The sequence below is a fragment of the Carassius carassius genome, chromosome 6 (assembly GCF_963082965.1).
Source record: "Carassius carassius chromosome 6, fCarCar2.1, whole genome shotgun sequence".
NCBI classification, from domain to species: Eukaryota; Metazoa; Chordata; class Actinopteri; order Cypriniformes; family Cyprinidae; genus Carassius; species Carassius carassius.
This window is the reverse complement of record NC_081760.1, coordinates 12,593,115-12,665,203: the sequence shown is the minus strand read 5'-3', so window position 1 is coordinate 12,665,203 and position 72,089 is coordinate 12,593,115. Positions and strand designations below refer to the sequence as shown.

Here is a 72,089-nt window from a genome sequence, read left to right as displayed (position 1 = left end):
CTGAGGCTTCAGGGTTTCAGGGTCCTCAATTATATTGATGACTGGCTGATTCTAGCCCAGTGACAAGAGCTGGCAGTTCAGCATCGAGTTGTTGTCCTTGCCCACATTCAGAGCCTGGGGTTGAGACTCAACACGAAAAAGAGCATGTTGGCACCAGCCCAGAGAATCACGTTCCTGGGAGTTGTGTGGGATTCGGTCACGATGCGTACACAATTGTCTCCTGCACGGATCGAATCCATCCTGGCCACATTGACCAGGATAAAGTTATAGTATATAGTGATGACCAGGCCATCACTGTAAAACATTTTTAGAGAGTGTTAGGTCTCATAGCTGCAGCATCCAATATCATTCCATTCGGTCTCCTGCACATGAGGCCCTTGCAGTGGTGGTTGAAAACCAAGGGGTTCTCCCTGAGGGGAAACCCATTTCACATGATCAGGGTTGCGTGCAGATGCCTTTGTTCCCTATCTATGTGGAAGAGAGCTTGGTTTCTGTCCCAAGGTCCCGTGCTGGGAGCGTCATGTCGCCGGAAAGCCGTCTTGACAGATGCCTCCCTCTAGGGCTGGGGCGCGGTCATGGACGGCCGCTTTACGAGAGGTCTATGGCAGGACCATCATTCCTCCTGGCATATAAACTGACTGGAAATGTTGGTGGTGTTCCGAGCTCTGAGGAGCTTTATGCCGGATCTCAAGGCTCATCACGTCCTTGTGAGGATGGACAATATGTCGGTGGTGGCCTACAGTCGTGGCCAAAAGTTTTGAGAATTACATAAATATTGGAAATGGGAAAAGTTGCTGCTTAAGTTTTTATAATAGCAATTTGCATATACTCCAGAATGTTATGAAGAGTGATCAGATGAATTGCATAGTCCTTCTTTGCCATGAAAATTAACTTAATCCCAAAAAAACCTTTCCACTGCATTTCATTGCTGTCATTAAAGGGCCTGCTGAGATCATTTCAGTAATTGTCTTGTTAACTCAGGTGAGAATGTTGACGAGCACAAGGCTGGAGATCATTATGTCAGGCTGATTGGGTTAGAATGGCAGACTTGACATGTTAAAAGGAGGGTGATGCTTGAAATCATTGTTCTTACATTGTTAACCATGGTGACCTGCAAAGAAATGCGTGCAGCCATCATTGCGTTGCATAAAAATGTCTTCACAGGCAAGGATATTGTGGCTACTAAGCTTGCACCTAAATCAACAATTTATAAGATCATTAAGAACTTCAAGGAAAGAGGTTCTATTCTTGTAAAGAAGGCTTCAGGGCGTCCAAGAAAGTCCAGCAAGCGCTAGGATCGTCTCCTAAAGAGGAATCAGCTGCGGGATCGGAGTGCCACCAGTGCAGAGCTTGCTCAGGAATGGCAGCAGGCAGGTATGAACGCATCTGCACGCACAGTGAGGCGAAGACTTTTGGAAGATGGCCTGGTGTCAAGAAGGGCAGCAAAGAAGCCACTTATCTCCAAAAAAAAAACATCAGGGACAGATTGATCTTCAGCAGAAAGTATAGTAAATGGACTGCTGAGGACTGGGGCAAAGTAATATTCTCTGATGAAGCCCCATTTCCGATTGTTTGGGGCATCTGGAAAAAGGTTTGTCCGGAGAAGAAAAGGTGAGTGCTACCATCAGTCCTGTGTCATGCCAACAGTAAAGCATCCTGACACCATTCATGTGTGGGGTTGCCTCTCATCCAAGGGAGTGGGCTCACTCACAATTCTGCCCAAAAACAAAGCCATGAATAAAGAATGGTACAACAGTTTGGTGAAGAACAATGCATTTTCCAGCACAATGATGCACCGTGCCATAAGGCAAAAGTGATAACTAAGTGGCTAGGGGACCAGAATGTTGAAATTTTGGGTCCATGGCCTGGAAACTCCCCAGATCTTAATTCCATTGAGAACTTGTGGTCAATCCTCAAGAGGCGGGTGGACAAACAAAAACCCACTAATTCTGACAAACTCCAAGAAGTGATTATGAAAGAATGGGTTGCTATCAGTCAGGATTTGGCCCAGAAGTTGATTGAGAGCATGTCCAGTCGAATTGCAGAGGTCCTGAAAAAGAAGGGCCAACCCTGCAAATACTGACTCTTTGCATAAATGTCATGTAATTGTCGATAAAAGCCTTTGAAACGTATGAAGTGCTTGTAATTATATTTCAGTACATCACAGAAACAACTGAAACAAAGATCTAAAAGCAGTTTAGCAGCAAACTTTTTGAAAACTAATATTTATGTAATTCTCAAAACTTTTCGCCACAACTGTAGATTGTAATGCATGCTAGCTTGCTTATTTATTATTATTATTATTATTATTATTATTATTAGTATCATTATTACTGCTACCACCACTAGTAGTAATAAAAATAAGTAGTTGTAGTGGTAGTCGCAGTTTTTCTACAATATTATAATTATTTTTAATATATTAAATTAAATTATATATATATTTTATTTTTATCAAGATCCTTAGTCATTCTACTTTAATGGCAATGTGCAGGTCCTTTTCCAGGCTATTAAAGTGAAATAACTGAACATAAATATAGGAGCCTGATTAAAATCCTAATTTTAGATGAAGATTTCAGATGGCACTTAGAGGCCTTTGCATCTGAACTCTTCATATATATATATATATATATATATATATATATATATATATATATATATATATATATACTCTTTTATGTACATCAGCAAAAAATTACAGCAAATATTTGTCCAAATTTAAGCTTAATTTGGGGGTCAAATATGACCCAGACATTCTTGGACACATTCTATTCCAGTTCGCATTATGCACTGGACGTGCGGTAGAAGTCAACAGTAGCATGTTACCCCATTTTGCCCTATATACATGTGGAGGCATTTTCCTGTGCCACTCTAGGCCAAATCTGCAGGCCATTTATCTGTGTCTGATGCTTAGCATCCCACAGGGACAAGGGCTCAAACGCATGTAAATGAAATATGTGACATTTCCCAAGAGCCAGAGGAAGTTGTTTTAAAAGAGCAATCAATTTTTCCATCTATCCAGAGAGGCCAAACACAATGAAAGTACTCACTCATTGTCTTTCACCTTAATTAAGCAATCCATCATGTGACTATGTGAAAAAAGAAAAGAAAAAAGAAAAGAAAAAAACACACTTTTCGAAGAGGAAGTTATTTAAATGGAATATGCTGTGCAAAGGTGTGACAATAGTTTGAAAAGAAACCAGTGGATAGATAATTAAGGGCTATTATATGTTGTGTTTTGACAATGCACTGTATGTAATCTGTATTCAAGTGAAATAAAACTTGTGTGCTATTTTCTATGCAATATTTACACTAAATAAATAAATTAATTAAATTTTGGTGTCAAATATTTTTTTTTGTTTAGAAATTGCTAGTAAATTTCACAATCATAAAGAAACAACAATAATGCATTGAATTGAACATGAAAATTTGAATTGAAAAACTGAAATAGTATTTTCTTGTAAAACCTTCAATAACATTTGTTATTATGTGTGTGTGTGTGTGTGTGTGTGTGTGTGTGTGTGTGTGTGTGTAATTTTACAGTGCATTGTCTCTAAAGTATTTTGTAAACAACGTGATAAGTGTAATTGCATTACAGTAATAATAATAGTAATACATGTGTATTCAATCAAAATTTTATTGTCCATTTATGTAATGTAAATGAAAAATAAAATACAATTTAATTTTCAAATGAATGCATTACAAGACTTAATTACAAGAATAAAAATAATAAAAATAACAACAACAATAATAATAATGTACGTATGTTTGTATTTATGTTTTTTAACTTTTTTTTTCTTTTTGTTTGGATTATGTTAGCTTGCTAGTAAATTATTTATTTCAGATGAGACAAAAAGGTCAGAAAAAAAAACATTTACATTTTTTTATTTTTTATTTTTTTCTGTTAGATTCAGATCAGGCTCAGATCAGATATTTGACTGTCATCATATGTAACCTTTTTTATTAATGAGTCATTGCAGTGTTAATTTGACCTTGGGTTTGCAGTGATTGCAACCCTAGCTTCAGTTTTTCAGAGCACTCAAGCATGTTTTCTTGCAGTATTTCCTAATATTTTGCAACTTCCAATTTTTCTCCTAGCCCTCCTGTTACCCTCAAATCTGGTAACATTTGTTACACACTGGGGTCATTTTGACCCCAGTAATTTAAACCTCCAGAATGTGATTTTTTTTTTACTAAGGTTTGTGTCTCAGGTAATTTATGTCTTTGTTGACTACTTAAATAGCCTTTTAAGTTGAAATCCACACACCACCCCCCTCCCCACCCCTTATACATCCAGAATACCCATTGCACGACTATGGACACATTTACAAATCACCATAAAATCTTACTGATTGACCTAAAATTGGAAAAGTATATACATTTTTGGTGTTTTGTTTGTTTTATAATATTTCTAAGTATAGATTTTTGTAATCTAGAACATTTGAAAAGAAAAACTATTTATTTTATCAAGGATAGTAACACGAGTTATCTTTGGGGTCAATTTGACCCCGGGAAAAACAAACACAATTTCAAACATTTTGAAGGTTTTTATTTTAAACATTTAAATATTTATATTTAAACAGAACATCATCACAATCAAAACATCAGTAAGGAACACATAACAGTCCTTTTTTGTTATCAAGGATTGCAACATACATAATGTGTGGGGTCAATTTGACCCCAAGAAAAACGTCCTAGGTTACGTATGTAACCATGGTTCCCCGAAGGGAATGAGACGCTGCGTCCGAAACGCTATGGGAACACCCTTCAGCATGACCAGCTCTGAATAGTATGTGAAATCAGTCTCATAAATGGGCGTGACGTCATAGGCGGGTGACATAGTGACCAGGAAGCTATAAAAGAACGTAAGGTGGAACGAGCGTCAGCTTCTAGGAATAAAACGAACTCTGGCAGGGATGACGGGAGTATGGCTTTGAGCCATAAAAGAGCACAATTAAGGCAAGAGAAAGAAAATCTGATGAATGTGAGGGGTGTGGACCGTCCAGCTGCATTGCAGATGTCCTGTATAGACACACCTGACAAGAAGGCCTTGGAGGCTGCCCTACTTCGGTTCAAGTGAGCCTTGACTCCCAATGGTGAGGGGAGATCAGAGGACTCAAGGTTTTAGGATAGCATCCTGATCAACCACTTCTTCTGGCCGGAGGCCTCAGCCTCAGTGCACCGCAGAGGAAACATGTAACCAGAGGGTGTCTGCCCACTGAATGGCCACTAAGTGGGGCGCGGTAGACTTTAATGGTCATCACGTAGACTCTCAGGGTGGAATGGGTCAAACCTGCAGAGAGAAGGGCCTGCAGGAACTCCAGAACTGTCCCAACTGGGCAAATAACTGGGTTGTGCTGGCAGTCTTCGCACCAGGAGGTGAAAGGTTTCCACCTCAAGGTGTACAGTTTCCTCATGGAGGGAGTTCTGGATTAAAGGATGATCTCAGCAACCTCGGTTGAGAGACCAAAAGCTACAAGATGTGCCCCCTCAGGGGCATATTGCATTTTGCCCTTCCAGTGTCAGCATTCCAAAGGCTTGCTGTTGCTTCTCCTTTTGCCTTGTAGACTCCTGTCAAAATGAGCAACCCAATGTAGGCTTTCAAGTCAGTTACATCAAAGTCTTTCCAACCATCCCCATACACACGCCTACCCTCTAAGTTTGTCATTTCAAGTACATTCTTTTCAATTGATGGTGTGATGAAAAGATGAAATGCTGATTTTATATCTTGGACATGGCTGACAGTATATCTAGTGGGCCCTGGAACCATTTTGATGACATTAGCAGCACTAAGTCTACCCTCTTGTTCAGGTGGTGAGTGGGACCATGATAACTTTCCATTTTTGGAAGGTTATGGGTTTGTGGGTGGTTGAGAGACAACAGGAGGGTCAACAATAGGAGTCTCATTCTCATCTGAGGAGGATGCCTCATAATCAGGGTCCTCAATATTATCATCGGTCTCAGACACATTCTCCTCTATGTCATTTTCACTGTCAAAAACCTGTGACAAAATCTCATTGACAGAAAATCTTTGCTTAGATGTAATTTTCAAATGAGAGAGATGGAGAACATAGAGATTACACAGAATGGTTTAGAATGCTTCTGTTCATGCTTTTATAATGTTTGCTCCTCCCCTTTGTTTGGTAAACCATGAAAATTAGTTTTCCCCTCCCCATGGCACAGGAAATATCAAAGTTCTCGCAAAATGATGTTTTCCCCTCCCCTACGGCACGGGAACATCAAAGTTATCATGAGAATTATGTCCAATGTCATGTGAACTACTTCAGATATGGTTATTTTAGGTTAGAGCCCTAAAAAAGAGTTTTTTTATATATAATATTGAATATCTAAAATTATAATGAACGTTATATAATTATAACATGTTATAGTGACCTCAATAAAACAATCAAAACAAATGTGTGTGAAATTTTTATATTTCTTATGTTTTATACAGCTAAAAGAGCCTGGGGTCAAATTGACCCCAAGGAACACCGATGCTACAAAATGTGTACAGGACATTTAAAAAATACCTGCAGGTTAATTTTATGTTTACAGAGTTGTTCCCATTAAATTAGGAAAATTCATTAAATCTGAAGAAAAAAACTAAATTTTAATAATGTATTTACAGACGTTAAATATTGAATGGGGTCAAATCGACCCCAAAGTTAAAAGGAGGGCTAGAGATGTCCCTCGTTTAGGCCAACTTACTACCATCATGCTTAAATGCTGGATCGGTGTTCTTTTTTTTCTGACTGCCGAGAGTTATGAAATGTCTGCATTAAATCTGTTGAGTTGAAGATGCTTGTGAACATTTAAGTGGTTGCATTGTGTCTGCTCTTTCACATATTATTATTACTATTGTAATAATATACAGTGTGTACTGCACATTATGCAGTTAGCAGATTTCTATTATTGGATTTCCAACACAGCACCACTCTCCTCTGACAGCATAAGCATTTCCTTCATTGCAACTGGGTCACCATTATGGTTTATGGCAACAACAGATGGTTCTTTTTGATTAATGGTTTATTTTGTACCACCCTTCAATCAAGCTGTTATGTGTTGCAGGGCTCTTTATGTGCGTGACTGGAGCACTTCTACTCCATTCTCACATGCTGAACTCGGTAGCACCTTCAAAGTGACTCTCAGTGGCTCCTCTCACAAGTCTCCACCTCGTTTATGCTAAGGGGTTTGAAGACCTGACCTTTACTAGACAGTGTCTGGGTGGTTTGATATAACATTCTTTTCCTAATGGAAAAGAATGGCCAGCATTGACCATTGGGACATCTGTAGACTCAGATGCCTTTTATTTTGGTAATTTATTGATATTTATTCATTTGGCAGACACTTTTATCTAGGTATATATGTTTTATCGGTAAGCATGACCTTGGACGCTCTACCAGTTGAGCTACAGGTACAGCGACAGGAACACAATTTATGCATTCATTTCACTATATCCCGAACGTCTTTCGACTGCTCTTTAGTCTTCATTTTCACAACTGTCCTTCAGTTTCACAACATGAATAATGATCCCTTAACGGTCATGTTTTTACAGAAAGTGTGAGAGATATTTTAATGGTTCACAGGTAGAGGACAGTCATAAAGAAACTGTGTACACAGACTTTCACAAGGTCTGAATACTTTCACATATTCTTTTTCGTGCTTCCTTCCTTCCTTCCTTCCTTCCTTCCTTTATTCATTCAATCAATCATATTTTTGAAAATGGTGATGCTTTCTTTTAAAGATTCTTTGATTATGGATATATATACCATTATTGAGATTCATAGTCCAAAAACATGTATAATACATAATAATACATACATTCACAGATCATATAAAAACTTAGAGATATACAATATATTATAGATATTAAGTTTTGACATTAAATATAACATTTATACCACATTTTCTTCTCTTCAGCATGATATTTAATATTAAAAGTTGTGCTTATGTCAATATTATAATGTGCACAGATATTCAGGGAGATTATTTCAGGCTGTTGCATTTTGTTATGTTGATTTTTGCCATCTGTTTTGACTTGCCATTCGGAGATTTTACAAGCAATGTGATACAACAATTTGAACAAACTGGCATAATCTTGTCACCCTGATGAGCTCCTTGGAGACCAGCTTCACTCTTTGATCCCTTTTTCAGAGTCCAAAAGGATGCTGAGAGTAGATGCCGGTGTCCTGAAATAGTCTGAGCCATATCAAAGTCTCCCGTATCATCCAGACTTTCAACCCTTAGCTGCTTTAATGCGTAAGGGGAGCTGGAGGGGGGTAACTTTGGCAGATCTTTCATTTAGTTTGGGCTACTATGTGTAACTCAAAAGAAACATTTCCAAAACACATGGGATCTCTTTTATTAAGCGTGATTATGCAAGAGCTTATGAATAAAACCTGTGTGTGAATGTATGTGTGCAGATTTCATGATTCAACTGTAAGTTTGCACTTTCCAGTTGCAAATGTTGCATGATTTTTATTCTATTTTTATTGTTCTCATCAAGTAAATGCAAACACATACATTGAATTATGAACAAATGTGCAATTTGGAACGTACAGTTTTATGATTCGTATCATATCACTTTTTAGTGAGTTTTATTTCAGTTTTAGTTATTTTAGGACATAAATGAAAATGAAAACTCTTGTTTTAACAACTTGTATTGTTTCTTTTCTTTTTGTTTTTCTCTCTGCATAAAATAAATAACTGCTTATGGTCTAGTTAACTATAAATGTGTTGATTTGACCATTTCATTTATACCAACTAGACCACATGCTTATTTTTCTGTAGTTATACATTTTTCAATATAACACCAATGCTGCGTGATGTTTGACTATCAATTAGCAAGTAAAAATTACAGCACCATATTCCTTATTCAGTCATTTTAGATTCTCTAAAATATTTAATACAGGGTGCTATTTCAGTATTCATCCTCGGGGGACAAAATCAATTAGCTGTAACAATAAGCCTTCTCCGTCATATCACAAAGATTTGTATGATTTCATATTTGATTTTCCGATTTTGCCACCTATTCCCTTCCATTCATTATAGTGTGTATAGCACATCAGTATCTCGCCACCCACTGCTGTATAAAAGCACTAAAGCGATCACTCCCTGTGAAAAGAGGTGATCCTCCTTAAGCCAAAAGCTTCCCCTCAGCAGAAAAAAACAGGGTTACAGAAGCTCGGGGGTAAAATAATAACCATATAACCACTCAGCTGTGCCTAATATAGACAGAAGAAGGGCGGATAAACAAAAGGTCAGTAAGCATCATTCTTTCCAATTTACTTTACCCAGTGGGTGTATAGGTGGGTTAACAATTTAGACAACCCAATATAAAGGTTTTTAATGGTCTTATTGAATAAGTTTAACACTTTGACACTTAAATCACTTTAACAGCTGAGCCCAGGCCTATGTTACTAATTCAAAAAATCACTTAGAACTAGTAACGAAGGATCATTTAGTTGCTTTGCTAAAACTTATTGTATAACAGTATTAAAAGCTCATATTATGTAGAGTTTCATGAGAGACAGATGGACTGAGCAAATTCCAGTTCAATCTCATATTTACAAAAAAACATTAGTTTGAATGTCAGCTAAGGAAAGCGATATATTTGTCGTACTGTACTGTCATCTGTTAAGGGTGATTTGTGATGACAGCACTGCCCAGTGCATTTCCTGGCCTTAAAAGGTATTTAAGTCCTTGAGGCTGCTCTCAGCGGTTTCAGGAGCGCTGAATGGCCGCTGACACCCTGCACTGTAAAAAATGATTTGGGCTTTTAGTCAGAGGGACTATTGTTGTCAAGCTGAGATAACTCATTGCCCATTACAACAAAGCAAGAAGAGTTACAACAACTTCAACTTGAAAAAAGCGCGGAAACTCATTAAAAAAATCATAATAATCTGTTCAGTTCACTTCAGAAAATAGGTCAAGGTGGACATTTCAACCAACACGCATGCGCCCGCAGTGACGTCACGCGCCATGTTCAACTCTGGAAAATCCGAGCTGACCGCCATCTTTTTTCCTCGGAGCCGAGCCGTCCAAGTAAGTACATTTAAAATTGTTTTAACTTAGTTCATCTGTTTGTAATGTGCATTCGTCGTCTAATGTCTCTCCGTCTCAAATGATCCGTAAACATGACCTGTGATGAATATTTCATGTTCGTTCGTTTTTTGGGAATACGTTAGCATACGTTAGCGCCGGAGTGTCACAGCAAGTATTTAATGTAGGGTTGAGCCTCATATTCGACATTAAGTATTCGGCACCGATAATACACTCTTATATAAGTGAAACGGTGCGAGACCTGTCCTCATTATTATGGAAAATGTGTGAACAGTGGGAACATTATACCTGGGTCAACCCGCCAATTTACGTGACGTCGCGACTCGTACAAGAAGCTTTGCTCGCACTTAATCAGCCTGGCACATGGTCCGTGGGGAAGAGGAGTGCAAAAAAACACTGACCACCGCCGTAGTGTATGGACTATATTTTTTATGTTGAGTTATATGCGGTATAAACACGTAGTGATAGGTGATTGTTTTCATGTGTAGTGATATTTGCCGTTACACTCTGTATCCATGGCAACGCGCAGCAGTGGGGGTGAACGGGCGCGCAGACCGCCAGTTGGAGATCAGACGTGGGTTTTTTGCAAGGGTAAAGCTGAAGAAGAAGATCGAGAAAAGATGGTCCAGGAGATGAAAAAAACAACCCCAAACCTGACCTACATCGATGATGCAATGAATGCCACATATGCACTGAGAAGACAGGAGATCGTTGAAGAGGAGCCACCTGTGGCCGAAATGAGAGTCAGATGGCCTGCCCTTTTTATGGAAAGACAGGTAAAATGTGTAAATTTTTTCTTAGTCATAGCAAAGTAGTAATGTTGTACTGTGTATATTGCAGGGCTCTATGCTAACATTCCTCCCATTGAGCACATGTGCTCCTAAAGTGAAATCTTTGGGAGTAAAATTAAAAATTGTTTAAGTACCATTTATGTAACGCTTAAATAATGTTGAGGGCCATTTTTACATTTGATAACAGTAAAAACACCCTTAACAATTCAACTTATGACTGTAATTTGATGACTTCTGATGTGACCCAGAATATAAAAACATGGAAATATTTAATCTTTTTTTAATCAACAGATGCAAGCAATAACTTGCTTTATGACTAACAGAATATTTGACACATTAAACATAAATTTATATTTCCTGTAGGCCACTCCCTATATATTATGATATGAAATAATGCTTGAACTGATATGAATTACATATTTTTATTTAACTACTTAAATCATAGTAGTACATACTGATTTGTTAAACTTACAGCCTTGTTACTTAGCATGTATAAATTATCATGACAACTTAACAAAGCACTAACATATCAGTCTGATGTAAATATTAACAAAACTCAATAACCTGTCACACAAGCCAACCTGCCCGTCTGAGGACACAGATTGTTGAGGTTGAAGTTAATATTAATGAAATATGCACCTTGAGACAGGTCTCCGCTGTACGTCACATGTCTGACAACATGTCAATTGTAGTCCTGAAATGTGAACATTTAGGTGACTTTTAACTTGAACTAAAACTAATGTTACTTCTCCACATAGATCGCCAAGGAATTCACCAGGCTCACTTCAATGGGCATCAATAAATTCTATGAGGGTCTGGACAGCCATCTGCATAAACTTCTTCAGTTATTCCGGTTGAAGCGATTCGAGGAAGTTCAAGACATGACATCCTTAATGGAGAGTCTTGACAAGGATGTAAGTGTATATTTGTTGTAGTTGTGGTCCACATTAATTGTGCAAAACCACTGAGGAGAGGGACCAGGATGTAGATTATGACAGACAGTAAACCTCCTCTAATTAATGTACTTGGATAGGCATTTGATACAGACTGAATAAATAAGAAAATGGCTCTGTAAGATGGAGTAGATGGAGAGAAGGCCAGAGTTCAAGTTATCTCTTTGAACTGAAATCTCAGTTTCCGTCATTTGACAAAAATCAGAGTTCTGATATCAACTGAATTCAAGTATTGTATTTTTGCAGGCATCAAACCAAAGGAAGAGAGCAGCAGCTTTGCAGGGTCTGCCATGGTACATGAAGGAAAATCCTTCTACATTGATGAAGAGATGTGAGGTAAGCAGCAAAATGTTGTTTAATTATACAAAAACTAGTTCACAATGGGCATGGTTACACATCATTTCAGGCATCCTCTGTGTGGATACACTATATAGCAAAACATGTCTAAAGCACAGGCACCTTTTTGAACATACACACACACACGCTCACCACCTCACACACACCCACACTCATGCACATACAAGCACACACACACGCTCATTAACTCACACACACATACACACACTCACGCACATACACCCACACAAGCACACACTCACTCTCACACACGCACATACACTCACACAAGCAATACAAATGTAGTAAGAGGAAATAAATGTAAAGCCCCTCTGTGGGTCACAACAGTTTATGTTTGTATGTTTGTATGTTCTAACAGATGTCTATTGCTCTCTGTGGAGGAAATATCACTTGCAGACACTAATTTGTATTTTATGTTTTAGAGCAAACATGAACAGAGTGGCGATTTCTGTAATGTTTGAACGTGTTCATTTTCTGGCTGACATTTGAGCAAGTTTCTCAGATACATTTTTTGTTTTGTTTTTACAAATCTTTCTGCAATTTACTGCAGCAACTCTGAACAACAATGGACTCCATTGAATTCGGAGAGTTATTGTTTTTCCCCGAAGGAAGGCTGCCCTTATTTTTGTGTATTATATTATTATTTGTGGAACCGTGTAATTTCAGTTAGTAAGCAGCCCCAAGCAAAAGTGTGTTAGAGAGTGTAAAGGCAAAACTCTTTTTTTGATGTCTTAATTTTAAAGCAAGGCTGGTTGATGTTGGAATTGTTGGGGGTTTAATAAAGTTCCTTATTGAATTGGATTTCATCTCTTACTTTTTATATAATTTCATCTCTTACTTTTCAGCTATTTTTTCATGTGTTAATATTTAAGTTTGACTGGCCACTTCTCATGTAGATTTTTTGTAGATATTAGTTTGCTTAAATTTTTGAAATCTAGCAATTTCTGCTAGATTCTGCTTTAAACTCAAGTAACTTGGCAATGGAGCATGAGAAAAAAATATATAATGTTGCCCTAACTTGATAAAACAAGTTAAACCAATATCTTTTTTTAGTTCTCTCAAGTAAAGTTTCAGTCCACATTACTTGATATAGAAAGTTGAGTCAACAAATCGTGAGTTGTATCGATTATGTATTCCATGTTTAGCCAACTTGATTCACAGTTGTAGGAACTTGATCAAATAAATTCAACCAACATCTCTTCAAGTTATCTCAAATAATATTTTAAAGTCTAACTTACTTGACACAGGAAGTTGAGTAAACAGACGGCATGTTGCATCAATTCATGTTTTGAAGTGTAATAAACTTGACACTATAAGTTGACTCAAATTAACTCAGTCAAAGCAACAAGATGACTTGACTTAGTTAAGTTGAGTCAACTAATCTTTTTTTACAGTGTGGAGCTCACATATCTGAAAACGGCGATGCAAATTTGTGAATAGATGTTATCTTTGTTAACAAACCACATATTTGAAATCTAAACAACATTCTCAAAAAAGAAAGAAAGAAACAAAAACAAAAAAATCTTAAAACATATATATATATATATATATATATATATATATATATATATATACACAAGATTATATTACAAGAATATATATATATATATATATATATATATATATATATATATATATATATATATATATTAGTGCTGTCAATCGATTAAAAACTTTAACTAGATTAATCACACATTTTTTCTGTGATTAATCGCAATTAATCGCAATAAAAAAAGAAATGTTTTTGTACGTTTTTGATATATTTTTTAATGTAATAATTTCACAGTTAATCAAATTAATGTAGAAACAACATAAAGACAGTATATTTTAAATACTTGTTTAAATGGCATCTTTTTATGAATGAAGGCCAGTATTACTGATATTAATACAGCTACTGATTTTTTTTTTATTTTTTTACATTTATTATTAGGCTTCAAAAATATAACAGTTTTTAATTTAAGTAAACTTAAAACAATGCTAACATAAACCCATAATAAATGTCATGTTTACTCCTGCCCTTCCTGTCTTAACAGTTAGGAAATATACAGAAATTTAATAAAGTTATCAAAGTTATATGCAGTCTGCACTGCATAAACTATAAATTAAATAGTTAATCCTTATTAAAGCTACAAAAGTTATTTAGTCAAGAGCAGCGAGTCATTTTCTCTGTTCCCTTTGTTCTTTAACTTTACTGACATGAAGCTTTATTGGCTGCTGTCCCTTTAAGAGCAGACAGACACGCGGATCTCACCATTTATATACTGTCTATGGATCTCGCCTCATTCTCTCACAACTCTTTTTGTTCATTTTAGACTTTATATAAATCATTTAAGATGATATCCTCCTATGAGGATAATCGACAAAACTGGCACTTTGGGATGTTTATTGTTAGTTCAAGCGCTTAAGAGAACTAACTGGATTCTGGCGCCCTGTCTATGCATTGTGTGTGTGTGTGTGTGTGTGTAGTGTGTAGGCCTATGTGTCACATAAGGGCATTCACAGACAGCGCATTCTCTTTTATCTTGCCGTGCTTGAAATGTTTAAAAGCATTTAAATGAATAAGAGCATGATCATATAATGTAAAGCTAGCCAACAGATGGCAGAAAATACGGATGCTGCGTTAATTGCGTTAAACATTGACAGCATTAATATATATATATATATATATATATATTTCATCACTGCAACACAAAGTATTTGTCTTACAATAATGTGTTTTTCAAGATCTCTAAAGATCAGATCGCATTATTTATGTAAATCAATTCAATAATAATTTACTGTAAATAATACATGAAACCATTTAAAGCCATTTAAATAAATGTTATATTTACAGGTACATGTACATCAGTATATCAGCTCTTGTGCATATCTGAGTAAATGTACAAATTATAAACTAATAAATTATAACCTATCAATTCACAATACACTGCAGTTCATTAATATATGCTAAAATTGGTCAAAACACCTGAAGATGGAGATTTAAGTAAAAGTCTGAATTTGTTCTTCATTTAAACTTAGTAGAAACAGTTGTGAAATCTTATTTGATGTTTTCTATTTCCTCTGGGTGGATATCATGTCACCTGAATAATAAATACACCCGCATGAGAAGTATTGTTACATTATTTGTTGAAAAAGCTGGTCCTGTGCTGAATATACCACTGATGTAATGTGTTTTTTGAACTTTCCCCTGTGAGTCAGGAAGGTCTCAGCTCTTCACAAAGACATGAAAAGATTCTGCCCATAGATATGGAGGGATGGAGAAATCTATCGACTGCAGTAGATGGAGCTGTAGGCGACTGCTGTATGTCCTGTGGTTTTCATCTGTCTGCACACTGCTATCCACTGCCTGACTGGACTACAGCCTGGTCACTTCACAAAACCTGAACAACCACTGCAGAACCAACTCAGACATTATACATGGACTCTTGCACTTCACACTAACATGAGTGATAAAACCGGTGAACAGAGACACTGGACAGAACTCATGGGAGAGACACATGAGCTGAACTCACTTCCTTAATGTGGGAATCAGCATTGGGACAATTTCTCTTTGTGAGTATTAATTTAAATAAAATTGAACTTTACTCTGAAATTAAAAAAGCTGTTAATGCAAATAATTTTAGGAAACCAATTGCCGTTATCTATTTAAATTTAGAAGCCATTAAACCAATAATAAAAAAATAAAATAAGTTAACTTTAAGTTAACTAAAGTTAATTTTATAGTTAACTATAAAACATAGTATTTGAGTATATTTTACAATAAAATGCTAATTCTGTTTATTTTCTGTAGTTTTCCAGTTTATTTCACTTCAAAATTTGACACTTAACTCAATGCGGAATCAAATTAATTTAAACTGAATGTGTTGCTATTTCTTTTAAAATTGCTTGTAAAATCTACTAGTAGCATCTATTTCTGTGTTTACAGCATTTAGTTAAAATAACCTTTTCGTTTCATTATTTTAATTATATTGAAAAATAAAACTGAATGGCACAATCCCTGATTAGCACACTAGGGGTTATTTAGTTATTTACAAGGGGTTAGGAAATTGGAGGATGTGGACTAAGAGTACTCGACTGCTCACATGAAGGTCAAAGAGTGAAAGCAATCTGAAATGGCCACATAAAATCATCATATCATATAATTCACAGTGGAGGTGTTAAGAGTTAACCAATAGCAATGATAGCATGTCCTTGCAGGCATTTGCAAATAAGTATGCTTCAGTGAGCCTTGAGTGGTTAATTAAGTAAGTATAAAAATTACTGTGAATTGTGGGATTATTTTATGTAAAGAGAGGGGGGAAAAGTGATTCAGGACAAAACAAATCTGACTTGGCAACTCATCTGGATAAGAAGGTACTGTTGATAAGAATGTCTTTCAAAAGGACAAACTAAGGAAACTTGTACGAAATGTTGTTGTTGCTGTTTTATGTTGAGATTAAGATATATAAATGCTGACCCTCTTTACTACTTATACTTTTGCAATTTAATAATAATAACAATAGTTATTATTATTATTGTATGTGTAATGTTTATTTATTTATTTAAAATAGTGAGACAAGTGTAATTAAAAGACCATTTTGGATTTTCTAATGAATACTAATTATTATTATTATTATTATTATTATTATTATTATTATTATAAAATGAATGAGTGAATGAATGAGTGAATGAATAAACAGTATGAATGAATATTTTCTCATACTACTCTCACATTATTATGTATAATGTTTTGGTATTGTGGCTATACTTGTATATATAAATATTGTTACATTTTTTGTTTAATGTTTTATGTAAAAAAAAACTGCAAACATAGCAAAAATTAAGATGAGTCAAAACATGATTGCACAATGCTGCTGACATAGTAAATCTGTAACATGCTGTAATCATCCGGACTAATGTTAACTTCATTTACATAACCCTCACACTAAGGCTAATCTGATAAAATTATGAGTACATAGAAACAAGATGGAGACAATTACCTTTACTAACAGCTGCATTTACTCACCCTGAGCATTTTCTTTTTCTTATGCAAGCAAAGTGAAAGTGAAAGTGAAAGTGACGTGACATTCAGCCAAGTATGGTGACCCATACTCAGAATTCGTGCTCTGCATTTAACTCATCTGAAGTGCACACACACAGAGCAGTGAACACACACACACTGTGAACATACACCCCGAAGCAGTGGGCAGCCATTTATGCTGCGGCGCCCGGGGAGCAGTTGGGGGTTCAGTGCCTTGCTCAAGGGCACCTAAGTCGTGGTATTGAAGAATAAATATGTCATCAAGAAGATGACATATTTATGGCACCTCCATTGAACATGTTTGTGTTACAGATCACTCGGGAGGCTGAGGAGTAACAGACAGGAGGGTTTATTAATGGACACAAGCAGACGAGCAGGTAGTGTTGGGTGGAGTGATGAGTGGATCCGTGAAAGCTGGGTGAAGACGTCAGAGGAGGGAGGTGAGCCACACACACCCACACTGGGGACCTTGATCTTCAGAGAATCGCTGGAGAGAGGTAAGTAGAGGAAGAGTTAGTCCTTTGAGTTAGCATACAGGTAAGACCTTGTCGCGAACGAGGCAGGAAGCTGATCGAGTGCATGTGTGTGGTATTTATGGTGCCGAGGTGATAAGGTAACAATGTGGGTCAGGTGGATGTGCTTAGTGCTCAGGTGAGGGCGCGCGTTGTGAATGAGTGGAGGTGGAACCTGGCGTGTTTGTAACAGTTTGCATCATGGCTCCTTGAGGCCAAAACACCTCTCAGTAGCTCTCCTCAAGTATCTCCTACAGACCCAAAGCACAAAATACCAATGCTGGAGATACATATAAATGCCCCTCTACAACCTCAGATTTATCAAAGAAATTTATCTTTTTTTTTTTTTTTTTTAGCACACCAGGGTGACAATAAAACTTTTAATTGTCCAGCCATGGCTTCCTGTTCCACAGGGTTATAAATAGGAGGACAAATACCCCTTAATCATCCATCAGAAGGAGTAAAACCAAATAATATAGTTCTGATGTGCAGAACAAGATTGTTGAGCTTCACAAAATAGAAAGTGGCTGTAAGAAAAGAGCTAAAGCATAGAAAATCACCATTTCCATCAGGGCAAGTAAGAAGTTCCAATCACCTAAAGATGTTACAAATCTGCCTGGAAGAGGACATGTCTAAATAATCATCCTAATGCTCATTGAGGAGGAGAGTTTGAGTGCCCAAAGACTCTCCAAGGATCACAGCTAGAGAATTGAGAATTGCAGAGATTAGAGACTTGGGGTCAGAAAGCCTAAAATAAATAAATAAATAATCAAAGAGCCCCTCCATTACCACATATTGTTCGAGAGGGATTTAAGAAAAAATTGCCTTGCTCATCCAAAAATAAACTCCAGCATATTCAATTGTCAGACACGACTGATGCTTTTCAAATGACACTGGCTTCTATGGTCAGACGAAACTAAGAAAAGAGCTTTTGAGCAGCAAACCCACCAGATGGGTTTAGTACAAACAGGGATAAAAAGTACCCCATGTCTAGGGTTAAATATACTGCTGGATATTTAATGTTGTGGGCCTGTTTTACTGCCAGAGTTCCTGAACATCATGTTCAGATAAATGCCATAATGTATTCAATCAGATACCAAAAGATAAAAAATCTAAACCTGACTGCCACCATTAGAAATCTTATTATGGGCTGTGGTTGTATCTTCCCTCAGGACAATAATCCAAAACAAATATTAAATTGAACAGAAAAATGGGTCAATGAGAACAAAATTAAGCTTCTGCCATGACCTTCCCAGTCCTCTGACCTGAACCTTACAGAAAATGTGTGGGGTAAACTGAAGAGAAGAAACACCACAACACGGAGCTGTGAATCTTAATGATCTGGAGAGGTTCTCTTATCAGGTGTTCTCCAAACTCTTCAGGCATTATAGGAGAAAACTCAGAGCTGTTATATATATATATATATATATATATATATATATATATATATATTTTTTTTTTTTTTTTTTAATTATTATTATTATTTATAGTATTTAATTATTATTTATTGTCCCATTGTGTTTTTTTCCCTTTTTTTAAATCCAAAGGAAATTCACATATGTCATATATTTGATGTTACAGTTGCTTCTCATTAACAACTAGACTAAATTAATTAGTTAATATTATATTATATTTATATACTTTATTTGTATATTTTATATCATTGCGTTATGTACATATCTACTTTATTTTAGCTATTTTGAAACATACAATCTTGTCTATGTTGCACTTGCATTTCAGGTGCATTTCAGTTGTGGATAAAATCTGAAAGTTCACACCTCCAAATAATGGGATGGCATTATGCATTCTCATTTATAAGGTTATTTCTCAAAATTTCACAAAACTTGTCAGAGCCCTGTAAGATAAATGTTATTAAGGACTATTTAATATGAAATTATATTTTCGAAAAAAGGCCTTCGTAACCTTACCCACCTCAAATGTATATTTTGCAGCTCCCATTGTATATATAATGAATGAATTATCACTGAAAGCCTGCCTTTTTAGAACACTATCTATTTTGCATAACTCTCTCTCTCTCTCTCTCTCTCTCTCTCTCTCTCTCTATCTCTCTCTCTCTCTCTATATATATATATATATATATATATATATATATATATATACTGTATATGTGTCAAATAAGACATATGACATACAAGCCAGACTTTTTTATTTCAGCTGTAAATAAATAAATAAATGAAACATTTTGAAAAGCATAAATGCACATTATTTCTAACCTAAATCAAACAAGCTGGAAATATGCTTTCATGATTTTTTTTCACAAAAATGCATCTTCCATAATTATGTCACTTGGTCCGTGCTCACTTTGTGCTCTAGTGAACCAAATGTGCCCCATTGTGAAGTAATCAATTTCACGGGCAGATTTCCAAGGACAAATTATGCTTGCTAAATGAAGACACCTGTATGAAATGAACATTCATACAGATGTCTCATGTTTCCTTTATTCAATCTAAATATTTCAAACAAAGCAATGGAATATACATTGGAATATACATATACATTAACGTAAAGTTTATTATGCACTTGCCATAATGTTTTGAATTTCATAAAGCCATTTTAGTTCATTAAAAGGTTAAAAAAAAGCAAATATGATGAAAATGTAAAAGTTTGTTTCTTAATCAACAAATTTGGTGAAATGTATCATTACACTGAATCAGGAGAGAAATATGTACAGATCCAGCACTGTTTAAAAGTTATTCGTGGATTATTGTGATGTTTTTATTGGCTCTTTGGGCTCTCATTCTGATGGCATCCAGTGGTGAGCAAGTTATGTAATGTTAAATTTCTCCAAATCTGTTCCCATGAAGAAACAAAGTCATCTACATCTTGGATGGCCTGAGGGTGAACACGCTTTCAGCAATTTTTTTTATTTTTTAATGTACTATTCCTTTAATGATATCCATTCTCTAGGAAGATAAATCATTTTTGGAGGGAAAACAACAACACAAGCATCAGAACTTTGGAATTATTTGGTTTGTTCCACTCTACCCTTACGAAAATTATCCATGGTTTTACTACAAATAAAACCAAAAAACCATGGTTACTACAGTTAAACCATGGTAACCACAAATTAACCATGGTTTTGCTATATTTACCATAGTTTAACCATGGTATTTGTAGTAAATCTGTGGTTATACAAATGGTAGTCAACACGCCAAAAAAACATGGGTTACTACAGTTTTACTATAATAAAACCATGCTTATTTTTCGTAAGGGTAAAACATTACATCCCGTTTGATACGATCACAGAAATAAAAAAATAAAATAAATAAAAATACAAATATTAACATCACAGTGGTTCATTTTTCAAAAGGTTCATTCAAGGTACTGCAGAAAAGCAATGACTAAATACACTCATGTTTTATTCTGTAATATTGCTGCATTTCTTGGCAAGCTCTGCTGAATGGGTAGGAGCCTCTAAGGGAGTTCTTTTGTCCATGGTGACGTAAGGCCCAGAACATGAGTGGTACATGCTCTTCCCACTGCTTTAAAACTGCCAGAATCTTGTGTTTTGCTTGTCATCCTTCCTGAAAGCACGAACAAGTGAAGTTTGTTTTCGTAAAAGATGGTTATTTAGCTTTGTGTGTAGTACAATATGCAATCAGATGCGAACAATCTTCTCTTAAAAATTGAATAAGTTATATGCGTACATGTAACATATTAACACAGCGAGGTGATAGATGAATGAATATTGCGTGACTCATATTTCAAACAATTGGCAAAGAAACCACCATTTTATTTCTGATTCACAATTGGAGTACATACACTAAAGAAAGGTTTGTGCAGCATTGTAGGTTTTACATTAAATATGACACATAAAATGCAAATATGATTGCTAAATAAATATAAATAATAATAATAATAAAATGGCCCAGTTTGCTCTTTCTATTTGAGCAGCTGTGTTTCTCTTTCAGAAATTTGTGTATTTGAATAGTTTACCTCTGATGGGTTGTTAAATCAACCAATAAATCAATTCTGCCATATCTATATATGAGTTATTTGAAGTACCTGATGTCATATTCCAATTCCAATGAAAATTTGCATAACAGATTATCACTTGGTGACAAATGCTCTGTTACACCTTCATTTATCATGCTCGTTTAGGAAAGCATCTTGACTCATTTTTATGATTCTACTGCTGTCGACATCAGTCACTGGAAAGGATACAATCAGTCATTCCTTTGAGAGCGAGTGATGGCCGTTTGACAGGGAGGGAGCATTAGTCAGTCACTTTTTTGTTTACGCCACACAACGCCGCCTGCCAAGCCCTGGCCCCCGCGAGCGCCACTTCTTTCAGTTGGAATAGCTGGATGTGGAATTTCAATCCATTAGCAGGCTGGCTATAGCCTTCCCAGCTGCTTTGCTGAGAGAAGCGGCCATCAGATGAATGTGCATTCATTAACACCAGCGGACATTTTCAGTCTCAGTCAGCTAACATACTGTCTCATGTCCGTGGCTTCTACAATAATTGCTACATAACTAAAGCACATCTTCAAATCAAAGACATGAAATATAACTCAGAGAAAAATTCCACATTTTCATATCATAGGAGATTTAGTTCTCATTAATGCATTTTCCTCTCTCAGATGATCTCCTAAAATAAGAAATAAGAATATATTGCATATCACCTATAGAGCTATAAAATTAATGCAGATAGCAGTATCAGCTTACAGTTTTTTTTTATTCGCTTTGGTACTATTTTCACAAATAAGGTGTACATTTTCAAAACTGTTAGTACAAAAATCCAAACTGATCACACTTGTAACACAGCAAGTCATTCTTTCAAAACCTGATCTCATGCTTTAATTCAGTTGCACACGTTTTCATTCCATATAATAATTGTTAAAACACAAGATTATTGTAATATGTAATGAGAACATTTGGTTTAATCACCGAAACACAACAGTATGATCTTCTTTCAGTTTAGTACTTTTAACATTCAGTTCATCCAACAGCAAACAATGCAAGATACTGGTTTCAAATCGGCCTTAGAAGTGCTGAAATTAATATGCTACAGTACTATAAAAGACAGATTACACAGTTTTCACATTAGGCAATACACTTATATACCAATATATTTAATACATTAACCAACATTTACATAATCTATAATTTCCAAAATATCCATCCTATGTGTACTCAAGTGAAGGATCAATGAAGACATCCTCTACAATAATTTGGGCGAATTAGTTTTTATTTTTAAGATATAATTGTAACATAGGTATACTTTCTATAATGAAATTGAACTAAATGAGAAGAAAACATAACATTTACTGCACACATTACATTACTTTGGATCAAGCCTGTCTTGAGCATTTGGCCATAGATTCTCATCCACATCACAATGAATGTTATCATTGTTCAAGCACCTTGGAAAAAACCTTTTGGCGTGGCGAATCCATGCTTGACATTGGTCTACACTGATGTCATCACATGCATCATCCATGGCCTGAAGGAGGGTAGCACGCTCAAGGGGTTGGCGATCATAGACCTCCCACCTCCATGCTGAAAAATATTCCTCAATAGGGTTGAGGAAGGGAGAGTATGGAGGCAGGTAGAGGGTCATGAATCGGGGATGGGCCTGAAACCATGCTTGAACTACCTCTGCATGGTGGAACCTGACATTGTCCCACACAATTACATAGGTGACCCCTTCACCTTGACAGGCTGGCTCAATTTCATTGAGAAACTCAATAAGATGTGAAGCATTATAGGGGCCAAGTAATGGCCTACGTCCTACAACACCATCTTCAGAGATAGCTGCGCACATGGAGATGTTTCCGGTTCTGACTCCCTCTCTCTGATGACCAACCCTTTGACAGGCCCCATGCCCACCTCTTTGACCTCTCTGTTGGGGTCCACCTCTCTGATGGATCCCTTGTCCACAAGCTTTTTCTATTCCTTGCTGTCTATCCTGCTCCATGTTGAAAGAAATTGCCAGTGTTTACACCCCCAATTTTATATAGTGACCAATTGTGGTTACTATGTGAAACAATTAGCAATAACGACTATTCATCATGTGTGGTTACACATAATTTATATGTTCGTACAAACATGCATTTTTATTTCTGTAGTTCTCAAAATCCATATACTGTATATTGCTGACAAACCAATTTAAAATCTATAGGTTTACCAAATGGTTCTGTGATTAACCATTAAGATCAGTTGGATTAAATAATAGACAAATGTATTAAACTGAACGAGAAGAGATGCAAATCAAAAGTTTGGTAGTAAGAGATTTATGAAAGGTGGTTACTGTGAATGAAACATTTATAAAGATGAAGCACTTATTTTGTGTAGTGAAAAGGATACTTTGTGGTTTGGTGTATTGTACTAACACAATCGAAAATATGCTGAAATGTTTGAAAAAAGTGCACTTTTGATGATCTGTTGTGATATTAGTACTATGAGTTGTGAAAATGTACACCTTGGTGGTGAACATAGTACCAAAGGGAATAAAAAAACTGTATTAGGAAATGCCTGAGTTAGTTTTCATTTTAGAAAAGACTGTCGTCTTAGTTCTTCTTACGGCTGAGACACGATTGAGGTATCAGATGAGATCTCTTTTGTGATATTTCTTTCCTTTTGGGAAAGCTGCTCATTTAAGTAGAGGCTGGTTGACCAAATGTTGCACCAGATGGATTTTGTAAGATTTTCCTCTGTGTTTGTGTGTGTGTGTGTGTGTGTGTGTGTGTGTGTGCTATAGCAAATCAGTATGCATTTGTAATCTGTTAAAGATTTATTGAGGGATCATCTTAACAAAGATCTCCTATGGGTTTTCTTAATCTATCTGTAAATTGAAACATTATTAGCTAAATTTATTGAAACAGTTAAGAACAAACCAGGCTCGTTGGAAAAGCTTGCTGGTTGGGAGTTTTTTTCTGCAATATTGCTAAGTGACACTTTCGAAGTGTAATATACAGTGATTTTATTTTTATTTTAAACAGATGATCGTGAACAGGGCAAGGTTTTATTCCAATGGTTATTTTGTGTATCAAATCAGTGCGGAAACGAGGTGTCCGGTGAGTGGTGCTAAAGGGTTAATATGTTATCATGTTTGAAAATAATATGCCACCTGCACTGAATCCTAACCGATAGTGTAAACAAAACGTATAAAAAATAAAAATAAAATACTTTTTCTGAGGCAAAATTAATGTTTTGCTTGTTTCTACAAGTCATTAATCTCTTTATTCATCTTTCGCATTTGAGTGCTTCACATCGCAAGTTCATTTCTGTAGCCATACAGTATGGAGCAGATAATGTTGTGCACACATTAAAAACTATTAGTTTGCATAGTATACATAATATTAAAACTCTTTTGTTGTTATAACATCGTATTGTCGAAGGAACTTTGCAAAAAATTAATAGAAAGTCTGCCCATTATTATAATGTGTATGAAAAAGGGATACAATACTGATGTGTTGCAGTTAGTAGTGTTTATTTCAAGTGAAAACTGCAGTGAATTACATTTTTAGAGTTCTGAAAAATGTAGGTGCCTGCTTGTTTTTCCAATGAACTTTGGGTCACATAAAGTATGGACTAACCTAACATTTTTTGGTTAAAATTGTATAAAAATATGTAACCCATTGGTTGGGTTAGTCCATTTTTGTCCCAGAGTTGGGTTGAAACAATCCAGCATTGTTTGAGTGTATAGATTGCATAAATAATAAGTTTGTAAAATAAAACAAAAGCATCTCATGGTGCTCCATGAATAACTATGTCCAGCCAGTAGCAAACGAGATCCAACCGTCATGCTTGAATGAGCATTTTGTAATGCAAAAAAGGAAGTGAAAAGACCTTCAATAGGAAAAGGGGTAATTAAATGGACGAAAAACAAGTATGCATCAATCCTCGCCTCAACCGTAAAGTCCTCAGGGATTGGCTCTAAGCTGTGTTCTGTCTGTGAAGTGCTGTAGAGGTGGAATATTGACCGTGGCTATAACAAACACTGTCTGTCTGGAACCCTTATGGATCATGTCACCTTTAATGCCCCAACACTTAATTTTCTTTCTTCTTTTCTCACATTCACTTATTCCTTCTCCTATATTTTATGGTCTTATCAGCATCAACTTTGGCCTCTCCTGTGGTTTTGGTTGTGAAGTCGCTTTCGTATACAACTTAAAAGTTATCTTGACTACACAATGTGTCTATTCTACAAAATAAGTGTTTAGAGTTTAGCAGCTAAACTTTAGTTGTGGGCACAATTCGATCATTATTATGTCATTATTATAAGAACAGACTGGATAACTAAATTAACTTGCTCAAGGACTCCTCTCTGTGCCAATCACAGCTGACCAATCAGAGCAGAGTAGGCTTATGGAAGGGAGGAGTTTGCTACGAACTTGCTTGGAATGTATTGTCAAAATCATTGGCAAATGACTCTAATATTAAATGTGTATTCTGAAAAAATTACAATGTTTTTGACCTTAGATGCATTTAAGCCTGTTGTAGGGGACTCCAACACAATACTGGAACACTGTAAATACCATATGACCTGCTCATTAACATCAAAAAAAGTTTTTTTTTTTTTTTTTTTTTTTTTTTTATAGGCGATTTTAAAGCTGCATGGTGTTATGATGTATAAACCTTGTTGAAGAATACCTACAATAACCAAATCATTTTGCTAGCATTAGGTCTATACAACATGCACTACCAAGTACTGATCAAGTATGTTTACTGTGGAGGCATTGGTGAAGTCCAGGGTATACGCTGGTATACGGCGTATACCTACTTATTTTTCAGTCAGCATTGCGTATACCCACTTCTAAATCCCCCCTGATGCGCACCAGTCAGTAATATCTATGAGCCAGATTGCCTATTTTTTCCTCAAGGATGGTGAAGCCATGACCCACCCTCCTCTGCCTCTAATTGGCTGGTACTCGCTGCTTTCACTGATGAGATTGGTTAACTTTAGGCATGAGGACTGATGAGCCAATCAGAGGCAGAGTAGGGCGGGTCATGCAGAGGAAAATATCGCTACTACCTCAGGTGCCAGTGAAAAAAAAAAAAAAAACTCAGGTGCCGGTGCCGGTGCCGGTGCCACTTGACTACGATAACGGGTCGGCACTCGGCAGCAGACCAAACAACAGATGAAGAAACAACACAAGCGGCAGTGTGCCACCCCAGTTGATGGAAGACATAATTCTGAGGTAAGTTTTAAGGAGGTTTCCAAAAATTATCATCATTTTAACTACTGGCAAATTGCCAGTGGCAATATGACTGTACATTTAGAGGAGAAGAGATTTTGCCACCAATAGTTGCGAGGAGTCGGCTAACGTTATGAAGCTAGCTATGTAGATTGGGATAATGTGGGGAAACCGGGGCATTGTTGGTTTTTAGTAAGTGTTTAATCAACCCAGTTCATAAGAATTTCATACCAGACTGATGAAACTGATTATCTCAATGTCTATGAAGCTTTTTTATTATTGTAAAGGTCTAAATTATAACGTTAGCCAAGTTACTTAGCCCTAAATTATAACGTTAGCCAAGTTACTTAGCCCTAACTAACCTATATGATCTACAACCCGAATTCCGGAAAAGTTGGGACATTTTTTAAATTTTAATAAAATGAAAACTAAAAGACTTTCAAATCACATGAGCCAATATTTTATTCACAATATAACATAGATAACATAGCAAATGTTAAAACTGAGAAAGTTTACAATTTTATGCACAAAATGAGCTCATTTCAATTTTGATTTCTGCTACAGGTCTCAAAATAGTTGGGACGGGGCATGTTTACCATGGTGTAGCATCTCCTTTTCTTTTCAAAACAGTTTGAAGACGTCTGGGCATTGAGGCTATGAGTTGCTGGAGTTTTGCTGTTGGAATTTGGTCCCATTCTTGCCTTATATAGATTTCCAGCTGCTGAAGAGTTTGCGGTCGTCTTTGACGTATTTTTCGTTTAATGATGCACCAAATGTTCTCTATAGGTGAAAGATCTGGACTGCAGGCAGGCCAGGTTAGCACCCGGACTCTTCTACGACGAAGCCATGCTGTTGTTATAGCTGCAGTATGTGGTTTTGCATTGTCCTGCTGAAATAAACAAGGCCTTCCCTGAAATAGACGTTGTTTGGAGGGAAGCATATGTTGCTCTAAAACCTTTATATACCTTTCAGCATTCACAGAGCCTTCCAAAACATGCAAGCTGCCCATACCGTATGCACTTATGCACCCCCATACCATCAGAGATGCTGGCTTTTGAACTGAACGCTGATAACATGCTGGAAGGTCTCCCTCCTCTTTAGCCCGGAGGACACGGCGTCCGTGATTTCCAACAAGAATGTCAAATTTGGACTCGTCTGACCATAAAACACTATTCCACTTTGAAATAGTCCATTTTAAATGAGCCTTGGCCCACAGGACACGACGGCGCTTCTGGACCATGTTCACATATGGCTTCCTTTTTGCATGATAGAGCTTTAGTTGGCATCTGCTGATGGCACGGCGGATTGTGTTTACCGACAGTGGTTTCTGAAAGTATTCCTGGGCCCATTTAGTAATGTCATTGACACAATCATGCCGATGAGTGATGCAGTGTCGTCTGAGAGCCCGAAGACCACGGGCATCCAATAAAGGTCTCCGGCCTTGTCCGTTACGCACAGAGATTTCTCCAGTTTCTCTGAATCTTTTGATGATGTTATGCACTGTAGATGATGAGATTTGCAAAGCCTTTGCAATTTGACGTTGAGGAACATTGTTTTTAAAGTTTTCCACAATTTTTTTACGCAGTCTTTCACAGATTGGAGAGCCTCTGCCCATCTTTACTTCTGAGAGACTCTGCTTCTCTAAGACAAAGCTTTTATAGCTAATCATGTTACAGACCTGATATCAATTAACTTAATTAATCACTAGATGTTCTCCCAGCTGAATCTTTTCAAAACTGCTTGCTTTTTTAGCCATTTGTTGCCCCCGTGCCAACTTTTTTGAGACCTGTAGCAGGCATTAAATTTTAAATGAGCTAATTAAGTGGATAAAAGTGTAAAATTTCTCAGTTTAAACATTTGCTACGTTATCTATGTTCTATTGTGAATAAAATATTGGCTCATGTGATTTGAAATTCCTTTAGTTTTCATTTTATTAAAATTTAAAAAACATCCCAACTTTTCCGGAATTCGGGTTGTAGCTTATTTTTTTAGTAGCCAGGCTGGTAGTTGATTTTTAAGTAAGTTAAAACACAAGAATGGGGACATGTAGTTTAAGATTCAGCCTAAAACAATATTGAGGAATAATCAGGCTGTCTTATTTTGTATAGGGACAGATAACAATGACAAGGAAGGGAGATATTGCTGACTTTTTTGTAAAGAGGCACAAATCAGGCCCAGATCAGGCCCAGGCAGACCCCACCCCTGAAACCAGCAGCCCTGGCAGCTCTCAACCGGGAGCTAGCCAGGCAAGTCAGTGTGAGCATAGACAAGGACCCAGTCTACCACCACCAGGTCAGAACATACAGGCAGTAAATTGCATCTCCAGTTTATTGAAAAGTGAAGCCTCACACTGTAACAAAAGGTGATTTGACAGATTAAGCCTCATTTTGAATGTTGATTTAGCTTGTAACAATAGATTAATTTCTGTGTGATGTTATTTATTTTATTGCTGTTATATTTATTTTGTGTGTATCCATGTTTGTTTGTTTTTTACAATGCTACTGTTATATAACATTTTGGGCCCTATCTTGCACCCAGAGCAATTGACTTTGTACACTGTTAAATAAACTCTCCCAAGTATTTCACTCACTAATCTCCTTTATGCTTCAGCTTTACTTGCTGAAAATATTTCCACTTGGTAATGCAGATTGTTAATGTAAAGAGGGGGACCCATGTCTTGCTGATGACTATTGTGATCACAGTAGTGTGTGTGTGTGTGCGTGTGCGTGTGTGTGTGTGAGAGAGAGAGACAGGGAGATGCATAATTATTTTTGTTGTTTCTGTAGACATCAATAATGACTGGCCAGACCTGTGGAGTGCTAAACAAACAGAAGACTTCAAATCCAAGAACCCATGGTTGGGATCCAAAAACAAAAAATTGGGTAAGTTTAGGTAGATTGCTAGATTGCTGTGTGTGTGTTCGTGTGTGTGTGTGTGTGTGTGTGTGTGTGTGTGTGTGTGTGTGTGTGTAAAGGACCATACACACGTACAGCTGTGGATACAGGAGTAGTTACATTGTTTGTTTATGCTTCGCAGGATGTCTGGTCTGTAGCAGTGTGAACTCCATTGGGATCAACAAGGAGCAAGGTGTATCGCTCTCAAAAGAATGGATGAACTTTGAAATTCAAGTGTCTGGCCAGGGAAGTAGAACAACAAGTTTGTCAGTCTTGAGAAATAAGGTGAGGAAACATGCGTTGTCCAAGGCCCACACTCAGGCTGTGAAGGTGGCAGAGTAACAGAAAGAAGCTGCCATTGAGAATGCAGTGGAGACTATGAATGAGTCCTACATGAAGGAAACTGAAGCTGTGTTTCGAACAGCCTACCATCTGGCCAAAAAGAACCGACCCTTTTCTGACCATGAGAGCCTCATTGAGCTGCAGGAACTGAATGGTGTAAAAATGGGCTCAATACTTCATTCACGTTACAGTGCAACACAAATAATACAACATGTTGCTAGTGAGATGCAGAGCAAAATCATCAGTAGCATTATAGCATCATCCAGTAAGTTAGCTGTCCTAATTGACGAGGCATCTTCTTTAAGTCACAAAGCTGTCATAACAGTTTCTATTAAAGCATCAATTCAAGAAGAAAGCCCTGAGTTCATATTCCTGGAACTTGTTGAACTGGAAAATCAGAGAGCAGATGGCATAGTACAGGCATTACTCACCTGTTTAACTAATGCTGGCTTTACAGAAGAGTGGCTTCATGAAAACTGGGTAACATTTGTATCTGATGGAGCCAGTGTCATGCTAGGAAAGAAGTCAGGAGTAGCAACCAGACTGACTTCGAGATTCCCAAAGCTTTTTGTATGGCACTGCATGAACCATAGACTTGAACTTGCTGTGTCAGATGCAGTTGATGAGGTAAACTCTGTGAATCACTTTAAAACTTTTATCCAGAAGCTATACTCTCTGTATAGTATGTCAAACAAAAATGAACGTGAACTTGTAAATGCAGCAGCTGAAGTAGGCTCACAACTTCTTCGCATTGGCAGAATCTTGGATGTACGCTGGGTGGCCAGTAGCTTTCGGAGTGTTCGTGCTGTTTGGACATCCTTGGGAGCTCTTGTGCAGCACTTTAAAAATGCTTGCAGTGATGAGATGAGGTCCACCAAAGAGAGGCAGATGTACAGAGGTTTGTTAGACCGTGTTCAAAGTCCAGAATTCATTTGTGACCTTGGCCTCATGTACGACACTCTCCATGAACTAAGTCTCCTGTCACAGGAGCTTCAGTCTCGTTCTATAACTCTCCTCAGAGCAGAGCATCTGCTGAAACGCTCAATCAGAGTGATCCAGTCATTCAAAGAGAGTCCAGGTGAGAAATATAGTGAGGCTTTAGAAGCAAAACAGACTGGGGAGTATCGGTCTATAGCCCTGAAAACAAATGCAAAGCTGAAGCCTATCAATCCAGGCCAGTTCTTACAAAGCCTTGTGAACAATCTGGAGAAACGCTTGTCTTTTGAAGATGAGACCATCATGGACCTCAGCATCCTTGATCAGAGTAAGTGGCCATCAAAGCCCAGCATCCGCCATGGTAAAGAACAAGTTAAGCGACTGTGCAAGCGATTTAACTTGTGCACAGACCAAGCACTGAATGGGATGCGGGACCTACTGGAAGAGCCCAGTAGTGAGCCCAAGGACCTAAAACCACTTATGAACTGTATGAAAACATTCCCTGTCAGTACAGCAGAGTGTGAGAGGAATTTTAGCCTTATGAACAATATAAGCTCAGACAAGAGGGCTGTCCTTCTGATCTCAAACATATCATCCTTGATGATGATTAATATCAACGGCCCACCAACTTCCAAGTTTGATCCTAAAAAATATACAAGGACCTGGTTGAAGAGCCATCGTGCTGCCTCTTCTGTGCGTTCTAGACAGTGCAGTGTGAAAGCTCCTGCAGAAAGCAAATTTGTCTGGAATATACTGTAGTATGAGCAAAGGTCAGAAACCCAGTGCTGGGTTGAGAGAGTATATCACTGTTGATGTGTTGTTAATGCATATATTTTTGTTAATTGTTAACTAAATATTGTTGTAACATATTATTTTGTTGAATGATTTACTGGTAAATGAACATGTTAAAAACAAAGCATTAATTCAAAAAATGATGATATTCAATATTTGTAGCGATATTTATATATATCTAACGAAGTATTCTATGTAAATAGTGTTCAGCTATTGAAAACCAAATAATTTAAATTTTATGACAGTGCACTTTTAAGTTTAGCTGATTGGTTTTGATGTTTGGAAGAGAATGATTTGTGTGTTTTATTTAAGATGAAATATGAACAAGGATGCATTGTCAACATCAGATTTGAAGTATTTTATTTAAATAAATGTGCAAAAAATAATCAAAACACCATGTTTGCCTCATGATAAATACATTTTACATTCATCCAGGCTGCTTGTGTGACCAGTAGTAACTACAAACTGCTCCTAATCAAGTCATGATCATTTTATAATAGTGAGCAAGTAGAAATGACAGATTTTTGGGTAAACTAAATCATAGTCTTACATGTCACGGTTTCTAAAACAGGGCTTTTTTCTACTACTTAAAAAAAAAAAACCTGAAAACTGAGAGTATACCCACTTCTCCAGGGACCACTACACCACTGTGTGGAGGCCAGTAGTTTATAAACTGTACATGACAAAAGGGCTTCGTCTTCTGTGTTCGGACAGCAATAAACCCAAAAGGATCACACCTTGAAAATGTACTAGAGAAGATTTTAGCATTTTTAAATATTTGACTGATAAAAAGCACTCCTAGCTAATAAAGAAAAGTTAAATGAACCTTCATGAAAACAAAGAAAAATCATGTGAGGACAAGGACAATCACAACTCAGCAGTCCCCTCCTCAGCTTATCTTTGATCTATTTTCCATAAACAGTCGCTATGAATGAGCTTTGCAAAATTCTTACTTCTCATTCAATTTAAGACAAGAGCCATTCCCATAAAAATCTCAAAGTATTTATAATTACTCATGCATCAAGGAGCAACGGTTACATAATCCTCGCAGTTGGGAACACACAGATACGTGGGGGACTGACACAGATTGACTAAGAATTATTCAAGCGATGCCATAAAAAAGCTATATATGTCTGCAAACCTGTGACCGTGGTTCTGCATTCAGCTATGATGTACATGTAATTAGATTCGCTGTCCGAAAAATGAGAGTTATTTGTCATTATTTATTCACCTTGTTCCAAAAACTTTTTTTATGCTTTTATATTTTCCATGGAACACAAAAGAGGAATGAACCACCATAAAACCATGGTATATGATTCTTTTTCACATCTTCTGAAACAGTTTTTTTTTTTTTTTACATTTGTAAAAATATAAATGCAACATTTTTAATACATTAAAGTGATCAACAACAACATTTGACAGTTTACTGAGACAGTTTATTACATCCATGGCATTCCGAATAACAGTATTAATGTCTTGCAATAAATAAATAAAAAAATAAAATAAGAAATGTCTTAAAGATCCCAGAATAATAAGGGATTTTAAACATAATTTTACAGCACAGAAGTCAGTTTAAAATAAGTGAAAAGTGGTTAATATTTTAATCTGCTCCCCAGACTTTTATTATGTTCTGAACTGAAATTAGCAACATACAGATGGGACGAAAACACACACACACACACACACAAGTATATATATATATATATATATATATATATATATATATATATATATATATAAATATTGAAATTAGCAACATACAGATGGGACGAAAACACACACACACACACACACAAGTATATATATATATATAAATATTTGACTGAAGTTGTCCTTCAGATTTGGATTTGAGCAGGACAAATTGGTCACAGACTGGTGTAAAAGCATATTATTTGGGGAAGACTGGTGCTCAGCATCCTACTTGATCTGAAGGCCTTAAGTCCTAGAAGCTGATGGTACGATTTGAGTGGATGCAAGCCTGCGATCAGCTAAACAGGGTGGGTTCAGCGCTGTAGCTATGATTGGCAGGATTACGGTGAGGCATCTGTGAAGCATCCATGTTGACAGACAAGCAGAGGAAGGACTTTAGTGCTTAGCGTGCTGAGGTTCAAGGAGGGGAAAACAAGATTGTTGGGCTTCAGAGAAGGCCTGGGAATCAATGGGAGTACAATTATCCATTTCTGTTGCCCCACATTCCCAGAAGGCCATTACAAAAACATTACATGAACCTGAGGCCCTTCTGAAAACATTTTCAAGAAAAAAAAAAAAAAAGTGTGTTGATTTTAAAGAGTGGTTAATATGCCAAGCATTATAACATTTGGCGCATGCTACCATTTTTGAATAGTAATGCTTAAAGGGTTAGTACATCAAAAAATGAAAATTAAGTCATTAATGACTCACCCTCAAGTCGTTCCAAACCCGTAAGACCTCCGTTCATCGGAACACAGTTTAAGATTAAGATTTAATCCGAGAGCTTTCTGTGCCTCCATTGAAACTGTGTGTACGGTATACTGTCCATGGTAAGAAAGGTAATAAAAACATCTTCAAAGTAGGCCATGTGACATCAGAGGGTCAGTTAGAATATTTTGAATAATCGAAAATAAATTTTGGTCCAAAAATAGCAAAAACTACGACTTTATTCAGCATTGTCTTCTCTTCCATGTCTGTTGTGAGAGAGAGTTCAAAACAAAGCAGTTTGTCATATCCGGTTCGCGAACGAATCACTCGATGTAAGCGGATCTTCTTGAACCAGTTCACCAAATCGAACTGAATCGTTTGAAACGGCTTGCGTCTCCAATAAGCATTAATCGACAAATTACTTAAACTGTTAACTTTTTTAACATGGCTGACGCTCCCTCTGAGTTAAATCTGTGTCAATCTGCTTCACGCTGAATCATGCATGTGCATTATCATCAGCTCCTTGGTTCTCGAATCGGACGTGTCCGAAAGAAACGGTTCTTGACTTGAGAATGAGTCAATCTTTCGTTCTTTATCTGGCTCGGCTCGGTGTTCCTCTTCAGTTCTCTCTTCACAGCAGTTCAGTCAGTGTACTGTTTGAGTTCATGAATTACTCCGGGATATTGGTTTGTTTGAACTCAGAGGGAGTGTCAGCCACATTAAAAAAGTTAACAGCTTAAGTCATTTGTGGATTCATTCTTATTGGAGACGCGAACCATTTCAAGCGATTCTGTTCGATTTGGTGAACTGGTTCAAGAAGATCCGGTTACATCGAGTGATTCGTTTGCAAACCAAACCAATCACTAAACTGCAGTGTTTTAAGCTCTCTCACAACAGACCCAGAAGAGAAGACAATGCTGAATAAAGTCATAGATTTTGCTATTTTTGGACCAAAATGTATTTTCGATGCTTCAAAAAATTCTAACTGACCCTCAGATGTCACATGGACTACTTTGAAGATGTTTTTCTTACCTTTCTGGACATGGACAGTATACCGCACATAGGTTTTCAATGGAGGGACAGAAAGGTCTCGGACTAAATCTAAAATATCTTAAACTGTGTTCGGAAGATGAACTGAGGTCTTACGGGTTTGGAACGACATGAGGGTGAGTCATTAATGACATAATTTTCATTTTTCGATTAACTAACCTTTTAAGAGTATGCAGACAAATGCTGGACAAGCTCATCTTGTACTCTAGTGCAAATAGTAAACACTTTTATTAAAGCATGAGGCTCGTGCAAATTAAAAGTATGATTCTGAAATCCAGTTCAATTTGACTACTAATTTACTAATTCAATATTCCTTCACCTGGGTGTTCCTAGAGGAGATTGAAATCATTAGTTCAAGGTAATTGCTCATGAATTATAAAATCACCATAGTTAAATAAAATGCTGCTGGAAGATTGAAAGCAAACATTTTATAGCACATTGTGTACATGATTTATGGTAACAGACTACATTAGTGGTACTGATCAAGCATTTTAATTGAGACAACACATTTCAGTATTTCGTAGCACTTTACTAAAAGGTTTCATTTGTATTATGTAGTATGTTATATGATTTACAGGAACTATTGAAACTGAAATGCAATGATAACATAATATTAGGAAGGTGCATGGATATAAATCAGCAATTTTACCACTGAACATAGAAAAGCACATATCTGAAATGCATTACAGCAATTAACTCAACTAACTCAAATAAGTCAAAAAAAAAAAAAAGGCCCAATCCATATAGATTTTTGACAGGTGTTTTACCCATATTTTAAATTATGTATTGCTTCATGATAAGTTTAGCTATCTGTGAACATACTGGCAATTCTGGCAGGGCATTACGCAATTTATTTATTGTTTTTTTCTGTACAGATTTTTTATCTTTTTACAAAAAAAAAAAAAAAAAAAAAACAATAACTCACTTTCCTTTTCCTTTTCCTTTTCCATTTCCGTTCGCACAAGCATGAAACAAACATCTTTGTGATGATAGATCTTTTGCATTGTCTTTCCTGTTGCATCTTCATTAACACAACATCAGTCTCACATGAGCAGGAAATTACAGTGTCTCTTCACCAGCACACCAGCACTTCAGTTGACATGCTATCTCATACACCATGTTTCTTTTTGAGAGGCTCAATTTGGATCAGCATTGTAGCTCCTTGCTGTGATTTCTGCTAAAGACAGCAAAACCAGGGCAAGACAAAATGACTAAAGAACAAAATTACACAGAATGAATTTTAGAGAAAATTGAGCTTCTGCTGAAGCAAATAAATAAAACATACATTTCTTTTTGGACACTGCACAAAAAATCTAATTAAAATAAATAAATAAATAAACGAAGAAACAATGACAGTACGGAAAACATCCATAGGAAACCATCTCCATATAATGGGCATGAGTCATGCATGAAACAACATTTTTACGTATGGGAGATTATGTTTCAATCCAGCATGGTTTGTGCAAAAAAACTGTGTGTGTGTATCTGCACATTTCTGTGCTGAAAATTGCATTAGAACCAGAAGCAATCATCAGGCAAAGTACAACCCATAAGCCTCCAGAAATGACAATGCTTCAATCTACAGGAGCATTTAAAAAAATAAAAAATAAAAAAACATTCCATGGTAATAGTAATGTTTGAAATTGTTGCATGCTGAAATGTTTCAATCTACAAATAATAATAATAATTAGTATTATTATTATTAATAACTAATTAACGAATTAACAAATTCTCTAGTCTTTTACTTGGCCTATTTTAAAAGGAAACTGAAAGTATTATTTCAAAATAGTTTTATAAAAACAACTTGTTTAATAATATAGATATGTAGACAGACAGACAGACAGATAGATAGGATTAATGATTGGCAATAAAAGAAAAAGTAAAAAATGATTAATGTTTGACAGTACTCAATCTCGCAGGGGTCATTCATGTTGTGGTGTTTCTAATTTCTAGTATTTACTGATGTTTATGCTGCTGTTATCGCTCCAAATAATGATGGCACTTCCTAGAGGATGTAACTGGATAAGTAACTGGATTTTATTAGTTATAAAAAAGTGAAATGATATTGCTTTAAAAAAAACAGATATTGTATAACAGATATGATTTCCATTCTTTAAAACTGTGTGTATTTTTTTTTTTACACATTTTTTTTTTGTTTTTGTTTTTGTTTTTACAGCAATCTCTACACTGTATGTGGAGGACATGAAAATGCACTGCATGCAAGGAAAAACTAACTGTTTGCACTCCAGCTGCCCACAGTCACTGCTCAAGTACAAATTTAATGGGACAGTGCAGTCAGATCTTTGCAGTCTGTCTTTTAACATTGCAATATGCATTGTGAGATTTCTTTAAAGTGACATATTATACCCTTGAAATAGTCTTTAGCATTACATGCACCAACTGCTGGGAAATGTAATTAATTAACAATAAAGTACATGACATCAGAAAACATGTTTACACATTATTCCCTGGTTCACCCAATGTGACTTTGGCTGTTCTGTGACTATGATGTAAGGCCTGTTGTTAAACGGCTTGAAACACTCAATGAGTGAAACATAAACCTGTGTTTTTAATTTGTATTTATTTATGTATGTATGTATGTATGTATGTATGTATGTATTTACGGTCATAACAAGGGCTGAGATGCAAGGAGTCAGTAATGCAACTCTTGCCATTTATCAAACGACATTGTTACTGTGGCTGCCTATCGCTAGGTGCAGTGTTGTGAAAACAAATAAAAAATAAATACAAAAAATGTAGTAATAAATACAGCATGAGGTCTAAACCAACACAGAACCCATCAGCTTGTCAAAGGAACCGGTGCTGGTAAGAAAATGCAATAGTTGTCTGTTGAACCAAAAATATATATTTATAATGCTACAGGATGAATCCACAGAAAAACATAAGATTATTGTTCACTATATGAGGGTGATCCCATCTGTATATATGTGCACAAAGTGTTCATTTTGTACAGTGCAAAATAAAATGTGATTAAATGTATCATTTAATTCATTTCATTTTAGGAATATTAAATTCTATAGATCTCAAAGGACTTATAAACAGTTATACATCAATACAATGTTGTATGTAGGTTTCAGATGCTTATAAATACTAATGAGATCACATTTACCACATATACAAGAGGAGTTTTTTGCCATTACATGGGATAGAACAGTAAATAACATGTTGAATTATTCACACAAAACAGCAACATAATACGCTCTTAAGAAAACAGTTAGAAAAGATAGTCAAATGTTTATGGTATTCGTATAACATTTGCACAATAAAATATATTTCTGGAAGTATTTCTAAAAGTAGTTTGCTTCAACAAGGACATGGATAGAGTTTCACAAACGAAAACTTTGCCCCTGGACAAATATCCATATGCAGGTTTTAGGTAAAACATAAATCTCCAAACTCACACTGACCTACATTAAATTATATTTAGCTCTTGTGAAATGAGAACAGCATCGCTGCATTGACGTCAACATCAGGGTTTCCTTTCTAATTCTCTTTGCTTCAGTTGTTAGTTTAGCCCAATGAAATCTAAAGGGAATTGAGACGAAAACAAATTAGTCGTGTTTTTGCACAAAAAACAGCCTGCAGCTCCTGCAGAGGGGCCTTTTCGGTGTCTCTTTGTTATGCTCATTTCTCTACCAGTTTAAAACTGCTAATTTACCAAAAATATACTAATTAAAACAATTTTCCTCAACAATCCGAGAAGATGAAGCCACTTTGGATGTCATTTGAAGTATATGAATGCACTCGTATGAAGCACAGTTAGCCATGTTTACGGTAATTTCCCTTGGGTTATCCAGTAACCAACAGGTGTCTAGTTGCTATGGTGACTGCTGGCAGTTACCAGCCCAAAAGCATGGCTAACTGTGTTTCTCACAGCATCCGAGAACTTGGCTATGAGCAGCACATTTTATTCGTTTGAATGGATGAAGTATGCAATTGGAATACTTTATAAACCACTTTATTTGCTTCTAGGGGCCCTGCTGAAACCCAAATTAGGCATTGTCCACTGTCCAAATTGATTATATTCTACTGAACACTTGATTTTAAGGATAAACACAAACAGGAACAAACCCCTAAACCATTCAGTGTGTAATTATCTCCATTAGCTCTTGGCATATAGCCTGAGCAAGTAAAGCAATATATTTTAAATTTTGCATTACGTAGCATGTCCTACATTACCTCAGCCGCATGGCCGAAATAGGTCCAGCATAACAATATCTTGAATATAACTGGATATTTCATAAAATTAAAGTACAGTCATTAAAGGTCTACTGGACATCTAAAACTTATTTGAATTGCTTATACAATGTATATCCATTTCACATATTCACTTAAACAAATAAACTTGATGTAAGAAATATGTTAGTCATACAGAAACAAATAATAGATTTTTGTGTGAATGTTTTAAAGTGAATGTATGTTAAATACACAATAATCAGGCTTATATGTGTATCATCAAAAGAAGAAAAGAAAATATAAAAAATGAATGAATAAATCAATGCATTTATGGATGAATTAACATAATAAGAAAAAAGTAAAAAAAAAAAAAATAATAATAATAATAATAATAATAATAAAGTAAATTAAATTAAATTACAAATGAACATATTTATGCTTATAAGTGCATTTTGAAAATATGATTATTTAAACATAAGGAAATAATTGATAATAACTAAGAGCAGGAATCATACCTGATTCTTAACTGAAATCATTTATGTATCACATTACATTTATTAGTTTCCAATAAAACTGTGTGTGTGTGTGTGTGTGTGTGTGTGTGTGTGTGTATATTTATATATATATACAATCAAAAAAAATCAGAGACGCAAACAACACTGTACAACAGTGACAGACCTGCTTAGATGCATGTAATGCAAAACATTTCATTAATCTGCTTAAAAAGACCCACACACAAAGCCAAATAATTCAGCAAGGGCAAAAAGCAAAAAGCAAAAAAATAACATATTATAAGGGTGTTTAAACAAATCTGCAATACATATCAAACAAAAATTTGATCATCTCCAGGCCAGGCGGCAAACCAGCATCGTTACAGGGGCTTAAATGACTCCCAACCTGCAAAGTTATCGCACTTTAACGTTTCCCCACGGCTCAAGGAGTTCTATTAAATACCGTGATTAAACTAATCAACAGACTCATTGGTGCCTGTCAGATATCATCGCTGCCTTCTCAATTAGCCAAAGCTTCTTGAAGTCAATTGCAAATGCCGTCAGTTGCATGCCATCTCCCTCCCTGGTCCTTTCTACTGCCCCCCTCCCCCCAAAAAATCAAATAAAAAATAGGATAAGTGAAATAATCAGTGGGGAAATGAAACATCGTAGTGTCCCCTGACAGCCCTCCAAAACACATTACGCTGATTAAGAGGCATCATTTGCGATTTGTAGATATGGAAAATGCAACTGATTTTTTCGTCTTACTTTTGAGCCACCAAAACTAGTAATGCAGCCCTCACTGCTCAACTATCTTTTGGTTCAGAGCGCACATTAGCTCATAGCCAAAAACAATATCAGCTAATGGTACGAGGAATGAGCATGTATTAAAATGTAGATAATTTTGGTGATGGGGCTGGGAACATTCTTTACCATATTGCACAGAAATGCATCCTAAACTTGCCATAGCAACAATTGCGGTATTTTGACAACCTTAGAAAAATGACACCCCTGGCGTTATACCCTTTTGTTGCAGATATCCTTGACGCAGATGGATGAAAATGAAGTTTTCTTGCTGTAGAGCCAGGAGTGAAGTTTTATTCATGCCTGCTAATCCAGATTTTCTTGAATTAAGAAACAAGCAACATAAAATCCAAAACATGAAAATAAGTTTACAGAGTTAAGCATACAAATTAAATAAGAAAGCACAGTCACCTGACAATCAACCCTTGCACATTATTAATTACATTAACATCCCTCAGCAGCACATCAGTATGTAACAATATGACAAGGTCGGTCCTCTCATAATATCCCCTGGGTGGCTTTACAACATTGTGTCTGACCCCTTTCAGCTTATAAAGACAAGTTGTCAGGTTACCCAACTTTTTCACGCCCCCTCATCCTCAGATGCAGCCTTCATCTTCCACAGCTATAAAAAGATCCACATCAGGCTCAAAGTGGAATAGGACCCTTGAGCCTAGTGAGGCACTGGGTACAAAGCAGACCTCTTTATCATTGAGCAGAGGGCCAGGTCAGCTTCCCTCCCAACACTCGACACAGCAATTTAAAATCCACCGGCAGATGCAGCTGTACCAATATTTAAGTCCGTCATGGTACAGAGGGCAAATGGTGAAGTTCTTTTAAAGCACCTCTAAAGATCAAAGTAACATTAAAATAACCCATTGATCCAAGGGCTTCTAAACAACTAGCAATCTCCAAAAGCATTTTCCGATTGTTTGATGCAAACCCTCATTTTGAAGTCATCTGCTTGTATATTGCTAGAATGCTTTAATTTCACCTGTTTGTAATAGTAGTTTTCCTCTATTATTAGCAGAGCAGAATAGTAATTATCGATTTCTTGTTGTTTTCCACACAATAAGAATAGTTAACCCTATTTAGCACTGTATTGTGTGTGCCACTCTCCTGTTTGAAGAATATGTGAGCAAAACCAATATATACAATCTACCTGAGTTGAGAGGTCACCGACTACCAGGCTTAGTGTATTGATTTGAGCTATTGAATGAACTTCTGTGAACTTACAGTGGGTTTGCAATTGCTGGTTACCTGGTGAAGGCTGTAATCAAGCTGGTTTTAATTTCCAACAAATATCTATAAGAACTGGACATCATATTTATTGATGACAGAAACATATTTTGGTCAATATAGTGCAAGAAGTGCAAAGCAATCAAAACAATGAAAACGATAAGGGTAAGAGAATTTGCGAATGCTTGTATAAAAATAGGTGTTACATTAAAATATCAGTATTACACAACATAATTATTACTTCAATTATTATTTATGAATTTTGATATAACATATTAAAAATACATATTAAGAATGAATACACATATTCATTTTTAATATATAATATATATTCTAATGTTAGCAGGGAAGATCCTGTGGCCTTTCATCTTCCAAAAAAGTGCAGACAGCATACAAAGACACTTTATCTTTGAAATCACTAAATAATGCAAAGTTTCTCTTCGACATTGGGGTGTGCCACTGCTGAAAAAAGCAACTTGTACAATGCAAGCTACAGTAAGTGATCTGAAACTACAAACAAAATGTTCTTACAGAGAATCATGAGACATGACACATATAATATTTATGAGCAGTGAAAAAATGTTGAAAATATATGGCAGAGAGTATACCAATAAATACAGTACTTACTTACAGACTAAAGCAGAGAAATTGTCCTGCTCAATTGGACGCGCTGCTGTATAGTGTTTCTGTCAGAAGGTTTTTTTTTTTTTTTTCGTTCTTGTATGTGAAACCCCTCCCTGACCCCGTTAAATTCACTATATCTGTATGATTATATCCCTGAAAATGTATTTGGGTGCGATTAACCTGTACACTTAGATTTATGTGTATTCAATTATTGACTTAAAAAAATAGATTTTGCATTGCCAGTTTTATATCACAACTCGTGCTTTCATCCAAGTTCCGCAAGCTCTGTTTATTTATTATAATTCTTAGTTATTTCTGTAATTCCATGTGGTTCTGAAATTAAAATGTAACATAGTTTGGCACACCCCTCTGAAGGTTTTGGATTTTTTTTTTCTTTAAGTTGGTGTATATTGTGCCAAGGCACACACTCCAGTTTGATTCAGTTTAACAGGAAAATGCTTCTACTGCATTTATAGAAAGACCAAGATTTAAAACTGGCTCTGTGTTGTCTGTTTCTCAAGAACTTCGAGGTAGTCCGGCTCTATTTGAAGTTTTGCCTTTAGTTCCAAATATTCATTTCTGTTAGGCTCCAGAAAAACAGTATTTGGTGCTGTACCATATAGCAAAGTCTCTCGTATTCCTTCAGGATGTAAGAACTGTCGTCTGATGTCGAAGTTTTGTTGGTATGTGTACGGGACAGGGCCAGTGTACTTATATTCAAACCTGCTGCCCGATGTTGATAAGGATTTATCCGGCTCCAGGATCCCTCTGAAGAAGTGTTCCGCATCCTGAATGGGGGATGGGTGCTCACGAGGCTCAATGGTGCTCACTGTGTAATTGGGGCTCCTCAAGGTGACCTCCTGGTCCTGCTCAGCAATACTCCTGTAGGTGACCTTGAGTTCATGAAGATCGGGGTAGTCCTCCACAGCATTCCCTTCCCGGGACCTGTAGATCGGGTTTTTGCACATGTGACCTAACGGATGTGGGATGTACTCATAAACGTGACCCGCTGGAGCCTTGACCTTGGGGACAGAGCGATTGCTATAGAGATTGTAGTGCAGGTTGAAGGAGCTCACGTCTGAATTGTTTGTGCTGGTACGGTCACTCTGAGACTTTTTACGCCTCTTCATCACAACCACAAATAGGCCGGCTGCCACAAAGACAGACATTATGAAAACAAGAAGGAGGCTGAGAATGAGGACAGATAAAGGAACATTACTGGAAGGGGTGTTAAACCTCTGGGGTGTCTCCGTGGTGGCGATTCTCTCTGCTGAAGGCTCCTCAGAAGGAACCACGGTGGAAACAATGATGTCAGAGTAATCTGGACATAACTGCTCAGAAGGGATGACCCGCATATCCTGTCCTGCAAGCTGCTTGGGAGTCACACATTTGACATCGTTGACCACTGTTCCAGTGTTCAGCTGCTCCAACCAGATCTTCATGCCAACCACATCACAGGAGCAATCCCAAGGGTTCTCGAACAGGTCAATCTGAACCAGCGATTTCAGCTGGTCCAGAACTCCACTCACAGGCAGGTTTTGAAAGTGGTTGCTGCGAAGGTTGAGGCGGGAGAGAGACAGATTAGAAAATATGTCTCCTGGCAATGTTTTTAAAAGATTGTTATTGAGGAAAAGTAGCTGAAGGTTGGGCACAAAGCGGAAGGTGCCACCTACAATCTCTCGAATCTTATTATATTCTAAATACAAGTACTGCAGACTTTTTAGCCCAAAAAACATATCTGATGTGAGTCTGTCAATTAAATTGCCATTCAAGTACAGCCTTCGTAGGTTAATTAAATCCCCAAAGGCTCTGTCATGTATGAGTGCTATCCGATTGTTTCCCAGGTGCAATAAATCCAGTCCCTCAGATTCCACAAAGTCAGATCTACGTACGACAGGGATGTAATTCCCTGTGAGGTACATCTTTTTAGGATTGTATGGCTTGGGCTTCAGATCTGATATGTTTTCTATCTTCCTTTCCTGGCAGTTGACATTTAGCCCCAGGTCAGAGATTTGCAGATTGCATGTACAGGTGGTTGGGCAGTCCAAAGGCACAGGAGATTTGGTCTGAAAAGCAATGATGGGCCCGTAGTTGTAGGGGATTGCTGGGATTCGAGAAGTAGGCTTGGACTTGGTTTTGCTGGATTGGCGAGTGCCTTTGGTTGGCCTAGATGAGGATCGCAGGACAGCTGAAGATGTGGCTGATGATGTCACGGCCACTGGTGTGGTCTGGAAATAGCTGCTGGTGCTGAGTGGGGGTGGAGGGCGCATCTCATACTCTGATATGGCCCTTCTGGGACACAGCTCCTGCTTTGAGACCTCGTCCAGATCCCTGCCATGGAGCCTGAAAGGAGTCTCACAAACCACCTCCCCCACCAGAGCTGTGTAGGCGATGCTCTCCAGCCAAGCCTTAAGCGCAATAAGCTCACAAGAACAATTCCAAGGATTTTCCTCAAGCTGTAATTCCACTACTTTATCCATATGCTCCAAAATGCCAATATAAGGGAACATTTTTAAGCGATTGCCCCTAAGATCCAGGTGTGTCAAGGGCACATTTCGGAAAATGTTTGTGGGCAGAGAGGACAACAAGTTGTCATTGAGAATCAGCACAGTCAGTTGATGAAGCCTGCTCAAAGAATTAGGTTCAATAGTGCTAATAAAATTATAGTCTATCTGAAGATATTCAAGGCTCTCAAGTCCAACAAAAGTGTCATCCCTAATAATGTCTATTTTGTTATTGTTCAGATGTAATCTCTTTAATCCCTGGAGTCCATTGAATGCCCCGGTCTCCACCTCAGATAAGTCATTATTACCTAAATGCAAAATGGTAACTCCTGTATAGTTGATGAAGTCATTGACAGATAGTTTTTTTAGCAAATTACCTGTCAGCAAAAGATGGTATATAGAAAAATGCACTGGGCTTATTTCCGACAGTCTCACAATGCCCCTGTTCTCACAACTGACCGTCAGAATGCCTTCCTTCTCCTCGCAAGTGCACAGATTCTTACAGATCTCTCCATAATTGTCATACATCTCAATCAGACTCAGAGATGTGGCAACCAGCAATAATATTTTCAGTATCCAGATATGCATTTTCTTGTGCAGGAATGACCCAGCTCACGGTAGTGCAGTTGTAGTTTGGGGTGTCATCTAGAAAAGGAAAAGACGTGATGAATGTCTGTTGCATGAACATGCACTCTCTACATCTGAAAACTACATATGTTGGACCATTATGTTATGGGAATATTTTTAAAGTTAAAATGTGCAGGATACTTCCCATTTATGAAAAGCAAATTGTTCCCAATCAATGCAAAAGCAGATACTGATATAAATAAGCAATGTGCACTGTTCTTTAGCCTAAACTTTGCATTGCAAGGGGTCTTAAATGGATTAAATATAATTTGTAGTTCTGTCTGTGTTTAAAAATATCAGAATATTCTCACACCAAACTTTATCAATGCCACCTAGCAAATGCATTTATTTATTCAATACTATACATCATGTGTATTATGTAATTATCATGATATTTCAAATACAACCACATTTGATCACGGCACTCATAGGCATTTCTAAAGACAAAAAAAAAAAGAGAAAACGTTCTTGCTCATTTAAAATTTAAAGTTACATCGATTGGCAAAAAAAATAAAATAAAATACTCTTCATACGCAATTTGCGAATGTATTTCCAAGATATAAACCGGAGGCATTTCCACTCAAAGATAGGCTACAACACGTAAAGCCAGCTGCTCGTGCACTGAACAAATCGACACATCTCTATTGTTTCCAACTTGAACATCTGCCGCTTAACGAGACAGATGACCACATACACATATAATTTTTAACTATATTTACACAAATCGTTTTAAAATATATTAAAAGTCATTTTTGTTTCAAACCAGAGACCCTAGCCATACCCCTATGCATTTTTTTTCGTACTCACCCCACATATCCGACTACTCCAGTTTTTATAAACTCTTAACGAGTATCGAAGTTAAACCTCGGAGTGCACGACACATATACGTTTCACAAAGGTGTTTATGTTGAATTTCTCTATTTGATGCTGTATGAGACAGTCACAGCTCATCTCTCAGGCGAGAAAGACGCGAGTTGATTAAAAGCAAAACGCGACGTCATCTATTATATCCCGATTCTATCTTTATGGAAACAATACTATATTAAAACATTTTGTTGTGTAGAAGCATTTGTATTCATGCGAATCACCCCCCACCCCATAAACACACAATTAGACGCGCGCGCACACATACACACACACACACACACACACACACACACACACACACATGTAGATACAACACTTAAGTCTTATACGCTACAATATGATCCACAGTCTACACTGGTCATGTTGACTGTGTAGAAATTGAATACAAACAATAAATAAGTAAACAACAATTTATCTAAACCGATTCATCACAAAACAGCTCATTCATCGCGGACCCAAGCCGGTCTTTCCAAAGCAACGCGTAATGCCTCATAACTGAGGCTCATAAATTTAGTGCCGCGAGCTTGTGAAGCACATATGAAGTTGTGAAACGCATTCATAACCGAATAGTTCACAAGTCGACACAATTGTTCAAGAGGCAGTTGTCATTACCAGCGCAATAACTGCGTTTCAGCACCACGGACAGCTCCAGCCGTAGCAAAACAGGGCTTCGTTTGCGATTGCTTGCTTTGCTTTGGAAGACAATCCATGTTTCTTACCCGCTTAAACGTGGTCAATTCGAAAGCATCATGAGCACGGCAAATCCATAACCTTGAAGACACCGGTTCCTCTTTAGCTCGACTGTATAATAGTCCGTGAAATGGTTCGTGATTAGCTCGGGTATCACAAACTCTCCTGGAAACGTGACTGTCAGCGGGCTGAAAAAAAAAAGGAACAGCGTATAAGTTTAGGAATTTATCTTGATGTGCATCGCCATTCCCTGGCAAAATCCAACCAGTGCAATGTCCATTTTAAACAAAATGTATCCACAGGCAAGGCAGTCTATCCTTTATTCTCAGAAACGGACGGGCAAAGTAGGCATCCCCAAGACGCTTGAGAGTGGTACGGCTGGTATCGCGTTGTATATTGCCGGATGTACATGTGATTCCTTCGCTGATATCTGGTTCCTCCAATGAAGTGTTGTCCGTTTTATTTTATTTTTTATGTTTTTATTATTATTATTATTATTCTTTTGGCAAGAGGTTCCCTTAAATCCGTCTTTGGAGATGTGTTGCCATCTTAACTAGTGGTTCAACTAGTGTAACTTGGATTTCCATTGGTTCACTGTTGCTGTACTGTCGTCAGATCAATTGTGAATTTGGGGCAGGGTACAATATTCATGAGAGGACTTCAAATAAGAACATCATGGACAATATGTTGCTCGCACACTGCCCACTCTATCTTATTTTACGCAACAGCATAATTGAAGGGTGATGGCCATGGTAAGACAATCGGAGAGAGAGAGAGAGAGAGGAGGAAGAAAGAAAAGGCAGAGAGAGAGAGAGAGAGAGAGAGAGAGACCCATAGAGGGCAGTGTAATTCGGTAAAATAAGCTATTTTTCCTTTTTGTATGCAATATAGGACACATTTAACGAATATCCTATAGTTCAGTTCTATTTTGCATAATTAATTTTATATTGTATACCTGTTCACTGTTATCCCACCGGTCACTATTGTGACGATCAACATGTTTTCTCATTCTATGACCAGACTCAACAAAACTAAATATATGTCAATGCATATATAAATACTAGACAGACTAAAGATCATGTGTACCAAAAATCTTTGTCATATATTTATGTTTATATATTATTCTAAAGGTGCAAACAGTAAATAAACTGCTTTGGTCATGTGACAATTTGCACTAATCATGTGAAACGGCACATATTTAATTGAGACCCTTTATTTTTTTTTTTCATATTTGCAGGAAGTACACTAAAACATCAGTCAGTAAGGTTTTTAGAGCTTTATAGAAGAAAACCTTTTTTTTTACGGTCACTATTGTGACCAGTGGGATTAAACGGGTTAAGGCAAATCAGCAATTATTGTGAGGTTGCATGGGGCGAGGTTTTACTTCTAATTCCTGTACTTTCTTTAGGAGACAGATGCGAAAAATGTTAGACAAGATTTAATCTTAAATTCATTATTTGTCACCTGCAGTCCGATATAGTGTTCTTTGTTGGATAAAAACACACATAATGTGACCCCTAGAAGTATGGCAACTGAAGTCACACCTATGTATGAATGTCAGTGTTTTAATTTACAAAATATGAAAGAGGAAAAATTAATTAATTAATTAATAGTTTTGGGTGCTAAAACAATAAATAATATTGACTTGTCACAATTTAAACATCCTTCACATATAGTTAGCTAAAACTAAAAGCATTAACTGAAATAAAATATTTTATAAAGTTGAATAAATTGTAGCTTAATGTACAACAATAATAATAATAATAATGACAAAAGCACACAACAAAAGAAAGCAGAATTAATAATAAAACCAATAATAATAATATTAACAAAGAAAGGTAATTTTCACAAAATTGTTAGGTTTTAACTGATAAAAATATAGACACTGGTGGAACATCTTTGCAATGTAATATCAAATGCCATTTGTAAAAAACAAAACAACAACAACAACAACAACAAAACAAAGCAAAGCACAATGTAATATTGTGCCAGGAACATGTGGCAGGAACATAATTAATGTCATGAGTCAATGTAAGAGCACCTGACTTTGACTGGCTTTCACTGAGCAAAAATGCCTCATTTACACCTTAAAGGAACACTCCACTTTTCTTTTCTTTTTCTTTGTTGAAAATAAGCTTATTTTTCAACTCCCCTAGATTTAAAAAAGTTTAGTTTTGCTGTTTTCGAATCCATTCAGCCAATATCCGGGTCTGGCGGTAGCATTTTTAGCTTAGCATAGCATAGATCATTGAATCTGATTGGACCGCTAGCATCTATCTAAAAATGACAAAAGAGTTTATTTATTTTTCCCATTTAAAACTTGACTCTTCTGTAGGTACCGCGTGTGCTAAGACTGACAGAAAATAAAAAGTTGAGATTTTCTTGGCCAATATGGCCAGGAAATATATTCTCATTCTGGCTTAATAATCAAGGAACTGCCATACAATGGGTGAAGCAGGCGCAGTGATATTACCCAGCTAGTTTGTGTAGTTGCAACAATAGCAGAGTTGCTGGGGACTAGTTTCAGGTGCTGCGTAACATCACTGTTCCTGCAGCACCCATTGTATGGCAGCAAAGTTCCTTTATTATTACGCCGGAATGAGAGTATACAGTATATAGTATACTGGCACAAATTTAGCCTTTATCTCATCTTTCCTTAATGTATTGGTGTTAAACATGGTGTCATGTTCATGGGAATTTGCATGAAAATTATATGCAGATGAGGTTATGCATAGTAAAACTAGTCGTTGTAAACTCCATATATGGTGATTTTGGGGAGGAGTCGAGGTGGAGATCTTCCCCTGACAGGAATCTATACAGAGATTTTTGCACATGTTCTGACGTACACTTTTGTGCATATATGCTAAATCTAGCTTTTATTCCTACATAGACTTTTAGGATGAAATCTACGAAGAGTTTTGTAAATGAGACCCCAGATGTTTTCAAAAACACATCACCCTACTTAACTGCCGGCCTTAGATTTATAAGGGCTCAGCTCCAATTACACCTCAAGAGCTACTGAGCACTCAGAGTGTAATAGAATTTACTCTAGCATGCTAAAGCTCTCATGTCCAAGGAATCTCCTCCTTTGTCCTCTTTTGTATGCTAATTTGTAATGTCCACCTCTCTTCCCATTCCAGTGAGGAAAGTAAGTGAGTGTGACATCTACAACATCTTTAGTAAGGCATTGAAATTATGCATTAAATTATTTAAGTCACATGCTGAATGTCTAAAAAGCACTAACTGTGGGAAGTCGTGGCCTAATGGTTAGAGAGTCGGACTCCCAATCGAAAGGTTGTGAGTTCTAGTCCCGGGCCGGCAGGAATTGTGGGTGGAGGGAGTGCATGTACAGTTCTCTCTCCACCTTCAATACCACGACTTAGGTGCCCTTGAGCAAGGCATCGAACCCCCAACTGCTCCCCGGGCGCCGCAGCATAAATGGCTGCCCACTGCTCCGGGTGTGTTTATTTCGGATGGGTTAAATGCAGAGCACAAATTCTGAGTATGGGTCACCATACTTGGCTGAATGTCACTTCACTTCACTTCACTTCACTGCTGTGGCTAATCACATTAAATGGCTACAGTTATAGGGCATTTCCTGTTGTGAAGGAAAACTCTCCAGAACTGAAATACCATTAATGTAATCTTTCCAAAAGTCCAACTCAGCATACAGTTACAGTCAAAATTCATTACAGTCACTTTCCCACAAACCTTACAGTTTCTCCTTACAGGGATTTATGAAAAATAAACTTGATGGGAAAATGTGTGCACCTGCACGCAATCTCTCAGACCCATGCATACAGACTTTTATTTTGTTTTCCTGGAGGGAGAATAGTAATGATAGTAATAGTATATAATTTCCTGTGGTTTGTTATCTTTTAATGACAACAAGGGGTGCTATATGTACACAGTAATTTATCTTTAAAGTAAACTGCACATCTCATGTTATGAGAAAATATTTTTAGTGAGAAAAATGATCAATGATGCACACTTCGATATTATGGTGGACACTGCTGGATTCGGTGGAATGTCTATTGTCCTGTTTGAATAGGACCAATGATTTTATAGCTTACTGTACAACCACAGTTGCACGGAAGTGTTGGTGTCATGTGAAGGGATCTCCACAACATTATGAAAAATACCACTGTGTTTGAATTAAACGGTAAGATTTGCACGTTTCCTTTTTAAAAAAAATTTGTGACGCGCAGAGTCAGATAATTGTATTTACACAAATAAAAATTGACCAAAATTGTCCCACTAAAAATAACTAAAAGATGTTCACATTATGAGCAAAACTGCATTAATTCAATTTAAACTATTGGACTAGTGGAAATGAATGAGATCAACTATATTCTAAATTATTATTATTATTTTTTATGGATATTGTGATATATTTATTCTAAAACATAAGGATACCGGATGATTTTTAGCAATAAAAATGTATATGTATTGCACAAATGGCATTTATACTCTGTATCTCATATTTCCTTAATGTCTTGTACCTTTGACGGTGTTAAACATGGTGTCACGTGGATGGGAAAATGCATAGAAATTATATGCAGATGAGGTGATGCATAGTAAAACTAGGCACGTTGCAAGCTCCATATATGGTGATTTCGGGGAGGAGTCAGGGTGGAGATGTCAATGTCAATGTCACCTTTATTTATATAGCGCCTTAAACAAAATACATTGCGTCAAAGCAACTGAACAACATTCATTAGGAAAACAGTGTCAATAATGCAAAAATGATAGTTAAAGGCAGTTCATCATTGGATTCAGTTATGTCATCTCTGTTCAGTTAAATAGTGTCTGTGCATTTATTTGCAATCAAGTCAACGATATCGCTGTAGATGAAGTGTCCCCAACTAAGCAAGCCAGAGGCGACAGCGGCAAAGAACCGAAACTCCATCGGTGACAGAATGGAGAAAAAAACCTTGGGAGAAACCAGGCTCAGTTGGGGGGCCAGTTCTCCTCTGACCAGACGAAACCAGTAGTTCAATTCCAGGCTGCAGCAAAGTCAGATTGTGCAGAAGAATCATCTGTTTCCTGTGGTCTTGTCCTGGTGCTCCTCTGAGACAAGGTCTTTACAGGGGATCTGTATCTGGGGCTCTAGTTGTCCTGGTCTCCGCTGTCTTTCAGGGATGTAGAGGTCCTTTCTAGGTGCTGATCCAGCATCTGGTCTGGATACGTACTGGATCCGGGTGACTGCAGTGACCCTCTGATCTGGACACAGACTGGATCTGGTGGCCACGGTGACCTCGGAACGAGAGAGAAACAGACAAATATTAGCGTAGATGCCATTCTTCTAATGATGTAGCAAGTACATAGGTTGTTATGGGAAGTGTTTCCGGTTCCGGTTTACCTAATTAATGCAGCCTAAAAATCCTTTAACGGATTTGGATAATAAAAGCATATTAGTATGTTATGTGTATGCCAGGTTAAAGAGATGGGTCTTTAATCTAGATTTAAACTGCAAGAGTGTGTCTGCCTCCCGAACAATGTTAGGTAGGTTATTCCAGAGTTTGGGCGCCAAATAGGAAAAGGATCTGCCGCCTGCAGTTGATTTTGATATTCTAGGTATTATCAAATTGCCTGAGTTTTGAGAACGTAGCGGACGTAGAGGATTATAATGTAAAAGGAGCTCATTCAAATACTGAGGTGCTAAACCATTCAGGGCTTTATATGTAATAAGCAATATTTTAAAATCTATGCGATGCTTGATAGGGAGCCAGTGCAGTGTTGACAGGACCGGGCTAATATGGTCATACTTCCTGGTTCTAGTAAGAACTCTTGCTGCTGCATTTTGGACTAGCTGTAGTTTGTTTACTAAGCGTGCAGAACAACCACCCAATAAAGCATTACAATAATCTAACCTTGAGGTCATAAATGCATGGATTAACATGTCTGCATTTGACATTGAGAGCATAGGCCGTAATTTAGATATATTTTTGAGATGGAAAAATGCAGTTTTACAAATGCTAGAAACGTGGCTTTCTAAGGAAAGATTGCGATCAAGTAGCACACCTAGGTTCCTAACTGATGACGAAGAATTGACAGAGCAACCATCAAGTCTTAGACAGTGTTCTAGGTTATTACAAGCAGAGTTTTTAGGTCCTATAATTAACACCTCTGTTTTTTCAGAATTTAGCAGTAAGAAATTACTCGTCATCCAGTGTTTTATATCGACTATGCAATCCATTAGTTTTTCAAATTGGTGTGTTTCACCGGGCTGCGAAGAAATATAGAGCTGAGTATCATCAGCATAACAGTGAAAGCTAACACCATGTTTCCTGATGATATCTCCCAAGGGTAACATATAAAGCGTGAAGAGTAGCGGGCCTAGTACTGAGCCTTGAGGTACGCCATACTGCACTTGTGATCGATAGGATACATCTTCATTCACTGCTACGAACTGATGGCGGTCATATAAGTACGATTTAAACCATGCTAATGCACTTCCACTGATGCCAACAAAGTATTCAAGTCTATGCAAAAGAATGTTGTGGTCAATTGTGTCAAACGCAGCACTAAGATCCAATAAAACTAATAGAGAGATACACCCACGATCAGATGATAAGAGCAGATCATTTGTAACTCTAAGAAGAGCAGTCTCAGTACTATGATACGGTCTAAATCCTGACTGGAAATCCTCACATATACCATTTTTCTCTAAGAAGGAATATAATTGTGTGGATACCACCTTTTCTAGTATCTTGGACAGAAAAGGGATATTCGAGATCTGTCTATAATTAACTAGTTCTTTGGGGTCAAGTTGTGGTTTTTTGATGAGAGGCTTAATAACAGCCAGTTTGAAGGTTTTGGGGACATGTCCTAATGACAATGAGGAATTAATAATAGTCAGAAGAGGATCTATGACTTCTGGAAGCACCTCTTTCAGGAGCTTAGATGGTATAGGGTCTAACATACATGTTGTTGGTTTAGATGATTTAACAAGTTTATACAATTCTTCCTCTCCTATGGTAGAGAATGAGTGGAACTGTTCCTCAGGGGGTCTATAGTGCACTGTCTGATGTGATACTGTAGCTGACGGCTGAATGGTTGCAATTTTATCTCTAATAGTATCGATTTTAGAAGTAAAGTAGTTCATAAACTCATTACTGCTGTGGTGTTGGGAAATGTCAACACTTGTTGAGGCTTTATTTTTCGAATTTAGCCACTGTATTGAATAAATACCTGGGGTTATGTTTGTTTTCTTCTAAAAGAGAAGAAAAGTAATCAGATCTAGCAGTTTTTAATGCTTTTCTGTAGGATATGTTACTTTCCCGCCAAGCAATATGAAATACCTCTAGTTTTGTTTTGCTCCAGCTGCGCTCCATTTTTCGGGCTGCTCTCTTTAGGGTGCGAGTATGCTCATTATACCATGGTGTCAAACTGTTTTCCTTAACCTTCCTTAAGCGTAAAGGAGCAACTTTATTTAAAGTGCTAGAAAAGAGAGAGTCCATAGTTTCTGTTACATCATCAAGTTGTTCTGAGGTTTTGGATATGCTAAGGAATTTGGATACATCAGGAAGATAACTTAAAAAGCAGTCTTTTGTGTTAGAAGTGATGGTTCTTCCATACTTGTAACAAGAAGTAGAATTTACAATTTTGGCTATATGAATTTTGCAAAGAACTAAATAATGATCTGAGATATCATCACTTGGCTGAATAATTTCAACACCATCAACATCAATTCCATGTGACAGTATTAAATCTAGAGTATGATTTCGACAATGAGTAGGTCCTGAAACGTGTTGTCTAACACCAATAGAGTTCAGAATGTCTATAAATGCTGATCCCAATGCATCGTTTTCATTATCAACATGGATATTAAAATCACCAACTATTAAAACTTTATCTGCAGCCAGAACTAACTCAGATGTAAAATCACAAAACTCTTTAATAAAGTCTGTATGGTGCCCTGGTGGCCTGTATACAGTAGCCAGTACAAACATAACAGGGGATTTATCATTAACATTTGTTTCTTTGGATAATGTTATATGAAGTACCATTACTTCAAACGAGTTATACTTGTAGCCTGCCCTCTGAGAAATCCTGAAAACGTTGTTATAAATTGAAGCAACACCTCCACCTTTGCCTTTTAGACGTGGCTCATGTTTATAACAGTAATCTTGGGGGGTGGACTCATTTAAAATAATGTAATCATCATGTTTTAGCCAGGTTTCTGTCAAACAGAGTACATCTATATTATGATCAGTGATCATATTATTTACAAAAAGTGTTTTCGTAGAAAGGGATCTGATATTTCTGATATATCTGATGTATGTACGCAGGTTCTGGCGTATGCATGGTTTCATAAATCTGAAAACTTTTGTGCACACACAAAATCGAGATTGTGTGCCTACCTACACTTTTAGGATGAAATCTACAGAGAGTAGATAAATGAGACCCCTGAGCTGTTTCTAACTGATATTTATTAAAGTAATTCTACACACAACAGCATTTTAGGAAAGAAAATGAGTTAAACATGACTCCAGTTATATATGTTAATTAATGACTGTATATGTGATGGATTACATTGCACGATCTATTGTATTTTAAAATATTATAGTCTATAAAAATTCTACAATATTAAGCTGTCTACCTATACTAATTAATGCAATTATTATATAGATATTGTTGCAAGACCTGTTGGAGGAATGGCATTGTGCTCCCCCACATATGCACATGGTTGTCTTAACTCCTAAAAGAAGGCCTTAAAGCATCGGTCAGATGTATAAAGTTAAATGCATTTGTACATAAATCTAACTCTCTCAGTCTCTTTGGCCTCCACTATGGTATTTTCCCAGAAATGCTGGAATAAACCACAGTTTTTATGTAAAAAGCCTTACCACAAAGCACACAATAACCCTCTGGCCAAAAGTCTCTAGACCTAACTTTACTTCAATAAGACGAGAGCTCACATATATGTTTCATTTATCAGTCAGTCATAAATCATATAAAGAGGTACTGAGGGATAACAAACACATCACTTCTGGATATTACAGCCAGTGTGAGAGTGCATATTCCATCTTGGCTTCTGCTCATAATGCAGGTCTTTGAGGGGGTTGTAATCAAAAGTTTCAAAGTTAAACCACAGCATTTATCAGCCAGCGCTCTGATATAAAATGTCAAGTAGGATTCCGACTGAGGGGAGACAAGATTACCTGTTTGACAGGTAAGACGGATTGTTGAAACATGGTGAGGCTGTATATGGGCTTGCCTTTGTCACTGAACAGTGCTAAAGCACTACCAGGAAGCAAGAGCAAAAGAGGATGGAAATATTCTTACTTGACATTTTTGCATCAAGTTTGTCAATAACAGTATAAGCAGTTTAATTAGATTATTAATTTATTTATTTATCATAAAAATAACAAATGAGCAACGCTATGGCAGTTGCTAAGAATTTCTGCATGATCTTTAGCATGTTGCTGTATGGTTGCTATGGTGAATAATGCAAATTATGATCTGTAATTTTAATATGCTTATTAGAGCAGTATTTTCTTGCTCAAATCAATGAGGTTTATATATATATATATATATATATATATATATATATATATATATATTGCATACCTCAGCCACTCCCCATGCATACGGGTAATAATAGGCAACAGGTGCATCCACTCTTCGGATTTTTTCTTTGGAGCTGTGAAAAGCTGTTATACTTCACAAAGGCATTCATCTGCTGTGTGCTGTGTACAGCGCAAACAGCGGTGACCCTTTCAGCAATTCCTCTGGGCGCTTCAACTAAAAGAGCAGATTTCCTAAAAGAGCAAATCATGGATGATTTGTTTCTTTTTAAAAATGCAACTTTGCCAGTGTTCTTCCGGATGTGGTCATTTCCTATCTTCTGATCATCCGTGTTTGGGCATTCAGCATGCAAAAGATCCGTTCATGGATATTTCATGCCCGCACTGCATGCATGACCATGGCAATACTGCGATCGCGTCCCTTTCTTAAAGGGAAAGGAGCAGTCCCCTCTATCACTACTCGACCCGGTTTCTCTGCCATGAGCAGAGGACCACTGGCTAGTGCTCTGGAAGATTTGAGGGTGAGGTGAGAGACAGTGTAAATTAAAGACATAGTCAAACAGACGATTAACACTATTAACAACTCACCCTCATGTCGTTCCAAACCCGTAAGACCTCCGTTTATCTTTGGAACACTGTTTAAGATATTTTAGATTTAGTCCGAGAGCTCTCAGTCCCTCCATTGAAGCTGTGTGTACAGTATACTGTCCATGTCCAGAAAGGTAAGAAAAACATCTTCAAAGTAGTCCATGTGACATCAGAGGGTCAGTTAGAATTTTTTGAAGCATCGAAAATACATTTTGGTTCAAAAATAGCAAAAACTACGACTTTATTCATCATTGTCTTCTCTTCCGTGTCTGTTGTGAGAGAGTTCAAAACAAAGCAGTTTGTGATATCTGGTTCGCGAACGAATCATTCGATGTAACCGAATCAGTTTGAACCAGTTCACCAAATCGAACTGAATCATTTTAAACGATTTGCATCTCGAATACGCATTAATCCACAAATGACTTAAGCTGTTAACTTTTTTAATGTGGCTGACACTCCCTCTGATTTCAAACAAACCAATATCCCGGAGTAATTAATTTACTCAAACAGTACACTGACTGAACTGCTGTGAAGGGAGAACTGAAGATGAACACCGAGCCAAGCTTATTTTATTTTATTTATTTATTTTTATTATTTTTTTCAAGAGCCTTTTATGAATAGGTTTTTTTTTTGTATCAGTATCTTGTTCAAATCCTCAATTTCAGATCTTTATTTTAGAAGAAAATGCACTACTTTGTAAGCAATACTGCAAAATGGAAGCTAGTTGTATACTGTATCATCTCAAAGTGTAAAGAAGTACACAAACATTTCCGTCTCCATCAGTTACAGGTGCGGGCTTGAACTGTCTCCCTGAGCAGAAGCATCAGTTCACCTTCTGTAATTTTTACAGTACATTACCCTGCAATGAAAAGTACAAAATTTACAGTTCTACTGTAGACAATCAATCCATCAGGAGGAACGGCAGAATCGATATATGTAATAATATAAGTAAACAGCAAGATGCTCCTCTGCTGGATACAAAAGTTCAAAAACTTATAAATATATATATATATATATATATATATATATATATTGCTTGTTTATTTATTTTGGGCATCTTTGTGCAGAGAGTTTAGTGGCAGTGATATTTTCCTTACACTTTAAATAGCTGATTGTTTCTGTTTCTGCTTTGGATCTCGTAACAAACAGAAGGAAAACTATTTAGCATATGCAAAATTGCAGATGGACAATAATGGCTCTTTAATGACCTGATCATTACTAACACCTCTTATTGAGTGTATCACATTTGTTTGCCATTAGATTGAAATCCAGAGAAAGAGGAAGATACTCTTGCCTATTACACTGCTGTGAAATTAGCAGATTCACAAGAGGAACTATTTGTCCTCTAATTTAAATCGGTCGCTTAATTAAAATTACTTAGCAAAAATGAATAAGAATATCATAATACACCAATCAATTTTGTTCAGAGCAAGCATTAACCACATTTTGTCTTTTTCAATTATCAGTTGATAAGATTATTTGCATTCATCTAAGTACTTTTTTTCATTTGAAACTGTCTGGCATAAATATGCTATATTATATATATATATATATAATCACGTTATACAGTAAACCCACCTCTCCATACATAAATAATACAGACGACAAGTTAGAGAAGATGACTGACAACAATCAAAGAAAATTATCTGGTTTGGAGTGAATTATTCATGGTCAGAGCAACACAGAACCAGAAATGCAAATATTTGTCTGTCATTTCAAAGCTGGAATCCCCATGGAGGATTCAATGGACACAAATGAGTATTTATTTACCAAGGAAAATCACTATAGAGACCCTGCTGGGATGACTCTCCATGCGAAGACTGTGTCACTCTGCTGTGTGGATCATTGATTTCTTTGCCTGTGATTTGAATCATGTTGCTCGGGTTCATGCGATTGAATGCTAAAGGACTTGAGATCTCTTTCTCAATAGGATAAATCATATTTTGAGCCTGCATTTAGTATTGATTTTGACAAAAAGATCATCATCAAAATCATCAAGAAGCTCCTAGTAGTCATACTATCAATATACAGTTTTTTTTCCAAAGACTGAAAATCATATTAAATGAATATGTTTGGCTTGAATGGCTTGAAAATCTGTCATCATTGCAACAATTACCTCTTGAGAAATAGTATCTCATAGTAGTAGAGAGTTTACTTGGTGTTACATTGTTTAGTATTATTGTACTGTCAGATATGCAAAATAAATCTATTTTATCTCTTGCTCTGGCCACTGTGTATAGACCACAACGGCCGTATACAGAATTCCTAAAATAATTTGAAGATTTCCTTTAGATTTACAGTTGATAAAGCGCTAATTGTCTGAGATTTTAATATTTACGTTTATAATGCAAATGATGCATTAGGACTTGCATTAACTGACCTAATAAACTCTTTTGGAGTCAAGCAAAATGTCACCAGCCCACCCATCGTTTTAATCATACACTAGATTTAAATATATACCATGGAATCAATCTTACTGATATAGATATCGTACCTCAAAGTGATGATGTTACAGACCATTTCCTTGTATTGTGCATGTGTCACGGTGTCTGGTCTGTGTTTCCCTGGGTGTCCACTAGTGGTCTCACTTCCCCATAGGCACCTCATCGCAGGCACTACATTTCCCACAAAGCCTTGTCCCTTCATCACGATAATTGCACACCTGTTAATTACACTTAGGTGTCTTCACTTTCTTAGTCATTATCCTGTCTATTTATACTGGTCTGTTTTCTGTCTTTGTCATGGAGTCCTTATTTTCCGTCACCTGGTTTCCTCGCGTTCCTTATATTTCAAGTTTTTGTTTGTTTGTTTGTTTGTATTTGGACTGATTTTTGGTTATGACCCCCTGCTTGTTTGATTCAGATTTTTGGATTACCCAATAAACTAACACTGCTCTTGGATCTCTCGTCTCCTGTGTCCCAGTCGTAACAGCATGCTGCATATCACTGATTTTAACTTTATGGCTCAGCATTACAGACTGGGTAGAACTACTGTATTGTTCCAGTCACCAAAGACAGATTCACAAAAATCCTGCCTGATTTATCTCAACAAATTGAAAAAGGTTAGAGAAAAACATGCTGTGCCATGGTATAACAGTAATACTCACAGAAAAACGAACTTGGACGTTTTTAGAAGTGCATGGAAAAACATTATGTCCAGCTAAAGACAGGCTCTAAAAACTGTCAGGGCCAAGCATATCCACAAACTCATTGAAAATAACCAAAACAATCCAAGTTTTTTATTTGGCATAGTGGCTAGATTAACAAATAACTAGACACCACCCAATTCAAATATTCTATCAACGTTTAATAATAATGACTTTAATAATAATGACTTTATTCACTCATAAAATAGATAACATCAAAATAGAATAACAAATGTAGATTCTAAAGTGTCTAATACTTCAGTTTCATCCATCGCACACAAAGATAAACTGCAGTGCTTTACAACTATAAGACAGGATGAGCTAAATAAACTTATCACTGCATCTAAACCAACAACATGTCTATTAAATTCTGTACCCACTAAATTACTGAAAGAGTTGTTACTCTGTCAAGTTGCTTTACAGTGATTTGTATTGTAAAGTGTGATATACAAATAAACTTGAATTGAATTAAATATTATGCTTCGTCCTGCTTGCAGTTTTAAGCTATTTGCCATGTACATCACAAGAAGGCTGACAGAGGAACAAACCCATACTGATATCACAACACAAAACGTACCAACAAAGTCAACAACAAATGTCTTACTACTCTAGCAAACAGTCAAACAATGTAACCGTATTAATTATTCATGCTCCAGTGCATGCTGGGAAAAGTATGAATGAGACTGAGGCACAACATTACAGTATTCATTTAGTGTAGGTTTATTTGAACAAGAATGAATTAATAAATTCAACTAAAAACACATTAATCCAAAATCAGATGCTGTGCTTGTGCAGCCTTATTTTTATCTAAAACTAAAACCATTATAAATAAATGCATACATACATACTTACATACCTAAATTCTTGGATGAACCAGACTGCAATCTATTGCAAAGTTGCAAAGGCTTTAGAAAAAAATACTAGCAAGCAAATAATCACGCAAACATTTTTTTAAATATATTTTTCTCTGCATTATTTATTTGATCTTAACTTCATTTGTACAGAGCACTCTTGACAGTCTTCAGTCATCAGTGCCACACGATCCTTCAGAAATCATTCTACTGTACTGAAATTATTATTATTATTATTTATTTTATTTTATTTTTTTCTGAATTAAAATTTAATATTTATTTATTTTTGATGGGGGGGGGGGGGGCTACAGGTTCATGCAAAAAGCATATTTATGAATTTAAGTATTTGTTAATGACATGGTTGGCATCACAGAACACTTATTCTTTACATTAGTTGATGTTATATTTTAGTTAATGCTGTTCATGTAGACACATCGACACATTACATATTAAACAGCAGGCATGTGTAACGTATAGGATTTTAGTGAGATCATTAGATATTCACGTTACCAAGACCTTTGACTATCAGAGTAAAATTGCTAAGATATGGCACAAAACCACTGTTTCGGATATGTTTCTGCATTTTTGGATAGTTTCTACATTTTTGAGGGTCCAGGTAAATCTGAAAGTGAATGTGCTTGATTTTAACATCACATATTAGCACATTCACAGCCTTTGATGTCTGAATACAAATTGATTAAGAGCAGCTTCATTTTGGCCTCTAATCTAAATATTAAACAATTTCTGCACAACCTCTGTAGAAAAAAACGGACTATGTAAAATAAGTGTCTGTTTCTACTTTCTTATTTTTTTTCTTTGTGTCAGTTTTCATTTTCATTTTTTTTTTTTTTAAGTATTCTAAAAGTTGAGTTGGTGTGTATAAAAATAACACTTTCTGTTAAGCTAGAAGTTGTGAACGATGTTTGCCAGCGTTTGCTTTTAAGAAATGGTGGCTGCGGCGATGCCGGTGATGTGCCGAAACTGGTGACCTAGTGAAAACTGTGACCAGGGGTCGCTGTTCAGCAAATGTTCGCGCGGGAGCAGGCATATGTTATTAAACGCTGGAATGATAAACCGGAATGATCAGCGTCAGAGGAGCTGAGCGATGATGTAAAATATGCTTTATGTATTAATACTAAAGAAAACGTCCATTGGACAAATTTACAGTGGGTAATTGTAATCAGCAGTGTGGTGCAACAAGAAATAAATAATATACTATAAAAAAAGAAATTAGCTTAAAGGTACAGGTTGTAGGACCTGCCATGAGTGGGCGCACTGCCAAAACAATAACAATTGCGTGGTTTGATGACACTAAGAAGGAACGTGGAATGATTGTTGTCATCTACCCAACCGCTGACGACCATCAATCAGACAGAAATATAAATCATGGATTTAACGGATGAGGTAAAGTTTTATAAATGTTATGTTTGATGTCATAATTTTCAAATGCGAGTTCAACGATTTGCGCGAGTAGATTTAATACAAAGTCAATGCAAAGATGCAATCAGACTATGGATCAGACGCGTCCTCACGCGGGTCTAGAGACGTGATGCCCCGTGTTTGGCATGTATGCCCCATAATACTAATCTTGTTGATCATTATAATAGCATACGTTGTCTGTAAAGATACGAATCAAAACAACTCACCTGTCGAGTAAAACACAAGCGAGATTGGCATCTCTTTATAGTTGAAATTTGTCGCAAAGCTCTCTCCATCTAGAAAATGCAACACCGATATTGATCCTCGCTCTTTCTCTCCTCTTGTCCCAAACTCTTCTTGGGTCGTTTGGTTGGCCCATACACTAACGTTTATGTGGGCTGTCCTTGTTGACAGAACCAGTGGCAGATGGTAAACAGCAATTATGTTCCATAAATAAGTAACACAATCCACTATAAAACGTGCAAGAAAAAGTAAATAAGGAACTGCTTGAAGCAAGCTTGTGGTTTACTGGACGCTACACACTACTTCCGCATTGGTCTACGACACTGTTGTCATGTGGTTTCTATGTCAGTAAAGGCGGAAGCAAAGGGTAACTAACGTCATTGACAGGCGACTGCACTGCCCCGTGTCACTGTTTAGAATGGGAATGTGACGAGTGGGGCGGGGCCGAGAGCCGTGGGAATGGGGCGAGGCCGGTGGAGTGATTGAGAAATTATTTGATTGTCCGCCGGTTCCCGCCTCCTTCTTCCCGATGATTGTGAAGGTTTTATTGTTACAGTGGTGCCGAAGCCCGGGAGAAGGAGGGACACGCTGCTGGACATCGAGCAGGCGAGGAAGTGTGCCGCCATGAACGCTCGAGGTGGTGGGCTGGAGTGAGTTGCCGGGGACCGGCGAGCTCGCTGCCGGCCACCCGTGATGTGCAGGGGCGGCTGCCATCCGTGAGGGAGCGGAGGAGTCGGCGCCGTTCGCTAGGGGCCCGGAGCCTGCTGCTGTCCGCCATGATGGGGAGGAGCAGGGAACTGGGGACTCCTGCCGGCTGCCCAAAAACGGAGGAGCCGTCGTGCCGTCCGCCGAGGGCCATCAAGTGCCACCGCCAGGCACCACGGAGGAGATCACCCAGCTGGTGGAGGGCCGAGCGGCAGCGTGTCTGGGAACCGGATTTTTTTTTTATATAAAATTCTTTCTTTTTTCTCCTCTCTCCCCTGTCTCGTCTCTGTCGCTCCTCACGAGTGGGGCGGGGCCGAGAGCCGTGGGAATGGGGCGAAGCCGGTGGAGTGTTTGAGAAATGAGCGACACCTGCTCGACCCACCGGTCTCGAGTCCCACAAAGGAGATGGAAGGATATAAAATAGGAGCGACGACAGTGAAGGATGAGAGAGGACCAGGCCTGGGTTTTATTTTATGTTTTGATTTTGTTTGTGTAAACTGTTTTGTGTTTATTTTATTATTAAAGATTTCATTTGATTGTCCTCTGGTTCCTGCCTTCTTCTTCCCGATGATTGTGAAGGTTTTATTGTTACAGGGAATTTTATCATAATTTACAAGTAGTTGAAAACATTAGAGATATTGTTAGTAATCAGCTGGACAAAATATATAACACTAGCCTAGTGATTTTTGTATATTTTACTGCAAATATCTTACAAATTGTAGCTTTAATGTTTTTATTTCTGTTGTTAATCCCAGCGTTGATGACAAGTGTATTTGTTTTTGATGTAGAAATACTGTATTTATTATATGGAATGTAAAAGTTTAATGACTATATTTGATCTGTTGAGTAGAGTAGAGTAGAGTAGAGTGTGGAGAGGAATATGCTCAATGTAAATTTATTCTCGGTGCTGGTTATAGCCAGAAGCAAAAGATAAAATGGCAGTTAATTAACGCCTTAGTGGGTCAAGCAAAACTTGCTATACTTACTACAAGAATAACCAAAATTGAAAATGTGCATGGTCATGAAATTCTGCCAGTTTTTAAACCATTTGTAAGGTCTACGATTATAATAGATTTTAGGTATTATAGAGCAATGAATGATGTCGAAACTTTTGTACAGCAGTGGTGTTATAAGGATGCTGTCTGTAATGTTCTGGAGGGAGAGTTGTTTTGTGATATTTTGTGATGTTAATATTTGATGAATTGAAAAAGTGATTTAATAAAGTTGTTTTGTTAAAAAAAAATCTCTCTCTCTCTCTCTCTCTCTCTCTCTCTCTCTCTCACACACAAAGTACAGAGCTTTCCGAATATCTATTGTTTTTATAATTTTCTTACCTGTCACACTTGTGTTTTTGTGAAATGTTTTGCTCGAAAAGTGTGCTTAATAGCTTTTATAAAAAAAAAAAAAATATTCCACTTGGTTTCAGATTTTGTATATTTAATGTAATGACATTCATACATTTTATAGTGTGTCTCAAGTGTCCAAATGCATTTGGGGACTACTTCATATTGTATATAATGAGACAGAATATTCAATGGCATGATCTGAAGTTATGCACCATTATGTTTTGCCGTTTGCTCAGAATTGAGTCTATTACACAAAAACGCTAAGCATTACTCAAAAGAAACTTAGTCCAAATACTTTTCTCATGACTTGAATTAAATGAAAGACTTCAATCTGAAAGCATTTGGTAATGAAACAATGAAAAGAAAAAAAAAAAACTTCATAATGTCAGGGCATTTTGTCTCATTATGTGGTGATAGAGGTAAAGCACCTTCATTTATGTCTCTAATCTCCACCATTATTTACGTCTCTTTATTATCTCTCGAACATAACAACGATCGCTCCAAATTAGACAAGAGCAATTGCATATCATGAGCTTATAAATTAAATCAATTAACCGCATACTGCGACAAATACGGTGCATATTTTCAGACAACTCAATTAGGTGAGAGTAAAGCATGAAATAAGCACTGCTTTATGCAAGGCCGGCAACCTGATGGCTTCAAATGCATTTGAATTTGGGAAAATGTCATGAACTCAATCAAATGCGGCAATCTGAAGATAATTGTTCTTCCTGTTTCTGAATGGCTGTTTTGTGCCGACTCACACCAGTCGAGACGGAAACCCAAAACACTGTCAGCTAGCTGACATCCCCAACCACCGAGCGATGCGTGATTGCAGTTCTATTCGCTTTTGATTCTGACAAATTAATTTTTCTATACCTTGATAACCTTTCACACATTCACAAGTTTACAAACCACAGAGAAACATCCTTCTGCCTATTTGACACATTTTAAAGACTTGCCTTAGGAAATAAAGAAGGGGGAAAGATCCGGAAGGCATTTCTTTGATAAAGGTAATAAATTAAGCATGCAATAAATTGCCCAGCAGGGGAATTGACCTCAAGTTATTGCAATTACCTTACAGGATAGCACAGACATATGTTTACATTTGCATAGTCTCTTCATTTTGGTGGATAAAACCCAGCAGAAGCTGTTCGTTAAAACCAGGATTGTCTGATATGGGGACGTGCATTTAAATGTGTATAAAACAAATTATAAATGCATTTAGGTACAAAATTGTGGCCTTGGTGCATGCAGCTTTCTGCAGACACAGAATATATTTTTGGCATCTTAAGTGGAGGAAAGTGGCTTGGCGAGTCACTTGTTCATTGTCCTCGGTATTGATTGATTTATTTTTTCATGTTCATGTTGTCCCCTTAAGACTTGATTTGCATAACACCATCCGCTGACTTATTTGTAATGGCAAAAAAAAAAAAAAAGTTAGTGAGGGAAACAAATTAAACAAAGACACACATGAAGGCAACGCAAATAACAGTTTCGCAAATAACAAGTTTCCCACCTGGTCTTCAGTAATGTTTCTCACTACAGAGTCAGAACTTAAAAGTGTCATACAGTTTGACTACATCTAAAGATAATATTAAAAGGAGATAAACTGTTGGGAAAAACAAGCAAAAAAACTACACACATGACAATTTTTTAATGATTACTCCATAGATGAAGGAAAGGAACAGTTGTGAAGTACACAAAGACGAGTGTATCTTTCTTCAACAGACTCCATTGTTTCCTGGCAAAGTTGGATGTGTATGTATGAATTAATACAGATGCAAATTCATCACATGTTCGAGGTTCTGCAGGTGTCAAATGGACAGCTGGGTGAACAGGATTGAGGATTTATTTTGTACAGCTTGTCGGTGAGCTTGCTGCTGACTGCATCTGTCAGCAGAAAAACTGGTGACAAGTTATTAGCTATAAGGTCAAAATCATTCAGTACAACTTTAACATTCTCAGTTTCCTAGCCGTAACCTTAGACGTAAGACATTGTTGTTTGTATGTGGTGTGTGTATATATATATATATATATATATATATATATAATTTAAAATAATGAAAAATTTATACCCACACACATACACACACAAATCTGCACCTGCATGAATGAAAAAAAAAAAAAAAAAAAAAAAAAAAATATATATATATATATATATAATATACATATTTGGTATGTTATTTATTTTTATTTATTTTTTTTACCCTCTGGAGTCTAAGGGTGTTTTTGGGGCCTGGAGAAGTTTTGTTATGCCCTGACATTTGTGCTTTTTTCAGTTTCTAATAAACATTTAAATGGCTAAAGTCTAATCACACTGTAATCAGCACAAACTGGGCTATAATACTATATGAGAAGCATGTATGTACATTATTTTGTTTTTGAGAAAAAAAAATGTCATACATGGTTAGTGAAAAACTAAAAATGTTGAATCACTTGAATAAGGCCATAAAACACATACAGAACAATGGTTCCCGGGACTTTTGAGAACTGCCACAATGCTGCGGTGAATATCAGAAAGGAGTTTCTCAGAGAAAATTTTTAAAGAGTTTGAAGTTATCATAATCTACAGTGCATAATATCATCCAAAGATTCAGAGAATATGGAACAATCTCTGTGCGTAAGGGTCCAGGCCATATCTAAACATGATCCAGAAGTGCAGACGTTTTCTCTGGGCCAAGGCTAATTTAAAATGGCAAAGTGGGAAACTGTTCTGTGGTCAGACGAATCAAAATTTGAAATAGATTTTTGGAAAACTGGGACACCATGTCATCCGGACTAAAGAGGACAAGGACAACCCAAGTTGTTATTATCACTCAGTTCAAAAGCCTGCATCTCTGATGGTATGGGGTTGCATGAGTGAGTGTGGCATGGGCAGCTTACACATCTGAAAAGGCACCATCAATGCTGAAAGGTATATCCAAGTTCTAGAACAGCATATGCTCCCATCCAGACATCGTCTCTTTCAGGGAAGACCTTGCATTTTCCAACATGACAATGCCAGACCACATTCTGCATCAATTACAACATCATGGCTGCGTAGAAGACGAATCTGGGTACTTAAATGGCCAGACTGCAGTCCAGACCTTTCACCCATAGAAAACATTTGGCACATCATAAAGAGGAAGATCCGACAAGGAAGACCTAAGACAGTTGAGCAACTAGCAGCTTGTATTAGACAAGAATGGGACAACATTCCTATTCCTAAACTTGAGCAACTTGTCTCCTCAATCCCCAGACGTTTGCAGACTGTTATTAAAAGAAGAAGGGATGTCACACAGTAGTAAACATTGCCTTGTCCCAACTTTTAAAATCTATTTTTTTTTCCTTAAAATGATACATTTTCTCAGTTTAAACATTTGATATGTCGTCTATGTTGTATGCTGAATAAAATACTGAAATTTGAAACTTCCACATCATTGCATTTGTTGTTTTTATTCACAATTTGTACAGTGTCCCAACTTGTTTGGAATTGGGTTTAACCACTATACAATAATTTTATGAAACTTTCAAGGTCAGTGCATGTGAACTCTTTGAGCGCCTCATCTTACCATTATATTGAACCGCTTTAACTCAGTGAACTGGAACTCCTTTAAGGAATCGTCTCCCATCACTTTCTGAAGTTCTACTCTACAGAGCCCAGATAATGAAACGTTGCAGGTCTTTGGCAGCAGAGGTCCAGTGTTCTCCAAGACACTGCTATAAATTGACTACTTGCTATGTCTTCTCATTCTCCATCTCTCAAAAGCTCTTCTGTTCAACACATTACCTACAGGCCAAGCACTGATCAATAGGCCCAGACTTCAGCATCCTTGCTTGATGGAAAAAAAAGAAAGAAAGGAAACCTTTCATTGGAAGTTCAGACAAAGCTGGAAAGTGTGAGGAAAAGGTATAAGGGACAAAAGAAAAAAAAAATATGCCAATATCAATGTTGCAAGACTTGTGCAGTGTTTTTTCATCCAAACAGAAGGGGAGGTGGTGGAGCGAATATATGGCTTTAATCCATTCTTCATGGCCAAACGTTACCTTTGTTACTGGAATATTTGAAGCCTTTCAGCTGTTGATTTATCAGGGATGTACAGATCTGTGACCTTTATGTCTTTATTTGTTCAGGGCTGCATCAAAAGGTACTGTATAAAAGTATTCTGCTACCCTCTTATATAATTTATTTGTACTATCTCCGAAAAAAAAAAAAATACAAAGGTAATGCTCCAGAGGCTGTTTTTTTTTTGCATTTATTTTATAGCAATTACTGGTGTGTAATTTTCTGAATTTTTATCTGCAAGTCACATCCAACACAGTTTAACTTTGGGTGAGAGACATTTGGTGGCAAAAGTTAAGTAGGGCAAAGTTAAGTTGGGTGGATTTTTACATATACTCTTCATATATTAATATATGCATAATATATGTAATGAATAATTGACGTTACCTTTGTGGTGGTGATGGCCACATGACCTCGGGTGTGCATTATTTTTCTAATAATTCAACAGACAGTCATCAATTATTCCTTACAAATATGTTGCATATATTAATATATAGAGAGAATATATTCCGCTTATACTCGATAATAATCGATCAGATGTGACGTCTCCATTCCCTCCTTCAGGGAAAAAGGTTACTGATGTAGCCGAGACGTTACCTTTCAGTCGGTCACTCTTGATGTCATGTCGGTGGCCAATGAATTGGGATCCTCTACCAAATCGCCATGGATGCTGCCCCTTCCAGTGCCCTATGTGAGCAACCTGCACCCCTTTCTGTTTAAAACAGGGTAAACACGGGCTCTGAGGCTATGCCGTGGACTTCACACATATTCTACCAGTTCTCAAGGATTCATTGAGCGAAGGCCTGGTGCCGGATGCTTCACCACGTCTGGTTGCCGAGGGGATGGAGGAGCTGAACATGGTCTACAGTACAGACAATCTGGAGTAGTTTTAGCAAGCCTATACTAACCTGGGAGTCTCAGTGCCACTACCCGTTTGAGGTGAGAACACAGGAGGATACTGGCTCCACATGAAGTCTATAGAATCTAGCTTTGGGGGTCGACCAGCCTGAAGCTCTACAAATATCTGTCAGCAAGGCCCAACAAGCCAGCGCCCAGGAGGATCCTCCTCCAGGGGCATCACTTGCAGGTTCACTACCTGATCCCTGAATGAAGTAGTGGGAGCCTTGGGCACATAGTTGGGCCTGGGCCTCAGGATTACCTGGGAGTCAGCCAGCCAAAATTTGAATCGTTGACCGAAAATGCGTGCAGGTCCCCTACCCTCTTGATGGAGGCCAGTGCAAGAGTTTTCAGTGAATAAACTTTAGCTCGACTGAGTGCAACGACTCAAATGGGCCCTGTTGTAGTGTTTTAAGCAGTAGAGACAGGTCTCAAGGGGGTAAGGAGGGGGGCCGGGGAGGATTTAACCTTCTGGTCTGGTAAGAAACCAGTGTGTCTGTGCAGAGTGTTTCCTCTGTCAGTAAGTAGAACAACTGACAGTGAGAGGTCTCTGGAGAGGCAAACAGGTCTACCTGAGTAGCTCCGAAATGTTTCCAAGTCATCTTGTGTAAACCACGGCATGCCTGGAGACCTGTTCTAGGGTCTGACCATGTTAGATCTGACCATGTGGTGAAGGTTTGGCAACAGGCTGGTGTAACTTGGTGAGTGCCACACCCACCTCGGGACTCGGCCATGAAGCTAGTGCTGAAGCGGTCTCATATGTAACAGTCCTAGGAGTGTAAGTGCTGCTGCAGCTTCCATATGCCCCAGGGAGCCTCTGAAATAGTTTCAATTAGTCCGCAGTCCTGCCTTTGAATTAATTCAAGCAGGTCAGCATCGACCGCACACGTTCCTCTTTGAGGCATGCTGTCTGTTTGACCGAATCCAACTCCATACTGAGAAAAGAGATCCTCTGCATCAGGGAGGGTTTGCTCTTTTCCGAGTTGACCCAAAAACCCAACAGGCTGAGGTGAAGGATGATCAGGTCCCTGTGCTTGCACCATTGATCCCTAGACTGTGCTAGTATAAGCCAATCATCGAGATAGTTGAGGATGTGAACACCCTGCTCTCTGAGGGGAACAAGAGCCACCTCCGCAACTTCCGTGAAGACACAGGGAGACAGGGATAGGCCGAAGGGCAGGATCTTGTACTGACATGCCCATCCATCGAAAGCAAACTGCAGAAATGGTCTGTTGCATGGAAGGTTTGACACATGAAAGTATGCGTCCTTCAGGTCAATCGCTGCAAACCAACCAATTTCTGCGTTAATATCTAGAACGGTAAACGATGAAGGACCCAGTTCAAGACATGCAGGTCAAGACTGGCCGTAACCCACCGCCTTTCTTGTGTACAATGAAGTAAGGGCTGTAAAAATCCAGTCCTCCTATTGGCTGGAGGGACTGGCTCTATCAGATCTTTCACCAGTAGGACTGAGATCCCTGCACGCATGACAGGAGCATCAGCTGCCTTCACTGTAGTGAAGCAGATGCCGCTGAACTTGGGGGGACACGGGGCGAACTGAATCGCATAGCCGAGGCTGATGATCTGCAGAAGCCAGGGAGACAGGCTGAATATCACTAGCCAGGCACCCAAATACCATGCAAGCGGGACCATCACCCACCCACTGCCGCACCCACACTTGATCCTCTTTATTTATTTATTTATTTTTTTTTTTTATGCACTGAAATTCGATGAGGGCAGAACAATAAATGAGGACAACATTTTCATTTTCAAACCTTTCACAAATTTATTCAAAAACAAAATATGGATAAGCATCATTATTTTTTTTATTTTTATTTTTTTCATTTATTATATCTGACCAGTGGCTTCCTAAAATACATACAAAAAAAAAAAACACATAATTAATATGAATGCTTGGAACTATATACTTAGTTCAAATCCCTACCCCTGAGCATAAGCAATAGTAATTGTGATGCTTGCTGTAGAAAGCACCACTAATAAAATGGA

General features: G+C 37.2%; 1 protein-coding gene across 1 annotated transcript; it reads right to left on the bottom strand.

The window, feature by feature from the left end:
• Positions 1–40,622: 40,622 nt before the first annotated feature.
• Positions 40,623–47,744, bottom strand: LOC132142391 (SLIT and NTRK-like protein 5). The gene is made up of 2 exons (XM_059552206.1): positions 47,340–47,744; positions 40,623–45,771 (listed from the first exon to the last, which is right to left on the bottom strand). The coding sequence occupies exon 2, from the start codon at positions 45,712–45,714 to the stop codon at positions 43,111–43,113; it is 2,604 nt and encodes an 867-aa protein (XP_059408189.1). The 5' UTR covers positions 45,715–45,771; positions 47,340–47,744; the 3' UTR covers positions 40,623–43,110.
• Positions 47,745–72,089: the final 24,345 nt, after the last annotated feature.

Coding starts and splice junctions, on each gene's coding strand:
- LOC132142391 (XM_059552206.1), bottom strand. CDS start 45,714: ATGCATATCTGGATACTGAAAATATTATTGCTGGTTGCCACATCTCTG.